At 48.5% G+C, this 71,661-nt stretch overlaps 1 protein-coding gene across 1 annotated transcript; it reads left to right on the forward strand.

The window, feature by feature from the left end:
* Nucleotides 1–11,442: 11,442 nt before the first annotated feature.
* On the forward strand, nucleotides 11,443–59,802 carry KCNK12 (potassium two pore domain channel subfamily K member 12). The gene is made up of 2 exons (XM_064277305.1): nucleotides 11,443–11,833; nucleotides 58,808–59,802. Exons 1-2 carry the CDS (start codon nucleotides 11,443–11,445, stop codon nucleotides 59,707–59,709), a joined length of 1,293 nt encoding a protein of 430 aa, XP_064133375.1. The 3' UTR covers nucleotides 59,710–59,802.
* Nucleotides 59,803–71,661: the final 11,859 nt, after the last annotated feature.

Raw genomic sequence — 71,661 nt, forward strand, 5'->3', positions numbered from 1 at the left:
TATACATACTGTAGACTATTATTCAGCCATAAGGAAAAATCAAGTCCTTATGCATACCTCCACATGGAGGAACCTTGAAAACGTCATGCTGGGCGAAATAAGTCAGCAACAAAAGGAAAAATACTGTACGATCTCACATGAAATCATCAAATATATAGAAACCAAAGATTATTAGTGGTTGCCAGGGGTGGGAGGGAAGGGAGAAAGGGGGAATTTTTGCTTAGGGGGCATCGAATTTATATTAATGGAGGTGGAATAATTTGGAAAAAGGATAGTGAGAATGATTGCACAACTTGAAGAATATAATCAATGTCACTGAATTGTACATGTAGGAATTGTTGAGTTGGCCTATGTTTTGTTATGTCTATTTTCATCACAATTTCAAAGAAGAGAGTATTGAGAAATGGTGGCACAGAAAGGTGGAAAAGTGTGAATTAATGAAAATATTGAACAAATTGAGAGACTAAATTGAAAAAAAGGAGAAAGAAATGGACAAAATGCCCCTCCCCAAAAAACCAAACCCTTTGCCATCAAGTTGATTCCGACTCATAGTGAACCTATTGGACAGGGTAGGGCTTCCCCATAGGTTTTTCGAAGGGCAGCTGGTGGATTTGAACTGCTGGCCTTTTGCTTAACAGCCGAGCTCTTAACCACTGCACCACCAGCCCTGGGGCTCTTTGAGATGTAGTTTCTATTAGAGCCCTGGGGAGACAGAAGAGAGAATTCTGGTAGGTCTCCCTGGGCCCTCCCCCACCCCTACCTGGCCTTTTCTCCCAATAAAATTGGCTTACAAGGAATGCCAAGGGCAGCTAACAGCTCCCAGTGCTTTGCTGGCTAATTACTCCTGGGTTGTAGTATATTATACTTTTTACATATAACACAATGAAGGCTCATATAATGAGAAAACACCTCCCAGATTGTAATCAATGTTCCAAAGTGCATTTATTCAGCAATTTTCTCCCTGTTCAAGATGTTTTGCCAGACTTGAACTTTTCCACCAAACCCTTCAGGTCTTGGACCTTCCCTAGCTCTCTTTTCATTCTTCCTCATCCCTCCACCTAAAAATTCTCCTCCAATTGTTTTACTACAAGGGTATGAGTTGCTGAACGCTTAATGGAAGGGTTTGTGTATTGGGACTAAAAGGACAGGCTCCCTCCCTCTGGCTTCTGGCCTGGCCTCCTCAGCAGTCCCTGGAGATAATACTATATTGATGGTAGTACACTGGGAGAGCCTAAGTCCAGGTTCCTAGACTTCCAGTGTTCTCCTGCTGTTGCCCCTGGTTTGTAAAGAACGGGAATTCCAGAACACTTAATTGTGCTCATGTGGTAAGTAAACTAAGAAGAAGTCGTTCAAACAGAACAAGAGGCTACTGTGTGGTTCAAAATCAGAAAAAGTGTGTGTCAGGGTTGTATCTGTTCACCATACTTATTGAATCTGCATGCTGGGCAAATAATCTGAGAAGATGGACTGTGTGAAGAAGAACGTGGCATCAGGGTTAGAGGAAGACTCATCAACAACCTACATTATGCAGATGACACAACCTTGCTTGCTCAAAGTGAAGAGGACTTGAAGCACTTACTGATGAAGATCAAAGACCACAGCCTTCAGTATGGATTACACTTCAACATATAGAAAACAAAAATCCTCGCAACTGGACCAATAAGCAACTTCATGATAAATGGAGAAAATATTGAGGTTGTCAAGGATTTCATTTTACTTGGTTCCACAATCAATGCCCATGGAAGCAGCAGTCAAGAAATCAGACAACATATTGCACTGGGCAAATCTGCTGCAAAAGGTCTCTTTAAAGTATTGAAAAGCAAGGATGTCACTTTGAGGACTAACGTGTGCCTGACCCAAGCCATGGTATTTTCAATTGCCTCATATGCATGTGAAAGCTGGATAATGAATAAGGAAGACTGAAGAATTGATTCCTTTGAATTATGGTGTTGGCAAAGAATGCTGAATAGATCATGGACTGCCAGAGGAATGAATAAGTCTGTCTTGGAAGAAATACAGCCAGAATGCTTCTTAGAAGTGAGGATGGAGAGACTTTTTCTCACATACTTTAGACATCTCATTAGGAGGGGCCAGTCCCTGGAGAAGGACACCGTGCTTGGTAAAGTAGAAGGTAAGTGAAAAAGAGGAAGACCCTCAACAAGATGGATTGACATAGTGGCTGCAACAATGGGCTCAAACATAGCAACGATTGTGAGGATGGTGCAGGACCAGTGTTTCATTCTGTTGTGCATAGGGTAACTGTGAGTCTGAACTGACTTTATGGCACCTAACAACACCAACAGGCTTCCAAGGACCCCCTGACAACAGTCTAGGAGACTGTAGGGTAGAAAATGAATTTTTTTCAAACTTTGAAGAGGTGTCTCCTAAAAGTCACTCATAGTGACATCACCTCTTTGCCCACAGGGCTGAGCACCTTGCTGCCCCAATTCCTGGAGACAATCACTGTTCTGTAGCAAAGAAGGTGGTATGTGTTGGTGGACTGCCACAAACAATAATATATAGGTGACAAGAAGAAAGGGAATGCCGAGGGCCACTGGTCAAGGATCTACTTTACTGAAAAGCTAAACAAAATCATCTGTATTAGCTTCCTAAATCTACTGTAAGAAATGACCATGAGGTGATGGAGGACGACTGGCACCTTGGTGCAGAGTGAGTCACCTAACCAGGTAGTAAGGTAATGAATAAGCCCAGTTAACTGCTCCACACTTGCACTCAACTCGGTTTTCTGCCTCCTGCTCACATAGCATCATGAGGTGATGGAATATACTCTATTTAAAATCAAAGGAGGTTTATTGGAAGAAAAGGCAACTCAAGCTGGGGAGGCACTAAAACCCACCATGTGAAATCCAGCACGCTCTGAAAAGTTACATGTATCCAGACAATATTTATATTGTTACGCCAGGAACTGACAGTATAATATTCTGATTGGCTTACTAGTGACTTGTAAAAGTCAAAGGTGGGTTAACAAAAGCAGGGACTTTACAGTGATTGGTGAACACAACATGTGTGGGTTTACATGGTTGGTTTAAAGAGTCTTTGTTGACTAGTTACTACTTGGTGATATGTCTGCTTTGTTGATTAGTTACTGCATGGTGACTATAGACATAGTTATAAAATGATCATAGGACCTTTTCTGCTAACACACCTTTCTTGCACAATGCCTCCCAGGAGTGGCTTGTATAGCTTGTTTACAAAGAAAACATCTCCTTAGATACCAGACTGCATTTGTTTCAAGGTTACGAGTTAATGAAAACAGTAAGTTATTGATCCCAAGTCTGGGCTAGCAGTCCTCACCATCAAGCACCCCCAAAATTCAGGGTGTAAGTACCTCTGATATCCGCTTTGGAATTTAAGTTCCTGGTCTGCAATTTCAACTGCCCCCCAACATAGTTCCCACCTACCTCCCACTCTCATCCTCAAAATAAAGGCATTTTCTAATGAGTCAGGATCCCCTAATAGTTGTGTCTAACAGTAATCAGGAGTCAGTTGCCATCAAGTCAATTCTAACCCGTGGCGACCATATGTGTTTCGGAATAGAACTGACATAGGGTTTTCAATGGCTGATTTTTTGCAATTAGGTCACCAGGTCTTTCTTTCGAGGCATCTCTGCGTGGACTCGAACTTCCAACCTTTCAGTTAGCAGCAAGGGCATTAACAATTTGCACCACTCAGAGAACTCTTGACACAGAGCAGAAATTTGGAAATATTTTTTGTATAGGTACAAGGTAAGAAGGCAGGAAGGAAAGAAGGAAGGCAGGCTGACTACATTCACATGCTCAGCTATGGAGAAGACCTGTCCACAAGGAAGACTTCTTCCTTCCCCCAGAAGCCCTATTGGCTTATGTAATACCTGGAAAGGGGTCCCCAAGACGCTTGTCCCCACCTCATTCCCACACCTGATTCCACCAATCCTATCTCTTCGGCTACCACCCACACCCCCACACTCCTCCTGCAACCTCCCTACCCACAGGGCTCAGCTCTGGGAAATGAGCCCCTGAGCAAGGGAAATGGTAGCCCGTTTCCCTCTGATTTTTAAGTTTAGCGTGATGTTCTGTGCTATGATCCATTTTCAGCATGGAAGTTTTAATTAAATGTCTAATGAACAAATCTCTTGTCTCTGCATGTGTGAAACAACCCAAAAGCCAAGTTAATCATATGAAGAATGGCTTGGTTATAAGAATAATTGCTTTCATAAACTCCATCCACTCTCCAGTGCCATCATCCAGTCCTTTCTGCCCTTGGGCTCACTCCCTTTTTAAAAGTTACCCTGCTAAAACAAATGCTCTAACTCTCTAAAAAGATCGGTTCAATATTCTTAGAGCTCTGACTCATTCCAACAATGAGATCTTGGCTGCGGCAACTCCAAAGCATCTCTCTCCTTGTGCCCTTTTTCTCTACTTTGTTTTTGTTCTTGGTTTTTGGAAGCCTAGTGGTTTTGAATTAGAAAAGTTGCTGACCTTTCAGCTTTCCCAACTGTAGGAACATGGAGGAATCAAGCTGGTGGGGGGCAGAGGGGGAGCCACAGGAAGCCAGCCATCATGAGAGCACAGGGTACAAGATACCCAAAGAAAGAGGGGTGATTGGGGGATGAGAAGGAAGAATTGAGGCACACAAAGGAGACAAGTCTGTTGATTGTCTCACCACAAATGAAGGTCTCAACCCCATCTCAGACTGATTTCAAGCAGGGATTTTTTTTTTTTTTTTTAATATTCAGGATATTGTACCACTTAGGCGTAGGTTCAGTTATTATTAGAAGGGACTGGGCAACGGTGGGTTAATTCTCTCCTATAAAAGAAATCTAGAGATAGACAGTCCTCTGTTATGCAAGCTCATTTGATCTTCTTGGTCCTCCACACTGTGGCCTCCATCCTCAAAGTCACCTCGTGATTCAAGATGGAAGCCAGAGCCAAGCCATTACATCTACATTCTAGGAAACATGAGTCAGGAAGGAGAAATGGTGAAAGAGCAAATGGTCATCAGTTCCTGTGGAATTATGCCGTTTCCTTTAAGCAGCCTTCCTGGAAATTCTGCATAATATTTTGCTAGAACTTAAAAATCCACAATCACCTAGCTACAAGAGAGCCTGGAAAATGTAGTCTTTTAACAGGGTGCATTGACACCTCAGATAAAATGGGTGTTCTGTTACTGAGAAAGAGCTGAAGAATGGATTTGGGTGGGAGCTGGCAATCTTATTAAGAAGCCAAACTCCACCATTTGCTGATACTCCAATGGGAAAGGGAAGAGTGGTGAAAAAAGACAGGGGAGAGAAAAGAGGAAGGAGCACAAAAAATCCAAGAATACCTAACAATGTGAAATTCAGCTAAATCCTCATCTGAGAGAACAGCATGCCAGCCAATGAGTCTGTGTATGTATTTACTGATAAAAAAAGTAATATAAGATCCGCATTCATTGATTAATCCCAGGGGACTGGAACTGTGTTTGGCACATAGTAGGTGCTCAGCAAATATTTTCAATTGAAATACTTGAAATGTTGTTAAAATAATTTAAAAGCATAATTTTAGTAAAATAAAAAAATGTGTGTGTATGAGTGTGTGTTTAGATAGAGGCAGGCAGGGAGGGAGGTAGATCAGTGGATAGATAGACAGACAGACAGATAGATAGACAGACACAGTTAGTTAGCTTGCTCCAGCCAGATTGATAAGAGTAATTCTTTCTAGATAATAAGATGGGGTTTTGAGTAATTTTTATTTTCTTCTTTTCTGGATTTTTTAATTATTCTAAGTTAATTAAAAAAAAAAAAACCCATTGCCATCGAGTCGATTCTGACTCATAGCGACCCTACAGGACAGAATAGAATTGCCCCATAGAGTTTCCAAGGAGCACCCAATGGATTCAAACTGCCAACCTTTTGGTTAGCAGCTGAACTCTTAACCACTACTCCACCAGGATTTCCTCTAAGTTGATTACACATCACTTATACAGGCTTAAAAAAGCTGTATCAAAATCCATTCGGGACAAATTAATACATGTATGGCTTTAACTACAGAACAATTTTTAAAAATGTAGATCTGATTTTAAAATAGGAGTTGAAATAGACATTTAAAAATCACTTCTTAATAAACAATGGTTTGTCATTGGAAGAGAGGACTTCACGGAGATGTTGAGGTAGGAAACTCACAGCTCTCTGGACGGGAGGATTAGGAGGCAAGGAGTGAACCCAGTGGCCGTAAGGCTTCTCCTCACCCTGGGATTCTGGTCTTCCTTTACAAGCTGCTTGCAAGCAGACAGGCATCAGTGGTTTTATTGATCCTCAAGCATTATGGTGACATAAAGATGACAAAGTGCATTCTTCACCAAGACACATGTGGCAACTGGAGCCCAGGGAGGATAAACATCAGAGACTCTGGCTCCAAACCTAATATGTCCCTCATTTGCCCTCCTTTTCCTCTGCAGATACAGCCAACGCCCCTCAGTGTGGCTGTGCAGGGAAATCAAAAGTTCACCATGAAAGTAGCTTTATCGAGCCCGTGTTTACCTCCATTAAGTATCTCACTCTCACTGTGGAAGGAAAATATCCACTTTTGAGTTGTATGAGGTCATTTATGGCATGCACTTGGATCCACAATCAATAGCCATGAAAGTAGCAATCAAACAATCAAACGTTTTGCACTGGGCAAATCTGCCATAAAAGACCTCTCTAAAGTGTTGAAAAGCAAAGATGTCACTTTGAGGACTAAGCTGTGCCTAACCCAAGCCATGATATTGTCAATGGCCTCACACGCACGCAAAAGCTGGACAATGAATAAGGAAGACCGAAGAAGAATTGACATCTTTGAATTATGGCACTGGCATAGAATATTGAATATACCATGGACTGCCTGAAGAATGAACAAGTCTGTCTTGCAAGAAGTGCAGACAGAGTGCTGCTTGGAAATGAGGATGGCCAGACTTCGTCTCATGTACTTTGGATATGTTATCAAGAGGGACCAGTCCCTACAGAAAAACATCACACTTGGTGCAAAAATGGCATGCTGGAGGTATCTGACCTCCTCTAACTTCACAAGCTGGAAGGAGAATCAAGATCAATAGCCCAGGGCTGATTCCTATGAAGTGGGGATCATACATACCTCCTCTCTCCACAATCTTTACCAGTTCTGACAGCAGCCATCGCTCCCACACTCTCTACTTCTTTGCTGAGTTCAATAATTCATTGCGATGGCCACACAGAACTCACAGACAATACTTATGATTATGGGGCTTATTAGGGAAGTAACCGATTACAATTCAGGTTCAGGAACACTCAGGATACAGTTCTTCCATCAGGACAGCCTATTCTCAGCTGTGCCCATGGGCATGCTTCTTTCTGGTCCCTCAGCCTCTACTCTGCTCAGGCAAGTATTACAAAGCTCTTTTAGCTCTGCCCATAAGTGTCCAGAGTCACCCTACTCCACCAGTAAGCCAACCCGGGGTGCTCAGCTCGAGCTGTATGGGTCAGCAAACCTAACTCCACTAACTTCCTGGAGGCACCCTACTCTGCCAGCAAGCCTCCTGCCCAAAGGCACTCAGCTTTCTAGCTCCGTGGGCCGGGATGCCCACTGTGCCATCTCCTGTTGGTCTCTCCTGCCACCGTTTCTCTGCCACTACTTCTCGCCATCTCCACTGTTACAGCTCTCTCTCTGTCTCCCAGTTCCAGGAGCTTCTCAATGCAGGGATACAGGTACAAAGGACATAGTCCACTCTTGGCTCTTCTTCCTTGGTGGCAGTGAGATCCTCCTTCCTGCCTCATTTTAAGCCTATCAGGATGACAAAACTGACCAATACCTTCATTAGGGTTCCACAGATCTTATTTGCATGGTTCTACCCCTACAATTTTTACCCCTACAATGGTGCCATAAACTTCATTTGCATTATTAGCATCTCCAATCCCCTTGGTGTGCCACAATTACCTTATCTGTATAGTCCTACCCAATCACTTGGGTGGGAGTTGCAAGACCATGGTGAGAAAGGCCATAAAAAACAATCCATCACACCGCACTTGGTAAGGTAGACTGTCAGTGAAAAAGAGGAAGACCCTTAGTAAGAAGGATTGACACAGTGGCTGCAGCAAAGGGCTCAAACACAGAAACAATTGTGAGGATGGCGCAGGACTGGGCATTGTTTCCTTTTGTTGTACATAGGGTCACTATGAGTCCGAACTAACTCGAAAGCACCTAACAACAACAATTATTCTGCCATTGTGTTTTCGTTTATAAAAGACAGAAATGCATACAGAGAGAAACAGAAAGAGAGAAAGGTAGAGAGAGACTGCACCTGTTCAGGTATTTTGTTGGAAGTTCTTCAGTGCATGGTGGAATCAAATGATCTTCTCATCACTTTGAAGTGATGACATCAAAGTGATTGGATCAAAATATCCTACACAGGAACAGTTTTCTGGAAAAAAAAAAAAAAAGTCTAACCTGAGTTGTTCTGTATAAGTGAAACACTGGAGAGGAGAAGGAAGAAGATGGGACTTCAGAAGGAGCCACAGCACAAGCTAAGACCTGGTGATTGGGCTGAGTATGGAGTACTTCGGGGACAAGTAGGAGGTAGTAGAAGCTGACACTGGAATGATTTGTTGGGAATCACATCAAGGGCTTTGAATGGCAGCCTCAAGATTAAAATTTTATAGTTTAGGGGGAGCCCTTGGAACCTATGGTCTAGGGGAGTCAGTCACATGACCAGATCAGATGGCCATCATGATCACAGCAATGACTGGAAGGTGCAGGCGGGGTGGGCCTAAGTGGGCTGACCTCTGAGACAGCAAACCCCCATTCTTAGGAGGCTGTTGCCACAATTTAGGGCTGAGGTAAAGGCTTTGAAGATAGCCCACTGGACGGTGACTTAAATATTGATTCAGTGGGCAAAAGCTGCATTCATCATGGGACTGGTTCCCCAAAGGACCCATGCCGATGTGCAGGGAACTCATCATTTCCCTATTACATAAATTGATTAGGTAATTCGGAGTGGAGACTGACACAGAGGGTTTGCTGCTAATCAAGCTGGAGGACAAGGCAGGCCCTCTGCCAGCCCACCAAGGAGCTGGTCCAGAGGCACAGAACACTGCAGTGGAGCACCCTGTCCCTGCCCTTGGGGTCTGGGCAAAGACAGCCACTGAGAGGGCTGGTAATGCCCTTCAGCTGCACATGGAGGCTCCAGGACCAACTCCTGGACTGACACTTCTGCCAGCACTGCCCAGCCAGGTGGAATCTAGCCCATGGCTAGGCATCTTCACTGCCTGCGGGAGCTTGTAGGGATGGAGCTGCTGGAGGAAGAGAGCCTCGGAGACAACTGTGGAGACTCCAGGGGAGGTGCAAACATGGAGAGCAAGCAGTCGAGGTGCATTTTGACAATGATGACAGTCTACAGTAACAATAATTCATGTCTGTATAAGGCTCTCACTGTGCTCCAGGGAAGGGAGGAGGGGGCTCAACTTTCTCAGTGGATGAGATATTCTCCCTCTGACACAGAAGTCCCCCTGCCTGGTTCTAAGAAGATCGCTGCAAAACTAGTCACGTGCTACCCAGAGCCAGAAAATTCCACCTCAGGTGGTGGTGGAGTCTTTCCCTATCTATCCCCTCCCTAACACAGAGGAGGCTGCAGTTGGCCCCGCCTGTAAACTGTAGGACGTTTCTAGAAAGATTCACGTCTCCGATGGACCCGGGTTTGGGAGAAACAACGTCCCAAGTCAGATGCCTCGTGGCTTTCAGGCAGCTCTCTTCATCCCCTACCCTTACCCCACCCCGCAACTCTGAATGGCCCAAGAGGATGGTTTCTGGTCGGTGCCCAGGGCGCTCCTCAATACAGAACTTGCGTCGGGCGGAGAAGCGCCGGCGGCACAGCGCGGCAAGGTGCGGAGGCCACGATTTTACCTGGCCGTTCCCGAACCCGCTCCGCGCGGGCCTCTGCGGAGCCAGCTATTGAGCTTCCCCTACAGCTCCTCCAGTTCCAACCCTACCGCAGCCAAGGCCTTATCCAGACTCCCTGATTGAGGGCCGGCGGGGCCGGGGAGCTGGGGTGGCGCCAGGATACCCCACAGCTGGGCGGGCCTGGGTGCTGTCTCCTCCGCGGGCACCTGAGTCTCCCACCCCTGCTTGACTCCTCCCCCGTGACTCTTCCGCAGCGTCTCCGCCCTGCCATCTCCCTGCTTCAACGGCCGCAACAGCCTCCGGTCGGGGGACACGTGGGAGGTAGAAGAGGAAACGGAGGACTTGGGGAGCACGGAGCACTGGGGTGACCTGCCTCGCCCCGCGCCGCGGGCCCCCGCAGCCCTAGCGCCTCCCGCCCCCGGGCTGCGGCACCGATGCGCTGTCCGCGGTGCTGACGCCGCCCGCGCGTTTGGAAGGGGAAGGAGGCGCGTCGTTCCAGGGTCGCCGCGAGCCGAGTGACGCCTTCCCATTCCCAAGCGGGATCAGTTTCCCAAAGAGATCTTCCTAATCCTGACGCTGCGGTTGTATCCAAGCCGAACGAGCGAGGAAGAAGGAACTTCAACTTCGAACTGGTGCCGGAGAGGTCCGGGTGTCTCCAGGTACGCGCCGTGCGGCCCCCAGCCCCTAAGACCTCAGGGCACCGTCAAGTTGAGCAAAGTTTGACGCCGTCTTGGAAATAAAGAAGGCATTACAATGCCGAAGCGCGGACCGGTGCCCGGAAGGCGTTCCCCGGCGAGGTGGTAGCCAGCACCACAGCCCGGACACCTGCTCTGGTCCCCTGTATTAGTGCCAGAGCGACCGGGAGGCGTCGCAGCAGCTCAACTCGCCACCCCCTCCCTGCTTTCCTTACTCACCCCCCCTCCCAACTCTCCGCCCCAGGCGCGGGTGACTCCGCCTCTCGGTGCCGGGCTGCTCTCCGGCTGGAGCAGGGAAAGGAGCGCTTCCCCGGACTCGGCTCCGCTCCGAGGCTCTGAAGCCGACGCCGCCAGCTCAGCTCCGGGGGCGGGAACAGGACGGCTCGCGCAGCTTGCCCCAAGGAGCCGCGGAGCTGAGAACGGCCCATGGGACGCCCCCAGGGGCTCTTTCCTCACCCTGCTGCCGCGTCCCGGTCCTAGGCGCCCGGGCTCCGCGGCCTGTCTGGAGAGGAGTATGAGGCCCGGGGCCCCGCGGACGGCGGCCACTGGGCGGCAGGGGCCTAGCTGCGGAGCCCCGCGCCCGAGGGCCGCGGGTGAGGAGCCGCGGGAGTCGGCGAGGCGTCGGGGCGCGGAGAGGAGCGCCCCAGCGCGGACGCCCGCAGGCCTGCCGGACCTGAGTGCAGCCTGAGCCCCGGGGAGGAGACGGGGGTGCCCCGCCGTCCGGGCTCTGGGGAGGCGGCTAGGGGCTCCGCGGCGGCCCCCGACTTCTGGCCACCATCCTCACATTCCTGCTCCCGCGGGGGGGATGTCGCGGCCCGGGCCCAGGGCACCGCCCCGGCCCCGGGGCTGAGCTCCGGACCATGTCCTCTCGCAGCCCCCGGCCCCCGTCCCGCCGCTGTCGCCGCCGCCTGCCGCGCCCAGCCTGCTGCTGCTGCTGCTGCCGCCGCTCGCACCTCAACGAAGACACGGGCCGCTTCGTGCTGCTGGCGGCGCTCATCGGCCTCTACCTGGTGGCGGGAGCCACGGTCTTCTCGGCCCTCGAGAGCCCCGGCGAGGCGGAGGCGCGGGCCCGCTGGGGAGCCACGCTGCGCAACTTCAGCGCGGCGCACGGCGTGGCGGAGCCGGAGCTGCGCGCCTTCCTTCGTCTCTACGAGGCCGCGCTGGCCGCTGGCGTCCGCGCCGACGCGCTGCGCCCGCACTGGGACTTCCCGGGCGCCTTCTACTTCGTGGGCACTGTGGTGTCGACCATAGGTGAGCCGCGCGCCTCTTGCGCGTCTTTCTTCTTCGCGCCTTTCACTTGCCGTCCTTTCCCCTGCTCAGTGGAAGGGCCAGCGTCCCTCGGACCTCCTCCTACCCTTGCCTACTTTTGTCTCAACCACTTTTCTCCGCCCTGCTCCCTCCTCCTGCTCCTTCTGTCTTTCCTGGCTTTCAGCGCGGGAGGTGGCTGGAAGGGCCCATCTCTGGCGCGCCCCCAGCGGTGACTCACCTAGCAGTGTGGTGCAGTGGGGAGAGCCTTCACCCAGCCGCGGGGCCGACTCGGGGCCGCCCGCGCTCCAGCACTTGCCAGCTCCGTGACCTAACCTCTCTGAGCCTGTTTTCTCTGTTAAGACAAGTTGGGAGAATATGCAGCAAGTGCCTTCTGGCTTCTGTTCCCCACGTCCCCTGCCCCGCTCCTTCCCCGGCCTCAGTTTCCTCACTCTGATGATTTCGAAGCCCTTTCTTCCTCCACGCTCACCATTGTTACTTCCACGTCTCCTTTCTCTCCTTTTCCCTCCGCGTTTGCGCCTCAGCGTCCTCTAGCCTTTTTATCCTGAAAAGAACGACCACTTTACCCAGAATCTCTCTCCCTAGATCTCCTTTTCACCCGCTTCTCCTGCAACCTACACTCCACACCCACCACAAAGTCAGTTAGATGTTTAGACGTCGGAGGCCAGGACTTCAGCTTCTGTATTCCACACATCCTTGGCTTTCAGCCTCCTCCCTCGGCGCCCCCTCCAGATTCTTCACCTCTTCCCTTCCCTTACCTGTGTCTCCTCTCCATCGTCTCCAACCGATAGTGGCACCAAGGGCTAGCTTGGAGTGGGACAGTTCCCCTATATCCATCACCACTTCTCCCCATTTGTGTTATAAGTCCTTCATGTTTCCTCAACCTTACAAAAAGAAGTATTTGTAAATACTCCTTCAGGTCCCCCACTCCTCTCTTGGCCACGAGATTTCTGCTTCTGGGCCCCTCCTGTAGAGAGATTCCGGAGCTGCCACTGCTCTTCACCCCACCCCATCCCTCCTCTTTCTCCCCCTTCTATCACCCACTTCCCCACATCCCACCGTTCCCTGGGCCCTGGGAGTCACGGGAAACGCAGCGCCCTCCCCAGTTACTCACCTGTATGGGGTGTAGAAGAAATACAAGGTTTTCACTTTGGTGAGACTGTGTGTGTGTCCCACCAGCTCCTGCTGGAGTCCCAGGGTAGGAGAAGGTACTTGGCTGCTGGCACCGCTAGTCCCCTCAAGGGACTGTCTCTTGGGGGTGTCTTTTTGAAGGAGAGGGCTGGCTTTGCTGGCTGAGAAGTGAGGGGTTTCATAGAAACCCCTTCCACAAGGAGTTCTGGGGTGCTTTGGTGTGCCAGCTCAGAGACAGGGGCCGGGACAAACTGACCTGTGCAGGCCAATGTGGATGACTGTTTGGAGGCAGAGAGAAATGCCGCATCCGTGTGCAGGATCTGAGCAGCTAGAGGCGCCTGTCTGGGTGTAGATGTACAGTCTGCAAAAGGGCTTCCTTGCCTTCAGTGATTTTTCATGTGTCATGCTTGGTCTGATTATTTTAAATAGAAAAGGCAAATACGGCACAAGTCCAAAGCACACATAAACGGGATAAAAATACCCTTTAAAAGCTATATCAAGTTGTTATGGTGATTAAAGATATAAAATGACCCCCTCAAAAAAAAAAATTCCCTTTTAAGAGCTGCATCAAGCTGCTATAGCAACTAGAGTTGTTTTTTTTTTTTAAGTGCTTTAAAAGTACTGAGAATGCTTACTTCTGGAGGATGACATCATACGCTCGCAGCTCGTTACTGATTTGTGCTCTTCCTCTCGTCCACAAGCCCTTTTGCTTTCTTCCACCTAGAGGCACACCTGTGCGCATATTGGGTGGTCGCAGTGTTTTGCTCCGGTGACATGCCCTGGCTTCCTAAAGGCACCCACAGGTGAAGCTGTTGGCAATGTCCTCTTCCTGTGGGCCTTAAGCCTACCCCATAGTGCCCAGTCTGGTGGCCTGTGGTCTCTGTGTCTCTCTCCCAGCTCCCATCCATCCTTGGCCCATTTTCTCTTTGGAAGCACTGATTCTGAACCCAGCCGCGGTTTCTAAAGCTTTCCCCAGCCCTTTGCACAAAATCAAGTTAGCATGCTGGCAAATTGTGTCATGTTCCAGCCTTTAATCTACTGGCAGGATTGGCTGTTCTTTTGTCAGGCAGAAAGGAACTCTGTTTTCTTCCTTGATTTGTGTTGTAGGATGTAGGCAAGCAGTGTAGGAGGGCCACACTGAAGCGTGTGGCTGTGTTACCAATGACCCAGCACATTGTTTCCAAAATCTGCTGCAGGGAGCCATCTATCACTGAAGGGAGCTGCACTCGTGGACCCAGACTGGCCTTTGGACAGCTCAGGGTTACACTGGCCCTTCGTAGGGCTGCCAAGACAGCCACATGAGTAGCAGGGCCTCTGCCAGTTACCTGGTCTTGGGCAGTGGTTCAAATTGGTCTCTTCTGTCGGTCAGATAAGTTCTGCTGAATCCTCAGTTAGCACAATTGTCATTTCAAGCCTTCTCTTTGCAAAACGCACTTGGATGAGATTTAAGTAGCGACCTATATGCGTCAGTTTCTCTTCTGGTTACGTGGTTCCTTTGCCTTAAATGCCCTTAGTCTTCAGATACAGTTATTATCATTACTGGTGCTTTCTGAATTCAGCAGCACAGGGAAGAAAACTCTATCCCAAATGGACGGACAGGACTCTCCCCTTCCCAGCTCATCCAGAGAAGAGGAAAATTAGCAACATACTCCCATTTATTTGATTGGTGAAAACAACACATTGTATATGGTTCATGCAAAGAAAAAAAAAAAAAAAAACCCTTTGCCATCAAGTTGATTCCGACTCATAGTGACCCTACAGGACAGAGTAGAACTGCCCCATAGGGTTTCCAAGGAGCACCTGGTGGATTTGAACAGCCAACCTTTTGGTTAGAAACCATAGCTCTTAACCACTACACCACCAGGGTTTCCATGGTTCATGCCGCAGTGTGGAACTCAGGGGACCAAAACAATTTAGTTCGGCTACCTATACTGCCTGGTCAAACAGGAAGTTTGCTATCAGGTCAATTCTGACTCATGGTGAGCCCAAGTGCGTCAGAGTAGAACTGCGCTCCGCAGGGTTTTCAATGGCTGAGTCCTCAGAAGTAGATTGCTAGGCCTTTGTGTTGTGTAGATTCAGCTAAGTGATTCATCTAGATTTTAGTATAGAAAACCTTTCTTTCATTCATTCTATAAATATGGCATATTGCATGTGTCAGGCCTGTGCTATTATGTTGAAATGTAAAAGCTTATTCTACGTGGGAAAGGTTAAAACATATTTCAGCATAGGTGTTGGAGCTCAGTGGTTATAGGTGGCGTGTTTCCACCATCCTCACAAGAGGTGGTTAAAACAAGAAAGGACCTTTGGCTTAACCCCATGTGGCCCGAGTGATAAGGGACTTGTCCAAGGTCACATAGTTAATTAGGGGTTGAGCCAGGTCCAGCATCCAAGTTGTACAATATATGTTCTACTAGTTTCATGCATATAACTGGCAGGCTCTTTCTTGTTTGGTGCTGAAGCACTTAATAATGAATGTGTGTGTGTGTGTGTGTGTGTCTGAGTGTGTGTGTCTGACAGCATGGCAGGGCTGGGCAGGAGGACTGGTTAGGCCAGCAACTGATTAAGTCCAGAGAAAGCTTGAAGGGTCAAACACATCTTACAGGTCAGACAGGCTGGAAGCTTCTAGTGGGTCTTACGCAGCTGGGCAGGCAAAAGCCAGTATGAAGAAGGTCAGAAACAGGGGTGTTGCATGTGAGAGATGCTCTGACTCATGGTAAGCTTGGTCCAAGGATGGAAGCTGCTTGCTCTCCGCCTTCTGTTCTATTTGTGTGTGTGTGTGTGTGTGTGTATGTAGGGGAGGGTAAGGAGAGAGGAATTGGCTTTCAGCTAGAGGGGAACACAGAGGAAGGTTCAGGTGTGGCTGTGTGTACTCAAGTTTAGATGGAACACCATGATAAGATGCAATATTTGTCCTGACATTTGGCTTGAACGGGGCCCCGTATCTATAGCTAGGTAGTTTGCAACTATGTAGACACACATACATGTCCACACAGCATAGACCCAGTGGGACAATTTGCCCGTGGTTATCCAGCAGCGGTTGAGACTGCATCAAAAGTCAATCTGAACAGTTCAAGGAAAATGAAAATCCACTTTGTGATCTAAATTATTCATACTGATTGCTTACACAGGACTGAAATCCTGGGTGATTATTAATTCTCCCATTTATGCTATATGACACATACCGTAGTGGTTGAAATCAAGTTTGTTTTAATTTGAATGCATCCGTTTACTCATTCCTCCATATAACAAGCATCCGAGACAAGCATAACTCAGCACGGTGGATGCGTGGCCCTTGCCACACCGTTATCTCCATTTTCTGTGATTATATACAAACTCCTAAAGATAGGTCCTTGGGTGGTACAGTTAAATGCTTAACTACTAGCTGAAAGGTTGGGGGTTTGAACCCACCCAGAGCCTCCTTGGAAGACAGGTCTGGTGATCTGCTTCTGAAAGGTCACGGCCTTGAAAACCCTCTGGAGCCCAGTTCTACTCTTCACACATGGCGCCATGAGTTAGAATTGACTCACGGGTAACTGAAAACAACAAAAGATAAAGATGGTGACTTGTGTTCTTTTAGAACTAAACAGTATTCTTAGAGGCAGTGCTCCAGCTCCCAGATGTTCAAAACAACCCAAAGAGTGTTAATCCGTCATTTCACATCTTAAAGGATGTTTTCTTGGTTCACTTTGAAAAGATTAACAGGAAACGTTCCATTGGGGTTTTAATTCTGCAACTGCTGTCAGATTCACACACAGAGAAGAAGAACATATTTATAAGTCTCCCTCAAATGGCAGCTCGATATAAACAGAAATATCTTTTTGCTTCCTTTTATTAGGTTCTCTGGCAGCGTAATTTCGCTATAAAGCTAAAATCCTGCAGCTATAGACAGGATGGTATAGGTGTGAGAGCTGGCACTTTTGGCACTGCATAATTAGCTGGCTGCTTTCAGAATTAGGCATACTTAATTATTCAGTCACAGGATTAGTAACAAGTCCTAACTTTTCCCCCCCTTTTTAACATGGATTTTCTTTTTTTTTTTTAATGTTTTTCCTACGAAGGAAACTAAGACATTATAAGACTGAAATGCCACTACCACATTTATGTCCCAGTTTTCTTCTGACACGCATGTGATCCAGCTGGAAAGGCTCTGATTCTGATACCTGGAGGGAAGTATGTCACCCGGAAGGTGAGGAGCACCTGGACTCGCTCGTTCCTCTCATCGCCTATTTTGTATTGAAAAGATGAAGCCACAGCAACACTGAAGGACATTTAGGGAAAAAATGCATTATTAGATTTGAAACTCTAGGTTACCCGTGGCCGTCAAGTCGATTCTGACTCAAAGCGACCCTATAGGACAGAGCAGAACTGCCCCATAGGATTTCCAAGGAGTGGCTGGTGGATTCGAACCGCCAACCTTTTGATTAGCAGCTGAGTTCTTAACCACTGCACCACCAGGGCTCCAGGTGGGGGACAGGAATTGCATCTCTCATTCACTGCTCCATCCTCAGCACCCAGCATCGGATGCGGCACATACTGAATAATAATTATTTATCAAATGAATAAGAGAGCAACTCACTCATAATATCACAGCCCCAATGCAAGTCTTCATTTTTGCAGATTACCGCACAAAAGGAAAGGAAACTGTTGTGTGCTGAGCTGCTTCCCTTTTGTTAACATTTTATTATCAATGTTGTTTCCTTGCTTCCTTGTAGCTCTCACATACTAATTTTAAACCCATTCCCATCGAGTCGATTCCAACTCATAGTGACCCTTATAGACAGAATAGAACTGTCCCGTAGGGCTTCCAAGGCTGTAAACTTTACAGAAGCAGACTGTCACATCTTTCTTTTGCAGGACCGCTGGTGCGTTCAAATCACTGACCTTTTGGTTAGCAGCCGATTACTTTAACCACTGCGCCACCAGGGCTCGTTATACTAATTTTAATGGGCGTATAATATTTCATCTAGTTCATGTTCTGTAATTTATTACCCCTGTTGCTGGGTAGTAGTCCCTGAGTGGCACAAACATTTAAGCACTCAGCTACTAACTGCAAGGTGGTGGTTGGAAGCTACCCAGAGGCACCTCAGAAGAAGGACCTGGAGACCTGCTTCCAGAAGGTCACAGCCATGAAAACCCTACAGAGCACAGTTCTACTCTGACACACATGGGTTCACCACTAGCTGGAATTGACCCTGCGGCAACTGGTTTGGTTGCCAGGTAGCTGGGTGGTTTCCAATTTGGGCTATTTTGAGTAATGCCACAGTGATCACCTTTATACATATGGCCTTTTCCTTCTTCTGTAGATCTCCTTGGGATGAATTCCATTCCCAGTGGAGGAACCACTGAGTTAAAGGATGTGGTTGTCTGTATGGTACTGTGGCCAACCCCTTCAAAGTGAGGGACTTTCTGATCTCTCCCAAGCTGAGCCTATGCCTCTACAAAGCCTAGCAGAGGTCTGACAGTTATCCAGCTAATTGCTCCATGGAAACAGGCCACATTTTCTCCAGGATTACACTTAGTTCCAGGGGCTTAGCTGCCTCCCAAACAAAGCTGTGGCTTCAGCATCCCTTGTGTTAATGAGAGCTGCTTCCTTGAGAAGTTTCGGATGAGTGGAGAAGAGCAGGGAAGAGAAACAGATGGGAGCAGCTGTCAGGCCATCGAAGACTGAGGCCAGAGGGGTGGGCACCTGTACCCTCTTCACTCCTGTGCCCTGCACTCCCGGGGATGCTCTGCCACAACTCCTGGGCCAGGCCCACTGAAGCAGAGCATTCTTCCAGTCAGCCTGGAAAGGCCCAGAATTCCACCAAAAGGAGCAAAGACACACCCTTAGAATATTCCAGCTGGAGTGTTACTGTTGTTGTTAGGTGCTAGCCGGTCGGCTCCGACTCATAGGAACCCTATGTACAACAGAACGAAACACTGCCCAGTCCTGTGCCATTCTCACGATCGTTGTTATGCTTGAGCCCATTGTTAGAGCCACTGTGTCAATCCATCTCATTGAGGGTCTTCGTCTTTTTCACTGACCCTCTACTTTTCTGAGCATGATGTCCTTCTTCAGGGACTGATCCCTCCTGACAACATGTCCAAAGTATGTGAGACGTAGTCTTGCCATCTTTGCTTCTAAGGAGCATTCTGGTTGTACTTCCTCCAAGACAGATTTGTTCGTTCTGGCAGTCCATGGTATATTCAATATTCTTCACCAACACCACAATTCAAAGGTGTCAATTCTTCTTTGGTCTTCCTTCTTCGTTGTCCAGCTTTCGCATGCATATGAAGCAATTGAAAACACCATGGCTTGGGTTAGGCACACCTTAGTCTTTAAGGTGACATTTTTGCTGTTGTTAGATGCCATCGAGTCAATTTCAACTCATACTGACCCCATGTGGCAGAGTAGAACTGTCCCCATAAGGATTTCTTGGCCTTCCCCAACCATTTAGACCCTTCTGTCAACAAAAGCCAACGTGCAACCCATCATAGAGAACAGCCAGTAGCCAAGCTGCTGTAGTTGGTGGTGGGGCCAGAGCCCTGCCCATTCTCTTAGAGGCTCTCCACTACCCAAAGGCTTCTCCGAGGAATCCTAGAGCTCCTCCGAGACCAACCTGAACACAGCTAGTTGAACTTCATTCCTTAATTTACCTAAGGGACACTGGAGGTTCAGAGGGAGGAGAGATTGCTCAAGGTGACAGAGCAAGTCAGAGAGGCATTAGCTGAGACTGGAGCTAACCCAGACCCAGTTCCTGTCTTCCTTCTCATCTTTCCTGTGTAGATTCTGAGTTCATTGACCTCAGAGCTTGAGTTCTCACACTTCTCTGGAGGAATTTCCTGGATACTGCCAAAGATAGATAGATAATAGACAGACAGACATAGATGATAGAGAGATCGATAGATGATAGGTAGGTAGGTAGATAGACAGACACACAGACAGACAGATAATCCCCACACAATACACACACACATATGCACACTGCCCAAACCGTAGGACAAGTACAGAACCAGGTCCAGCTGTGGTTCTCCTGAGCAGGTTCCTAGGCTTCCCAGCAGGGATGGACACTAAGCTGTACATAGAGGAGAAAAGGGAAGACAACCACGAGGGCACCTGAGGAGCAAGCAAATAAGCGGAGTGACTTGGAGATGTCTTCCAGGTAAAAACCCCTGCTCAGTCTGATGGTGGTGGTGTGGTAGCCTTAGGTCCAGGTTGAAGGTAGAGCTTCAGTAACTGCCTCCACCCCCCACCACCTGGAGTGGGGTCCCCCAGCCTGTGCTTGGCTGCCTGAGATTCAGAGGAGCTGGGAGACACAGCATAGGGTCATCCGTTTGTTCCTGTGGTCACCTCCAAGCTTTCTAGCCTCCTAGCCCTCCCTTTGCCCCCACTCATCTCCATGGACTCCCAGAATCCAGAGCTGGGGCAGGGGCTGCCAGCCAGCAAGCCAGAACCTGAGGTGGGCGCACTGGACAGAGACTCGGCCTCTGGTCCTCTCTGGGGGGCAGTGGCAGAGCTTCTGTGTCCACTGTGGGGAAAAATCCTTGTCAGCTTCTCAGAGCTCCTTGGAGATCTCTACGTGGCGTCTGTCTTTCCCACATGCATGCTTGCTTCTCTGTGCCTAATTGGCTCCTTGTATGCCTCGGAAGTGATTGGCCTAAAACCCACCCTATACTGATATGGCCTCGTCAACATAACAAAGAAAACCCTACTCCCAAATGGGACTACATCCACAAGGATAGGTGTTAGGATTCCAACACATAGACTTGGGGGACACAATTCAATCTATAACAGTGCTTCCTGGGGTTACTGGAAGGACTGAAGGAGCCGAAGGGTGCAAAGCACTACCTGGGGCAGAGACAGCCCTCCAAAAGCATCAGTCCTCAGAGCTGGGCAGCTGTTCCTTCGGTTTTCTTGTGCAAGAGGGAGACCAGGGCACAGGTCACACTAGACACGTTGCCCTGTGCACACCCTCCTGGGCCCTGAGCCGGCCCTGCAGCGTGGTATCTGGTTGGCCACTGTCTCTCGGGCATGTTGTTACATAACTGCCGGGGGAGGGGAGGGTGCTTTTTCAAATGCATTTTCTTTGGGGCCTCAGCTAGAATGTCTTAATAATGCCTCACAGGCCTGCTGCTCTTTAATCTTTTTAAAGTAACACATTTGGTGAATAAGTGAATAGTGACTGACTGGTGGGTTAGATCCTTACCCCGAGATCCCAGCCCTGGCCCAGTGCCAAGATGGACACTGGGAAAGGGAAGCCGCAGCCCTTCCCCCGTCTCTTGCTCCCCACATGGGCTGGAGCCCCAGAGCTGAGACTAGCAGAGAGGCTAACTCCTGGCTGCAGCCACCCCACTGTCTTCTTGCAGGCAGAGCCAGTGTCAGGACTGTGGGTGGAGGGACACACTACAGCCAGCAGCCCCGTGGTGGGGGGAGCCAGCGTGCTGCTCCAGGCCCCAGGCCCAGACTTTTCCTGTGCCTTCACCCCAGGCTACCACAGCTCTGAGGGGTGCAGAAAGCCTGGGGGCCCTTCTTCCCTGTCAGAGGCCTCCTGGAGCAGCAGCCACAGAGCCTGTGTGAGCATCTCCCCTGTCTTAACTCTCCACCATGCTGGCAGCCAGGGCCTTTGTGCTGGGAATCAGAGGGACAACGGAAGCATCACTGGTCTTGTTGATTGTCTCCCCCCATCCCCATGTGTGTCACGCTTGTCAGTTTACTCTGTGTTCACCCATGTTTACTCAGGAATTGCCTCAAAAACCTAGGACAGCAAGGAAGATGGCATTCCAGTTCATAGATGAAGGTTCAGAGAGGTTAAGCAACTTGCCTGGGGTCACACAGCACATCCGTCAGTGGCAGGGAGAGCATCCAGGGCTCCTGACTGTCCAGCATCTTCTCTGCTGCCCCTGAGCTGTACACTACCACAGAGGGGGAGGCATCACAGATCACTGGGGTCCGCTGGATGGTGGGCACGGAGGAGAAGCTAAAGCACAGTTAGGGACACTGGGGTCTGGCTGTGCTGCGTTCCCTGAAGCTCCAGCGGCTACACTGAACCAAGGGCTGGCTGCTTTCCATTCTCCACAACGCAGCGCCTTTATGGGAGGGGGGCTGCCAAGCAGACAAGCATGGGAAAGCGAGCAGGGGGCTCCAGGCAGGGGCTGAATAGAGCTTGTGTTGGTGCCCGTGCACGCCAGGCTCCTGCTCAGAGTTGGGACCCCATGACCCGAAGGCTCCCAGCCTGCACTTGAGACAGCAACAGCAGGCGTTCAGTGATGGGGACAGAAAACCAAAGAACCAGAAGGTCTGCACGTGAACAGAGCAGCAGGAAAGTCTGTAGACCCGACCAGCTCAGAACCAGGTCTCCCAAGAGCCTGCTGGTTTGGGCAATGCTCTGCCCTAGGTTATATTCTGAGGGACATCCCTGGCCAGACATTGTGGGAATGCATAAAACCAAGCACCTGCCAGTGCACCCCACTTCCTAGACACCCTTAACTACTGCACTCCATCCCCACTCCTGCACCCCGGGCACTTTAAGCCTCCAGGCCATTGCTCATGCTGGTCTCTCCACCTGGAATTCCCTTCCTTTCTCCCCAAGCTCACCAGGTGAACTTGAACTTCAAGACTCACCTTCAATGGAGCCACTAGACCAAGACCTTCTTTGAAGTCCCTCTTCCCCTACTTCCCAGAGTAATGTAATGCCTATGTCAGCTTCCCCAGTTTTGAGGTACTGCCTCTGTTCAGGGGGATAAGGTGTGTCAAAAGCTGGCCCAGGACCAAGCATATGGGAGGTGCGCGGTAACTTTGTTTCCTTTCTTCGTCCTCCAGTTCAGGAGCTGTGTCTTAGTCGAGCTTGTCACTGCTACACTTAATAACAATAATAACCATAAGAGCAGTCACTGTGTGCTGAATGACTACTGTGAAGTCGGCACTGTGTCCGGAAGTGGAGATAATTAAAGCGAAGATGTCATGTCTGTAATCATGGACCATAATGCCTGGCCTAAAGTGGGTGATTAAGCAGTATTTGTGGAATGGAGGGAGGGAGGGAGAAAGTGAAAATCTTGGACTACTCCAAATAAAAAAAAAAACTGGACCCAGGCCGGGCTCCAGGAACCTCCCAGAGCATCACCTCCGCCACCCACGCCCATGCTGGCTGTGTCCTGGCCCTTCTGCTGGAGCTGTTGGTTTAGCGATTTCTTGGCGGCTGGCAAGTGTCAGGGCAGCCCGCTTAATCTGTCTGGGGCTCCCTGGCCCACAGTGCTGTCTCCCGGCTCCCTGCTGCCTGTGCCCAGGAGAAGTGAGGACACCTGGTGGACCAGAGTCCTTGGAGTGGGGCAGACTGAGTGCTTCTCAGCCTCAGTGGCTCTGGCCCCCAAGGGGTGGTGGGAAAAGTTGAGTCCTGAACAAGGGAGGCCTGGTTTGTGGTCCTAGCTCTCCACTGACTCAGATTCCCCACCCGGCACTGGCCCTGGCCTCATCCCCCAGCCACAAGAAGGCCCCACTGAATCCTACCCCGAGGTCCAGCAGGTCTAGCTTCTCCCTTCGCCTGCCCATGGCACACCCTTCAGAAACTGGGTGTCGGTTCACACATTGGACGGAATTTTTGATCAGTGACTAAAGGCAGTTCCACAAACCAGGAAAAATTATCCCACCCAGACAGCCCAGCACCCTCACAATGCCTCCAAAAATATTTGGAGAAGGTTTTGTTGGAATATGGGTGTCCCCGGTTTTCTGGCAAGTTACAGTTGAGATAAACACAAACCCTGAGTCTTGCTCCACATCACTTCATCTTTTCCAAATGGCCGCATCTCTTTCCCTGCTGCCAAGTGTTCTAAATCTCGAGCGCCTCGTGCAAGCCTGCTCTGCTGGTAACATCAGGACCAAAACCAAAAAACCAAACCCAGTGCCGTCGAGTAGATTCCAACTCATAGCGACCCTATAACGCCAGGACCTGCCAAAAATGCTGAAGGCCTGAGACAGAAAGACAGACACGAAACTCTGCCCTGGTGAGTGTGCTGGCATTTTCTGTGAGGGCAGGGCACATTTTGGAGGCCAGGCAATTACTGATTGTTGGGTTCCCAACTGGAGGGCCAGGAAAGAGAGCTGAGATCACGAGTGAGCCAATTCTGAAAGAGACCCGGAAGCTCTGGGCGGTGGACAGGGAAGAGGACCCTGCCCGTGTCAGTGCCGGGGCAAGACCCAGGGCTGGCCCACGTAGCTCCCTCTACTGGCCATTCTCTGAACTTCCGGTTGTTATGGGCATTTGAGTATTTGTGTAACTGTTTAAGGTCTGCCTCCCTTGCCAGATTCTGGGCTCCGGGAAGACAAGGAACGTGTCTGTTCTGTTCTCTGTTTTATCCCCCATGCCTGGCACAGTGCTTGGCACATGTGAGGTACTCCAGGAATATTTGTGGAATGAGTGACAATTCAGATGAATGGCTGTTTCCAAGATTCTCAACTCTACCCAGGCACCAGTTTAAGAAAAAGGAAAATATGAAAGTTCCCATTTATGAATTAAGTGATTCACTTTGTAAAAGAAAGTGTTAGGGATTCGTTCCAGGTTTTCTGTAAATAGCCAGGTAACCCAAACCCATTGCCATTGATTCCAACTCCTGGTGACCCCATATGTTACAGAGTAGACCTGTTCCATAGGGCTTTCTTGGCTGTAATCTTTACGGACGCTGATTGCCAGGTCTTTCTTCTACAGCACTGCTGGGTGGGTTCCACCCAGCAACCTTTAGGTTAGTTAAAAAAACGAAAAACCAAACCCACTGCTGTCGAGTTAATTCCAACTCATAGCGACCCTATAGGACAGAGTAGAAATGTCCTATAGGGTTTAACAAAGCTGTAAATCTCCTTAGAGAAGCAGACTGCCACATCTTTCTCCTGAGGTGCGGACGGTGGGTTCAAACCACCAACCTTTCCATTAGCAGCGGAACACTTTAACCACCCTGCCACCAGGGCTCAATTTAGGTTAGTAGTCAGGCACAAACCACTTGTGCCACTGACGAACCCTATCCAGGTACCCCAGGGCATTTAAAATGAGTGTCCATGAAACCAGCATTTTGGGAACCCAGCAACTGCGTACTGTCCACTTTACTGTTATTCCCACCTTCACGTAAGCCCCAAACTCTAAGGCAGCCCAGGCCTAACATCAAGGGGATCCAGGTCACGTTAGTGGGCAATTCGGGACAGTGTATACGTAACAAGAGCGGAAGCTGGTAATACATCCTGCACTGGCTGGACTTGTTCAGGGGAGGAGGGGTCAGGGAAGGCCTCCTGGAGGAGTCGTGCAGAGGCTGGGTCCTATGCACAACATACGCAGAATCGTTCATCCAACTGGACCAGGTGGGTATTGTGTCTGCCTCCATCTCAGGGCTGAAGAAATCTGCGTCTCCAAGCCACAAGCTGTAGTACAGCACAGTGGTAAAGGAAGGGGTGCCGAGCGCCCTGCTCGTGGGTTTTAATCTCAGCTGTCATTCACTGATGGGTCACCTGGCATGTGTCTTAACCTGCTGCCTTCATCTGCCGGTCTGCTTATTTATTCGCCGAAGACATCCGGCTCGCTGCCTCTCCCCAGACCCCATTTTTTGGTTGGCCCATCGAAGAAAAATCTGAGTTCACAGTTTCTTTTTTTTTTATTGTGCTTTAAGTGAAAGTTTACAAATTAAGTCAGTCTTTCATACAAAAACTTATACACACCTTGCTAAGTACTCCTAGTTGCTCTCCCCGCAATGAGACAGCACACTCCCTCTCTCCACCCTGTATTCCGTGTCCATTCAGCCAGGTTCTGTCCCCCTCTGCCTTCTCATCTTGCCTCCAGACAGGAGCTGCCCACATAATCTCATGTGTCCACTTCATCCAAGAAGCTCACCCCTCACCAGTATCACTTTCTACCCCATAGTCCAGTCCAATCCCTGTCTGAAGAGTTGGCTTTGGGAATGGTTCCTGTTTTGGGCTAACAGAAGGACATTGTCTCTTGGGCTCATAACTACCTTGCGGCTTTCGTGTTCTTCCTTCTCCTTTGCTCCAGGTGGGTTGAGACCAGTTGATGCATTTTAACCCCAGACGCCACTCACTAAAGTGGGATGCAGAATGTTTTCTTAATAGATTTTACGAGTTTGGAGTTTCTTGACCATCTCATCTACAAGGTTTTTCTCGATCTACTCCAGCCAGTCACTCCCAGGGTACTACCTGTGGCTTTGTTTTTAATTTCACTAACTTCAAATTTTTAGACTCCAAACATTTCACCTTCTGAGCACCACCTCCCACCCTTCCAGCTCTCATTCTCTATTGCCCCCACTTCAGCAATCCTTTGACCTCCTCAAGACCTGTGGTCCGTGAACACCTCTACTCTTCTGTTTCTATCGTCTTCTTTGGGCCTTCACTTCTACTCTGTCATATAGGGTCTCTAGAAGTTGGAATCGACTCAACAATACTTAACAACAACATTAGACCTCAGGACATTTACACTTGCTGTCCTTGCTCCTCAGAGCACTGCCCCTGAGTCTGGCTGTGGCTGACTTCTTCTCAACCACATTCAAGCCTCTGCTAAAATGTCACCCCTCCAAGGGTCTTCCCTGAATACCCTGACGGTAGCATACCCACCCAGCCCAGCCCCTCTCCAGCACATCACTCTGCCTTGTTGCCCTCATAGACACCCCACTTTCAGAAATTATCTCATGCACATCTTTGTTTACTTGGTTGTTGCCTGACCTGTGTCCACTCCCTGTACCATGAGAGCAGAGTTCTTCTTTGTCTTGTCTGCTGTCATGGTCCCATTGCCTAGTACAGCACCTGATGTCTGGTGAATGAACGAATGAACTTCCAAAGCTTTGCTTTTTGCATCGTTAAAATGGAATTCATACCAGTGCCTGTCTCACAAGGCTGTTGGGAGAATTCAGTGAGATGATGAGTGTAGGTGCTTAGGCTGGCCCTGGCCTTTAATGAGCTATTGTTTTTAGTAATAAATAATTTGGCTGAGGTCACACATTGAGGGGCAAAGCGGGGCCCTGAGCTGAGGTCTCTGATCCCATCTTTTGCTCTTTCCAGTATGTCAGGTGCTGCCTCTTAGGAGAACAGAGTGAGGGAGGTCAGGAGGCAAGCCTGTGCCCACCAGCACTTCTGTTGCCACCAGCCGGCCTTAAACATGTCAAGGAATGACGATGGGCGAGACTGGTTTAATAGGGTCAAGTCAGATAGGAGGGCCTTGAGTGCCAGCAGAAACATTTAGACTTGGTCTGGGGAGCCATAAAACCAGTTGCATCTAGCTGACTGTAACTCACAGCAACCCCATGTGTGTCAGAGTAGAGCCGTGCTCCACAGGGTTTTCAGTGCCTGAATTTTTGGAAGTAGATAGCCAGGCATACCTACCAAGGCCCCTCTGGGTGGACTGGAACCTCCGACTGTTGGGTTATCAGCTGAGCACATTGGCCATTTCCACCATTCGGGGACTCCCAGGGAGCAATAGGGAGCCATTGTAAGTTCTTGAGCAAGAAGTGATTAGATGACGAGTGTTTTAGAAGAGCAGTCTGGCTGATTAGTCACTATCTAGTTATGTCATTAATTCAGGCAGCTTAGTTAGTCTAAATTGTCAGTGTCTAGACTGCCTGGAAATGACCAGATAATTGTCAAGTCCCTTGTTTTGGCTGTTCACTTCGAACATTTAAATCAGCCCACGGCCAGCCATCCCCATCACTTTATGGGGAGCTTACATGTCTCTATGGGTGGTAAATGCTTGAAGAATATGTACCGAGTGCTCTATATTCAGCTCTGAACCGCTATGTGATTCTAAACTCATCCAAGAGGATTGCCAATGTGTATTGTTTCTTCATGAGCACTAAGTGGCTCATGATCTATGAGAGTTATAATTTTGTTTTATAGCTACCGGTGTATACACTTTGAAAAAGGACTTGGCGGGATTTGGCATGTAGGCTCAGCAGCCACATACAAGTCTTTCTCACAGGACGTCTGCCTCACAGGATCATGAGGAGGACCTTCTTGCAATAGGTTGAAGTTCAATTAATGTTTGTTCATTTGTTTACGTGGCAACCCAAGATGCTGGGTATGTGCATGCAGAGTGAATTGACTGGAAGGGGCTTGGGCTAGGGGCTGAGGGACCATTGGCCTTTGGAAATGAACAGGAGAGAAGGTGTGAGACATGTTTTCAGGTGTCAAATGGCAGGACCTGGAGATTAGCACTCAACACCGCCTCTGCCAATCTTGGGTTTTCTGACTGCCTGTTCCTCCCTGCAGTGAGATGGATTGCTTTTGTATGGCCTTTTTTTCTAGCCATGGTCTTGTCACAGCCACCAAAATGATTGGGTGGGGCTATGCAAATAAGGTGCTTATGGCCCACCAAGGGGATTGGATGGCTTGCTCATAATACAAATAAACATGCATGGCACCCTTGTGGAGGTGGGGTCATGCAAATAAGATATATGGAACCCTAACTAGGGGTTGGTCAGTGTTGCCATCCCACTAAGTTTAAAATGAGCCATCCCAGAGGTGGAAAGGAGGGACCTCACTACCGCCAAGAAAAAAGAGCTAAGAGTGAAGCGTGTCTTTTGGACCTGGGATCCCTGCACTGAGAACCTCCTAGACCCAGGAGACAGAGCGAGCGAGCTGTAATAACCCTGTGGATGGCGAGAAGCGGCTGCAGAAAAATGACAGCAGCAGAACCAGGAGATGGCATGAGACGGTGCAGTGGGCTTCCCGGCCCACAGAGCAAGGCAGTTACAGCCAGTGTAATGACCCACAGAGTGAGGTTGCTGAGTACCTTTGGGCTGAGTCTTACTGGTGGAGTAGGGTCCCCCAGTTACTTGCTGGCAGAGCTAAAGAGCTTTGTAACACTTTCCCGAGCAGGGCAGAGACCCGGCCAGCCCAAGAGGCCTGAGGGGCCAAAGACCAGGGAGAGGACCGCTTGTGGGCATGGCTGAGAAGAGGCTGTCCTGATCAAAGAACTACATCCTGAATTGTAACTTGTTACTTCCTCAATAAACCCAATAATAATGAGTATTGTCTGTGAGTTCTGTGTGGCCATTGCAATGGGTTATCAAACCCAGCAGAGAAGTAAGAGTGCCATGGGAGGGACAGCTGGTGTCAGAATTGGAGTTGGAGGGTGGCGGTATGTTTGACCTCCGCCTCGTAGGGATCAACTTTGGGCTGTCGATGCTGACGATTCTCTCTTCGCCTCGTGAGGTTATACGAGGAGGTCAGAAGCCTCTGCCCTGCCACATTTTACACTCCCCCATTTCCTGGCAGCAAGGCCACCATGAGGATCCCAAAAAATGGGCTGAGCGAGTGCCTGGGGACCCCTCCAGTGCATCTGGGGATTTGTGTGCGTGTCTCCTAATAGAAGGGAGAGTTGAAGATGCGACAGCCATGCAGGAGCTGGGGGAGAAGTCAGGCTGAGGCCGGACCTCCACTCCAAAGCTGTGCTCATCAGGGCGGACCTCCCTTCCCTGCTTGGAGATTACTGAGGGCAACCTCCTGTGCCCTGCAAGTGGGGAGAGCATCAGCAGGGAATGAAACCGAGGTTGGTGTACAGCAATGACCTCGATTCATGGCATCTTTGTCCCCAGAATCACCTCCACCTCCATTTAAATTCCTGTTTTACTTCTTTCTTAATGTTTTTCTATAAAATGTCCTCTCTTGTTTATAGCTGCTTATGGCTAAAGGGCACCCGGGCTGCAGACTTGGAGCTGGTACTCTGATTAATTCTACTCCAGTTCCTGACCCTGCCCTTCTTCCCAGGGCCACGCAGGGTGGGAGGAGGTAATGCAGGCCCTGCAGGGAGAGGCCCAACTTCTCCGTGTAACAGGATTGAATGAGCCCGCATCTGCAAGGACATGGCTCTTCTTCCTTGTAATGTTTGCAGGGATTTCAGCCCGGGGAGGGGGTGTGCCACTGTGATGAAACACGTGTCATTTACAGCTAGCTCTTCCCAGCCCATTAGAACTATGCACAGGACAACCTGTAGCTGGAGCTGAGTCTTAAACCAACAGCCTGCCTTCCCCAGCACTGGCACCAAAATGTGTTTATGCATCAAGGAGTCCAGAACTAGAGCACTCCAGAGAGACTTGAGATATGGATGCAAGGGGTGTGTGCGAGCATATGCTGATTTCACATTCTACATCTTCCAGAACACTTATCAGGCCTGTATTCCAATTTGGCATCCAGAAAACATGATCTCCATTCATCCAATTATTCAACAAATATTTTATTGAGCTGCTACTATGTGCCAGAGTCTGCTAAAAAAAAAATCTCAAGGGATAGAGCGGTGCACAAATAGACAAAGTCCCTGCAGTTTGGAGCATTATTCTAGTTGGGGGAGACAGTCAACAGACAACAAATAAATGCATATGTGTTGTTGCCATCGAGTTGGTTACGACTCACAGCAACCCTGTGTACAACACAATGAAACACTGCCCGGTCCTGAGCCATCCTCACAGCCCTTGTCATGTTTGAGCTCATTGTTGCAGCCACCGTGTCAATCTATCTTACTGAGGGTCTTCCTCTTTTTCAATGACCCTCTACTTCACTAAGCCTGATGTCCTTCTCCAGGGACTGGCCCCTCCTGATAACATGTCCAAAGCAGGTGAGACAAAGTCTTGCCATCCTTGCTTCTAAGGAGCATTCTGGCTGTACTTATTCCAAGACAGATTTGTTCATTCTTCTGGCAATCCATGGTATACTCTATATTCTCTGCCAACACCATAATTCAAAGGCACCAATTCTTCTTCAGCCCTCCTTATTCATTGTCCTGCTTTCGCATGCATAAAAGGCCACTGAAAACACCATGGCTTGGGTCAGGCACACCTTAGTCCTTACAGTGACTTTTTTGCTTTTTAACACTTTCAAGAAGTCTCTTGCAGCACATTTGCGCAGTGCAATGTGTCGTTTGATTCCTTGACTGCTGCTTCACTTCCGTGGGTGTTGATTGTGGATCCAAGTAAAACGAAATCCTTGACAACTTTAATATTTTCTCAGTTTATCATGATGTTGCTTATTGGTCCAGCTGCGAGGATTTTTGTTTTATTTATGTTGAGGTGTAATCCATACTAAAGGCTGTGTGGTTTTTGATCTTCATCAGTAAGTGCTTCAAGTCCTCTTCTCTTTCAGCAAGCAAGGTTGTGTCATCTGCATTTTGTAGGCTCTTGATGAGTCTTCCTCCAATCCTTCATACAGTCCAACTTCTTGGATTATTTGCTCAGCAGACAGATTGAATCAGTATGGTGACAGGATACAATCCTGATGGACACCTTTTCTGACTTTAAACCATGCAGTATCCCCTTGATATGTTTGAATAGTTACCTCTTGGTCCATGTACAGGTTCCTCATGAGCACAATTAAGTGCTCTGGAATTCCCATTCTTTGCAACGTTATGATGCACACAGTCAATAAAACACAGGTAAACATCTTTCTGGTATTCTCTGCTTTCAGCCACGATCCATCTGCCATTGACAATGGTATCCCTTGTTCCACATCCTCTTCGGAATCTGGCTTGAACTTCTTGAAGTTCCCTGTTGATGTACTGTTGCAGTCGCTTTTGAATGACCTTTGGCAAAATTTTAATTGTGTGTGATATTAATGATATTGCTCGATAATTTCTGCATTCAGTCAGATTGCCTTCTTTGAAATGGGCACAGATGTGGATCTCTTCCAGTCACTCGGCCAGGCAACTGTCTTCCAGATTTCTTAGCATCGATGAGTGAGTACTTTCAGCACTGCATCCTTTTGTTGAAACATCTCGATTGGTTTTCCATCAATTCCTGGAGCCTTGTTTTTCACCACTGTCTTCAGTGAAGCTTGGACTTCTTCCTCCAGCACCATTGGTTCTTGATCATGTGCTACCTCCTGAAATGGTTGAATGTCAACCAATTCTTTTTGGTACAGTGACTCTGTATATTCTATCTTTTTTGATGCTCCCTACGCCATTTACTATTTTTCCCATATAATCCTTCAATATTGCAACTCGAGGCTTGAATTTTTGTTTCAGTTCTTTCAGCTTGAGAAGTACTGAGCATGTTCTTCCCTTTTGATTTTCTAACTCCAGTTGGTTCCAACTCTTAGCAACCCTATAGGACAGAGTAGAACTGCCCCAGACGGTTTCCAAGGACTGCCCAGTGGGATTGAACTGCTGACCTTTTTGTTAGCAGCCATAGCTCTTAACCACTACACCACCAGGGTTTCCCCATAGGTGGTGATAAATGCTATAAAAAGGAAAAGGCAAGGTAAGGGAATAGAGTGATGGAAGTGGAGGTGATATCTTTGATAGGGTGGTCTGAGAGGGCCTCTCTGAGAACATGATTATTGAACAAAGAATTGGAATGAAGCAAGGGAGTGAGCCATGTGATTATCTAAGGGAAGAGTGTTCCAGCAAGTCCAAATGCCCATAAGCAGGAGTTTACGTGATTTGTTGGAGAAGCAGCAAAAAGGCTTACTGGTGGAGCAGGGTCCCCCAGTCACTTGTTAGCAGAGCTAAAGAGCTTTGTAACACTTTCCAGAGCAGGGCAGAGACCCAGAATAGTGTGTGGAGGAGGATTAAGGGGAGAGTGATAGAATGCAGAGTCAGAGCAATAGCAGAAGAGTAGATCATGTAGGGTCTTATGGGCCATCACAAAGACTTTAGATTTTACTCTGAGTAAAATGGGGAGCCATCGGAGGCCTTTGAGAAGAAGAGTGAGATGATATGACTTATACTTTAAAATCACTAAGCCTGTCAAGAAAAAACTATAGAGGAGCAAGAGTAGAAACGTGGAAACCAGTTAGGAGGCTTTTGGGAAATAACCCAGGTGAGAGATGATAGTGACTTGAACCAAGGTGGTATTGGTGAAGCCTGAGAGAAGTGACTGGATCTTTCAGAAGATATTTTAACTGGGTATAGAATTGTAGGTTGATTTTGTTTGTTTGTTTTTCCTTTCAGCACTTTAAAGATTGTTTTCTGACTTGCATAATCTCTGACAAGAAGTCTGTGGATGTTTCTGTTTATTTACCTGTAAGTAATGTGCCTTTTATCTGTGGGTGCTTTTAAGATTTTCTCTTCATCCCTGATTTTTAGAAATTTGATTATGATATGCCTTGGTGTAGTTTTCTTTTTGTTTATCCTACTTGAGGTTTATTGAACTTCTTGGATCTGTGTGTTTTAAAAATTTTATCAAATTTGGAAACAATTTTGGCCATTATGTCTTCAGTTATTCTTCTTGTTACCCCCTCTCCTTTCTTTTGGGATTCCAATTTCACATATGTTATGTTAGGTCACTCAGTATTGTCCGACAGACAGGTGACTGAGGTTTATTTTTTCTCCCTTCTTTTTTCCTCCCTTGCTTTTGCTTATAAAGCTTCATTTTGGATAGTTTCTATTAGTATGTATTCTGCAGTGTCTAATCTGCTGTTAATCCTATCTGATGAAATTTTCATTTCACATATTGTATTTTTTATGTCTAGAAGTTCTATTTGATTCCTTTTTATGTCTTCAATTTCTCTCCTCCTTATAGTCATCTTTTCCTTTAAATTCTTAAGCATATTTAACATATTTATAATAGCTGCTTAAATGTCTTTGCTAATTCTCTTTGACATTTCTGTTTCTACTGACTGACTTCTCGTTTGTGGGTCACATTTTTCTGCTTCTTTACAAGTTTGATAATTTTTTATCAGAACATTATGAATTTTACATTGTTGATGCTTAATTGTGTTGTGCTCTTTTTAACAGAGTTGGACTTTGTTCTGACAGGCAGTTAAGTTATTATGAATCAATTCAATCTTTTCCAGGCTTGTTTTTTAAGCTTTTTTAAAGCAGATGTAGAGGAGCCTTTTCTCTAGGACTACTTTAGCCACATTAATAAGTATGACCTTTCTGGGGTCTCTACTGAATGCCTTGTGTATTTAATGAAATCTTTCTATTGGGCTAGTAGAAACTCATATGATCCCTGGCTCTGTCAAAGCTCTCGGAATTGTTTGGCTTACAGCTCCTCGGCAATTACTTTCCCTAGAAGTCATTCCTTTTCTAGTCTTGAGGAGTTTCACCCTACATATGATAAGATTGCTATTCAGCCACAGATTCAAGGAAACCCCTATGCAGATTTCTGGAGCTCTGTCTCTTGGTAGTTCTCTCCTCTACAGTAGTCTTCACTACACGTTACAGCTGCCTCATCCTCACTGAGTTTAAATCTCTGTCTCCTCAATTCAGTAAGACTGCTGGACTCTATCTGGGTCTCCCTTCCTTCTACCACTGTCTTGAAGCAGAAAGGCAATCAAAAGTCTCACCTTGTTTGTTTCCCTTTTCTTGGGATCATATTTCTGCCCTGCGGGTAGTCCCTGACTTTCTCGTTCATCTCTCAGGCATTCCTGAAATGTCTGAAATGTGGTTGTGGTCCAGTCACATTTAAGAATTGAGAATAGAAAATCTGACTGGAAGCTCAGTGTGCATAGGTAGGGTTGGTGGACCATCAGGTTACTTTTTAGGTAAGTGGGCCGAGAGACAGCCATTATCTACATGTTGTTTCCCAGACCCAGGTCTCCCCAGTTCTTTGGAGGCAGTTCAACTCCCTTCCTTCATCACCTTCTGCCCTCTCTGTGCTGCAGCTTTCTACATTCACTCTTTCATTTGCTGTCCATCTTCCACAAGTATGTTGAAATTTCTCATCACCTCATTCTCTGTGTTGTTGCTGGTATATGTCTTTAAATCTCTTCACTATCATTTTAATAAGTTCTTAAGAGGAAGAGTAGGTAAATGCAGGTACTTAGATGATCATCTTGAACCAGAAGTCTCCTAACCATTTCTAATGGGAGGATCACTTCAAATGCTAAAAGCATTTTCACAGAACCCGTAAGATAAAAGTTATATATACTTCCTATATCCATTAATTAATAGAAAGAATACATATTGACACACAAAGTCCTCTGTGTTGCTCTTTTAAATGTCTTTTCTTCATCATAAAATCATTTATATATATTTGAAAAACAGTAGTACGAACATGTGAGAAAGCTATACACTCTGCAAACAATGCTAGGTCAACATATGTATTCATACATCCTTGCAGTAATTGCTGAGTGGTCATATGATTCCAAGCCAGCTACCTGGGACCCACAGCTGTAGCCCTGAGAAGTCACTGAAAGTTTGGGGTGAGGAAAGGAGCTGCTACTGGGAAGTTTATGACACTTGCTTCATTCACAGCCTCTCCCTGTCCATAGTTGCCTCTTTCTTGGGAAGATTAATGTAGGGTGGTTCCTCTCAAAGAAAGTGAGTAGATGATGCCAATTGGTCTTAGCCCTGAGGGAATTATTTGCCCAAAGAAAACAACTGAAGTTAAGTGAAATTCAGTCTAGAATTTTTATTCTTCCGTTTTCCTCTTCTCCATTCTTCCTTATCTCTTCTCTTTAGAAATTCTGTTCCTTGTTCTGTAATAGCACAAATTGTCAACATTCTGAGGCGTTTACAATGTACCTTTACAGACCTTCCCTCACTTCAGCCTCATTTCCACCCTGTGGAGTAGGTACAATTGGTATCCTCATTTTTACAGATGAGGAAACTGAGGCAAAGAGAGATCAAATGGCTTTCTCAGATCAAAGAGCTAGCAAGTGGCAGAGCTAGCAAGGGACAGAGGTGTCCCTGATTCCTCTGCTAGTGCCCCCCTAAAGTTGGTGCTCCATGAATGATGCAGAATTTTGAGCTATAAAATGTACTTAATAAATAACTGAGTTGGAAAAAAATTGTGTCCAGACCTCCCAAGGTTTCATCCTCTGGTCACAGCCTTCCTGGGTTGCTCCAGGGGAAGCTGCTTTGTTATTTCAGGGTCCTATAAACTGTAAATTTGTAGCTAATGCTTCCCTCCCTGAAGAAGCCCTGGTGGCACAATGGTTAAGCACTCACCTGCTAACCAAAAGGTTGGCAGTTCGAACCCACCCAGCACCTCCACTGGAGAAAGACTAGGCAATCTGATTCAATAAAGTCTAGAAAACTCAACAAGGCAGTTCTCCTCTGTTACATGGGGTTGCTATGAATTAGAATCAGCTCAACAGCACCCTACAAGAACAACAGCTTCCCTTGGTGTACCCTCAGCTCTTGCCAAACTAGTCAACCAGACCCTGTACTGTCCCATCCCCAGGTCTTTATTCACAGCATGGCCTCTGCCTGGGATGCCCTCTCCTTCCCTCTCTTCTTCACAGATCCCAAATCCACGTAGCCTTCACCGTCTGCCTCATCTGTAGAGCCCACCCTGATCATTTAGGCTTTGATGACCCACCTTCTTTTTGGTTCTGCGAAAGTGATTACCCAATCACCCCACCGTCTGGCACCCCCTCCCCACCTTGTTATCTTCTCACATGTATGACTTCTCCCCGCCCAGACTGGCAGACCCTGCTTTAAAAAAAAAATATTGATAAGATGAATTTGTTTTAATTCATTAAAATAATATATGCCCATTATAGGACATTTGAAAAAGAGAGAAGCACAAAGAAGTGAAAGAAAAAAATTACCATATTTCCACTGGAACAGAACTACCACAAGGTTTGCCTCTGAGTCTTTTTTCTGGACACAAATTTTAGATCTTGCTTTTGGTGTATTTACATATAATGTAGAAATCAGTTTTTCATAAGCGTCCGTATTATTGGATGCATAATATTCCTTGGAGAGAATGCGTCATAGCTTGTTGTAAACATTACTGTACTCCCCACAGGACCTAGCCCAGGGACCTCCCAAGAGGGCCCCAGTGAAGAGTAAATGTGAGTAATTGGGTTGTCTGGGGGGTGGAAAGAGGGTGGGTTATGTTTGGTGCATGGTTCGTGTTAGCTATGGGGGATCCACTTAGGAGGCTGGAAAATTACAGAGTGCTGAAACTGAGCCCACATCTGCCAACAAAGGGCATTTAAAACAAATCCCATGAAATTATAGCTTTTGCAATCTATAAATTACTCAGACAGGAGAGTGCCCAGGACTGACGTGCTTTAGTAAGAACCCTGGAAACAATGGTGCAAACCATCTCTAGGGCCTGGCAAGGTAGGGTTTGAAGGAGAAAGGCTTCCCCAGACATTATTCTCAGTCAACAATTCCCATAAATCAGAGCTAGCATGATTTAGGGCCCACCAGAGATGCTGGGTTCCTGGGGTTGTGAGGCCTTGCTGATGGGACAGTTTCACAGGTGGACACTGTACTGAGAATTGATATGACAAGCATTCCTTTGGTCTAGCTTTATCCCTGAGACACCAAGTGTCTGTGGTGGGGCAGTTGGGGACAGGGCAGTGAAGAGGGGACTGCTTGCATGTCTGTGTGTCTAACATCAGGGTCAAGGTCTATCTGTGTTTCTAGTGTTCTGCTCTAAGCCAGTGGATTCAGTCCAATAGGAGAGGTGAAATTTGGTGGTGACATTTCCAGAATGATGCCCTGACCTTTTGCTGCCACCAAGAGCTGAGAGACAGCAGGTCCTGGAGACTCAACACCAACCACATTTGGGGAGCCCCTGCTCCCAGGAGCAGTGATGGAGTGTCCTCCTGGCCCATCAGTTGAGAGAACCTCTGCCCACTTTCCATCAGTGGCAGCAGTAACTGTAAGATGCAAGCTGAGTGGACAATGCCTCATTCCTGCAAACATCCCTTTACAGACCTCCAAAATTACAGTGACAGAAGGGGGAGGGAGGGAATGACCCAGCCCCCTCCCCAGCTTGCTGGCCTAGATCCCAGAAGACCAGACCATGGGCAGTGTCCAGGGCCACATCACCCTGTTGGTCTAGCTCTCTGTTCTTTTTCCCAAAGAGAAAAGAACACATGCCCTTGGGGGGTACACCCTGCTGCTTCTCGGGGTATCCAGCTACCAGCAGGAGTGCTCAGTGGTAAAGCTGAAGTCCAGAAGGGTTTTTGCTCTGAGAGCCCAGCAGTGATATCAGAGGCCTGGGGGGTGGGGGGGGGGGCGGTGGGCAGCATGGGTTCACGGTGTGGGGAAGCGGAGTCACTGACCCAAATTCTGACATCCCCTCCACGCTTACTCATTGAGTGACCTTACACGATGCCTCTCTGAGCCTCCAGTTGTGCATCTGAAAACCGAGGCTGTTGGTGCCTGCCTTAGCTGTGATAAATTACCTCTGAAACCATAAGACCTCAATAAGCCTTAGTATGATGGTTCAGATTGTGTGTCAACTTGGCTGGGCCATGATTCTCAGTGTTTTGACAGTCGTATAATGTTGTGGTCATTTCCCTGTTGAGATTTGATACGTGATCACCCCCGTGATGGGATCTGCTGTGAGGAGCCAATCAGTTGAAGGGGAGTTTCCTTGGGCGTGTGGCCTGCATCGAATGTGGGTGGACATTGAGGCAGGGCTCAGGGGTTTTGCTAGTGCTGGATCCTGAAGCTGGCTCTTGTTCATCCAACCTCTGGTTCTTGGAACTTGAGCTAGCAGCTTACTTGCAACCTTGCCTGCTGATCTTGGGATTCATTGATCTTCACGGCCTGTGAGCAACAGTCCTGCTCTCCGACTTGCTGATCTTGGTTTCACCAGCCCCTGTGGCTATGTGAATGAGGAGTAGCCTCTTTTCTGACCCACGGTCTTGGGACGTTACAGCCTCTACAACCATGTGAGCCATTTCCTTGATATAAATCTCTCTCTTTCTCTCTCTCTATGTATTTATACGCTTTACTGGTTTTGCTCCTCTAGAGAACCCAGCCTAAGACACTTAGTAAGGAAAGCTACACAATGTAATGAAAGGAGCTAAACAAATGTAGTTATTGTCTCTGCTTGTTATGGTGGTGGTTGTTGCTCTTTGTGACAGGATCTGTGATATAATAATACCAGTAATTTAATATGCATTGATATATCTGCTCAAGGAGTCCTGGGTAATGCAAACATTTAACATGCTCAATTGCTAACAGAAAAGCTGGAGGTTGGGGTCCACCCAGAAGGACCTCAGGAGAAAGGTCTAGAGATCTACTTCCAAAAAATCAACTACTGAAAACCCTTTGGAGCACAGTTCTACTCTGCAATACACAGGGTCATCATGAGTCAGAGTCCATTCAATGGCAACTGGTTACTGGTTATATCTGCTAAAGTAAATTATTAAATCAAATAATTCCTTTGAGGACACACTGGCTTGCTAGCGTGTAGACTGACCCATGTGTCCCTCCACCCAGAAGGATGAAGTGTGCCATTCCATTTGCCTCTAGCCACAGCTGAAAGCCTGTAAGCCTTTCCGTGTCCATTTCTTGGTTGTCTCTGTGACATACATCCACTTCCTGGTACCCTTGGGTTCTCTGCAGGCAGCAGAATCCTGGACGCCTTTCCCTGACCTTGGTACTGTCGCCTCACATATTCTCCTGCTAAGGACCTCAAAGTGCTGGCAGGAATTTCTTTGCCAGAACAAGGGTCTATGCAGTGCAGCCAGGGACCATCTGAAATCACTTCCAGGCTCCTGAAACCCCAGCCTAGCTGCAGAACCCAGAACAAGTCCAGTGTTGATGGAACCCAAACCCAGAAAGCCCTCCTTCAGAGCCTCCTGGGAAGGGGAGCAAGAAGGGAGGATGGGTGGCAGAGGCATTTGACAATTTACCAAAATATGATTCTAAAGACTAATTTTTAAAAGCTAAAAAAGCCCTTTCTTGTTTACTGAACACCTACTAAGTACCTAGGTATGGTGCTGCTTCTGACTGAGACCAGAAATGTGGCTTGTTTGCAAAGGCACTGGTCCTTGGGCTCTGCAAGATCTCGAGTGCTTGTGAGAAGCAGTCAGCCTCCTGAACCTCAGGTGCTCCAGGAACACTAGACTCCACCCCTGCACCCAGAGCCCAGGTGGAGGCTGAGGGGAGCCGGCATCAGAGAGCACCTGGAAGGCAGGCGGCACCGTGAGAACCTGGGGCCTGACGGTGTGGGCTCAGCTACAGAGCCCAGCAGGTCTGATGGAAGCAGCTTGTTCCTTGGCTGCCCCCCCAGCTCACCTGGGAGGTTATTGCTCTGGGTATAAACAGTCCCCTGCAGTTAGCAGGATAAATATAAACACAGCATCCTGATCAGGGCTCAGAAACTAAGCTTAAGCTTTGCATCCTGGGCTCCCGCTGCCAGCACTGCTACAAGACAGAAAATGAGTGGGGTGCCAGTGCAGGGCTTCTGCAACCAAGCAAACTGGGGTCCCAGGGGCATCAAGGCCATCCACCTGCCTTCACTCAGAAATGGGGCAGAACCTTCCTGGCAAAAGGAGAGTCGGTCTGGATTTGAAACACCACCTTAGAGAGATTCCATATATTGGTGGGACTGTTGTGACTTGGGAATTTTTGGAAATTGCTGTTGTTCATCATATATTATATAATATATTATTATACATGACTAAAAGTCACTTTAAGGACTAAGGCACACCTGACCCAAGCTGCGGTATTTTCAATCACCTTGTATGCATGAAAGCTACACAATGAATAAGGAAGACCGAAGAATGGATGCCTTTAAATTGTGGTGTTGGCAAAGAATATTGAATATGCCATAGACTACCAGAAGAACAAATAAATCTGTCTTGGAAGAAGTACAATCAGAATGCTCCTTAGAAGCAAGGATGGTGAGACTTTGTCTCACGTACTTTGGACATGTTATCAGGTAGGACCAGTCCCTGGAGAAGGACATCATGCTTGGTAAAGTAGATGGTCAGTGAAACAGAGGAAGACCCTCAACAAGATGGACTGACACAGTGGTTGCAACAATGAGCTCAAGCATAACAACGATTATGAGAATGGCACAGGACCTGGTAGTGTTTCGTTCTGTTGTACATAGGGTCACTATGAGTCAGAATGGACTTGAAAGCACCTAACAACAACAACAACAAAAGCATATATAATACATAAAAGTGGAGCACCCTAGTGGTGCAGTGGTTAGGTGTTCACCTGCTAACCGAGACGTTGGTGGTCCGAACCCACCAGCCACTCCATGGAAGAAAGACCTGGCAATCTGCGTATGTAAAGATCACAGCCTTGGAAACCCCATGGGGCAGTTCTACTCTGTCCTATAGGGTCGCTGTGCGTCAGAATCGAGTTGACGGTGGTGAGTTTGGTTTTTTGATTTTATGACTAAAAGCCAGCTTACCCAAGGGATTTGAACAAATGAAAGCTGTAAGAGGGCAGGGCTATGTCCTAGCACAGTGCTTGCACACAGCAGGTGCTCAACAGATGTTGTGGGCGGGAGGAAGAGAAGAAGGGAGGATGGGATGAGGGAAGCTAAAAAGCAATTGAAGAGGCAAGAGATGTGTCAAGGGGTGGGACATGACAGTAGAGCAATTAATTCCCACATTGGCCCTGAGCTGCCCCTCAGAGCAGGCAAACTGGGCAATAAAAGGGAACAAGTGCCCCAAGAAAACAATACCTCAGATACTGAATTCTAGGAGGAATGAATCTTATGGGTCTTTCTATAAGGACGTGGGCAGCGGCGTTCTTCTCTTGGGTTTTGCAGAAGACACGGAAATGTTCTCTGAATAGATGGAAACATTCCTATCTCTTTATCAAGAGAGGAAGCAAGACATGAAATGACAGTGATGGATGGCATTTCTGTGGGCAGAGAGAATAATATGGCCCATGGTTGCTATTTTCTGATGAACTGACTTAACATAGAGACGGCATTTGGAGATGCCACAAGAGGGGACCTACCACTTATGGTCACCAGGCTCTGGTTCAAGCCCCCGTCATGGTAAGCCTGTGCCTTCTCGCCCCCCAGGCCTGAAACTACACCTCTTGACACAACGACTGCACCTCGTGTCTGCACATGGTAGGCTTTTCCTAATGTTTTGTGAGTGGCCAGATAAGCACATGCGTGTGTGAGGCAGTGAATGTGCTAAAGGCAAGAGCTGGCACATGACTTGAAGGTGTGAAATTTTAGGACTGTTGTTTGTACTCTCTCCAAGATAGGGGCCTGCCGAGCTAGGCCTTCTCCTTCCTTCCCTGTTGTATGTGGAACGGGCAACCATAAGAATGAGTATACGAATAGTACTTATTGAGTGTTCACTCTATGCCAAGCACTTCGCTAAGTACGTGAATCGTCCCATCTAATTCTCACAGCCATCCTGTGATGTAATACTGTGTCCGTTTTACAGCTGAGGAAACTGAGGCATAGCAAGTAGCTTGCTGAAGGTCAAAGCACCAGCGAGCAGTGGGGGTTGAATCACAACCCAAATCTCTGACTCTAGGGCCTGTGATTCTTATCTTTTGTACTCCGATGACTTGGTAAGTTATCAACCTCTCTGAGGCAAAAAAAAATAAATAAAGGAGGGGCCCTGGTGGTCCAGTAGTTAAGCACTTGGCTACTAACAGAAAGGTTCGAACTCAGCAGCAGCTCCATGGGAGAAAGATGGCGGCAGTCTGCTTCCATAAAGATTCAACAACAAAAAACAAAAAAACCAAACCTGTTGCCGTCACGTCAACTCTGACTCATAGCAACCCTATAGGACACAGTAGAGCTGCCCCATAGGGTTTCCAAAGAGCAGCCGGTGGATTTGAACTGCCAACCTTTTGGTTAGAAGCTGATCCTTTAACCACTGTGCTACCAGGGCTCCTCCATAAAGATTACAGCCTTGAAAACCCTATGGGGTGGTTCTACTCTGTCCTATAGGGTCACTATGAGTAGAAATCAACTCAACGGCAATGGGTTTGAGAGGTAAAGTAAGTGAAGTGCCTGTCTTGGCCCTGAGAACTTTCCTGGTGTGGGTGTCCTTGCCTTCCCAACAAGCTGCTTCAACGGCAGTCTCCCCTCCCTGCGTCTGTCTCTTCCCCTTTCAGCAGCTCCTGCAGCCACTGCGGTCGGGCAGCCACTGAAGCTGAGGCCCTCTTCTCATGCCCAGAACCTAACTCCCCCAGTGCCAAATCCCAGGGGCACTGTTAGGCTTCCTTCTTCCTAGATCCCATGTCCACTCCCTCTGCCTCCTGGGGCTGCTTGCTTCCTCATGGCCTCCTGCTTCTCTGGCCTCCTTTGGCCTCCCATCCTTCTTCCCCTTCCTGCTATCCACCGTGGCCTGGGCTGCCCCCATCAGGATGACTACGGCAGCCTCTGCCAGCTGGGTCCTTTGGTGCCCCCTGCAGTCCGTCCTCAACCCAACAGCCAGAGAGACACTTGTTTATCACTGTCTTAGTTTCCTAGTGCTGCTATAACAGAAATCCCACAAATGGATGGTTTGAGAGAACAGAAAATTATTTTCTCACAGTTTAGGCAACTGGAAGTCCAAATTCAGGGTGCTGGCTCTAGGGGAAGGCTCTCTTTGTCTACTTTGGGTGGAGGTCCGTGTCTCAGCTTCTGTTGCCCCCAGCGTTCCTTGACTCCTTGGCGATCTTCACATGGCATCTGTCTTTCTCCTGTTTGTGCTCGCTTGTTATAGGGCCGTTATGAGTCGGAGTGGACTTGATGGCAATGGGTTTGGTTTTGTAATTTGTCTCTGTCTATGCTGCTCTTTTTATATCTCAGAACTGAGTAGGTTTAAGACACACCCTACACTGATATGGCCTTATTAACATAACAAAGAAAATCTTGTTCCCAAATGGGATTACATCCACAGGGATAGGGGTCAGGACTCCAGCACATATTTTGGACGGGGGACACAATTCAATCCATAACGCTGTTACATAGAAATTTAATAGATTAGCATTGATGAAGGGCATATAAAACTACATGCAAAATACAAACTGATACACCCTCAAATCTTTCCCTTGTCATAATTGAAAGATCATAGGTTTGAGGGATGAGGTTGAGAGAGGGCAGGTACAAATTCTGGCTCAGACTCTAGATCCCCAATCATAGAATTACCCATGCTTCCTGACAGCATCCAATCCAGGGCAAAGTTCTGCTTCCTTGAGTCCTCCGCAAAATCACCTAACTCAAGCCCAGATCCTATAAAAAGTCCCTTTCTGATATCCACAGTTCCCTGTGGTGTACAGTCTACCTGTTACAATGAGTCGATAAACCCAATTTTGTTTGATTACAGGGGTGTTCCTGGTGGTCCTTGGCTGAAGGACATTGACAGTATTATTCATTCCATTATTACCTAGCAGGTCTCAAAAACCTGTAAACGAATTAACTAAACTAAAATGGAAACCATGGTATTTCTGACACAGTGTCTCCTGGTGATCACTAGAAAATCCACTGCTGTTAGGTGGATCCCAAGTCATGGTGACCCCGGAGTAGAACTGTGGTCCATATCGTTTTCAACGGCTGATTTTTCAGAAGTTGATTGGCAGGCCTTTCTTGTGAGGCACTTCTGGGTGGACTCAAACCTCCAACCTTGCAGTTATCAGCTGATCGTGTTAACCGTTTACACCCCCCAGGGACTCCTGGTGATCAGTAGACAAACTTTTAGTTGTGTCAGGAATTTAGCAGCTGTTCCCTGAAAGCCCACATTGTAGAAGGCAGGAGGAAATCTAAAACATGGGCCTTGTCCTCAGAAATCTCATAATTCCATTGGAGAGGCAATAAAGAAAAACATAAAGGGTTAAATAATACTCTGAGATGATGAACTGAGATGGGATGTCACAAGGCAGCACATGACTAAGGGTTTGACGAGTTGACGGTGTTGCAGGATGATGAACAGAACGCAGACAGGTGGAGAGAAAAAGAAATCAGTCATTCTAGATGTTGAAAGGTGGGAGCTGGGGGGATGGCAAGTACAAAGACGTGGAGATGGGAATGCTCGTGGACCATAGGTTCTGTGCAGGCTGGGATTTTGCCTACCTTGCTCACCTCATATCCACACCTTGAAAGACTCAGAGCAGGCTTTCAGTAAATACCTGGCAAATAAATACATGCATGCAAGTGCGTATAAGACAGTGAGGGGACCAGTGTGACTGAAGAAGAGGGTTCTGGGAGGGGAGACAATGCCAGAAAAGTAGGTCAGGGCCTTGCATGCCAATCTAAGAAATTCTGGTTCGAACCTTTGTATCATGTGGAATTTTATCTTAGAAAATTAATAGAGATATACTCAGGTTTGTCATGCATAAACTCGTTTAGTTTATTGTAAGGTAGTCATGGCAAGGTACACAAGACTTCACAACATTCATTTAGAACGGGAGAATCAGAATTAACAACTACCATGTTAGTTGAACGTTTAGGGTTCAAATTTTTAAGATTTCAAGCTTTTACCTTTAAAGAGAGGTCTTGGGAAGAAGGCTTAACCATGGCAGAAACTTGGAGGAGGTCCCTAGAAAACAGTGTCCAAGGTCGGTGGCGGCAGACAGAATCTCATTCCATCTCTGCGTGAGTGAACAGAAATTTAGGGTTTATATGTCAGTTTATCACCTTGGCTCCACACGACAAGGACCAGTGTTATGTCAAAGACTAGTATGTTATGTCTTTTCTCCAGGGTTACAGGGTACCCAAATGACCAATCTTTCTTCTCTTCAAGGTTAGAGAGCAGGGAGGTTGTTTACATGTATGTTATGTTTTCCTGTGTCACAGCACGTCAAGTCAAAATGAACTTAAAGGTTGTTTACATACATGCTTCTATGTTTCTGTGTCTAAGTTCAGAAATTTTTTCAATAACTTTCTTATGACTTACAGGTTTCTAATGACTTACAATGTTACAGAGCCTCAAAAAGGTAGACATAGTTCTGATTTCACATTATGAGCGTTGGGGTAAGGGCTCCATAAATCTAGTTTCTTCCCATCCTCTCTTCTGTGAGCCAGTGATCAAACTCCCTCCCCTCCCTCCATGGCAGCTGAAAGCAGAATGTACAGTTAGAACCAACCCTCCCCCACCAATTTGGATCACCCCTTAGCCTCAGGCCAGAGGCCACAGGCCAGTTCCCTCCTCCGTTCCCCTCACCAGGCTATTGGCAGCCATGTTAGCTTGTTCATTGGTCTGATGGGTAAGGGCCTAGCAGGGCAGTCACACAGAGTTCACGAACCCTCTAGAGTACTTCCCTGGCTGCAGCTTGCAATTATGGTTTGTTTTCATATTGCCTTCCCTCTTAGTCCTCTGGAGCAGCCAACGGGGCCGCCTTCTGTAGAAAGAGGTATGCCTGTGGGAGGGAGGCCAAGTGCTGGGGACAACTGTCAGGTAGAGCCAGACCCCTAAGAAATGGTCTCTGTGCATTGCTGAGTTGTCCCTGAGCAGGGGCTCTGCCCCTTTGCCTACGTCCTCCCTCAGACTGGAGAGGAGGCTTGTGGTGTGTGAACAGGGATGAGAGGGTGCTTCTTCGGTGTAGGAAATCTGAATTGACTGAGGAGAGTGGAAACTGTCCACCTGAGAGCAGGATTCCTTGCTTTACGGAAACCACCTCAGATTTCCTTTAGTAATCTGCTCCTCTACGATACAGTATTTGAGGTAAAATGTGATTCAGTTGGCACTGTATTGAAACTTGCAAGCAAGGGTTGCTGGACCTGACTTTTCTTCCGGGCTGGTCTGTCTTCCTTGTGATAGGCGGCGTGAGTCTCAGTGCTGTGCCCTAGACAAGCCACAGCCACCTCACCACAGCCCTGTGTGGGCAGCCTGAGGTGGGAGGAGGAAGGAATGGGGCCAGGAGAGGCATCGAAGATTTCCTCATCTCTGCCCTTTTAATCCAAGCTCTTCTGGTTGGCCTGGCCTTTGTCCCATCAGTGACGTCCCTGCCTTCCCTGGACTTGGACTCTGTCTTCTCCCAAAATTCCGGCCTGAGGCTACGGCTCTGTTCTTTTTGTGGGGGACAGGAGGGGGAGGTGATCTCATCCCTGAAAAGGATTAGTCATCAGAGAGACAGGGACAGATCCGGGGGGATGAGGAGCAGGAGGGAGGCCAGCTCTATGTAAATGAGTCATCTTCCCACCAGCTCCTGGGGGCCTGAGCTTGACAACTGCTCCCTGGGAGAGGTTGTTAAGCTGGAGCTACCCGGAGGCAGGAGTAGTTAACCAGCTTTTAATAACTCATTTTGCTGAATGATTTCTGGTGAGGAGAGAAACGTAAATCCCATAGGTGAAAGCAGCCTCCACCCCCGGTCACGAGGAAAGCAGTGCCAAGCTGCAAACCCGACCCTGGGAGTCATTTGCCCTTTGCTCATATTTGCCAGAACTTTTCCAATGTTAAAAATCACTGATGTACAGCCTGTGTGGCTCAGTTCTTTTTATTCCCAAAGCCCCCAAAGAACAAGCCAAGAGCAAACAGGAAAGAAAATAGGGAAGGGGCCTGCTTTCTCCACATGTCTTGCCCATGGGTGCCTCTCCGTCCTGAGTCACAGAGAATGCAGTCCGAGCCCAACCCCACACGGGGCTGGGAAGAGGTAGAGAAAACACCAGCCCCTGCTCTCAGGGAGCTGACCATCTAGCTTCAAAAATTACACAAACCTACCAAAACCAAAACTGTTGCCATCGAGTCGATTCCAACTCATAGCAACCCTGTAGGTCAGAGTAGAACTGCCTGATAGAGTTGCCAAGGAGCACCTGGTGGATTTGAGCTGCCGACCTTTTGGTTAGCAGCCGTAGCTCTTAACCACTAGGCCACCAGGGTTTCCAAAGACCCACAAGCACCAGAAAATCCAGCAGCCCACTGCCACAGCTTTTCCAAAACAGGCCCATTTTCAAATACCCTACCCACTGCCACACTCAACTTTGGGATCACAGAGGGCGGTGTCTCTAGCTTGCACCAGTAATAGGTCAATGGCAGAGTTGGTCTTGGGTGTGTACAACGGGATATTCCTATGATTTGCCGTTCCTTCCACGTTTCAGCTGGTATGCTTCCCCCGCGATATAAGGGCCATGCCTTGCCCATGGGGATTTGTAATTAAGCTTAGTGCTTTTTCTTTTCCCCCTTTAATTTTACTATATTTTAGGTGTTTACAGGGCAAATTAGTTTTTCATTCAAAGTGTCAGCATTCTCCCCCTTTCCACCCTGGGTTCTCCGTGTCCCTTCATCCAGTTTTCCTGTCCCTTCCTGCTTTCTCATCTTTGTTTTCGGTGTTGCCCATTTGTTCTCACACACTTGATTAAGCTAAGCAGCACATTCCTCTTGTGCGTTATTGTTATATAGACCTGTCTAATCTTTGGCTGAAAGGTGGACTTCAGGAGTGGCTTCGGCTCTGGGCGAGCAGAGTAACTGGTGGCCATAGTCCCAGGGGTTCCTCCATTCTCTGTCAGACCAGTAAGTCCGGTCTTTTTTCATGAATTTGAATTTTGTTTTACATTTTTCTCCTGCTCTGTCTGGGACCCTCTATTGTGTGATCCCTGTCAGAGTGGCTCGTGGCAGCAGCTCAGCACCATCTAGCTCTTCTCGGCTCAGGCTGGTAGAGGCTGTGGTTCATGTGGTCTGTTAATCCTTTGGACTAATATTTTCCTTTTGTCTTTGATTTTCTTCATTCTTTTTTGCTCGGGACATGATGGGACCAATAGATGTACCTTAGATGGCGTTCCCATACGCTTGGTGTTTTTTGAGCACTTACTGTGTCCTAGGCACTGCGCACTGCGGGAAGCATGGGAAAATCACACCCTCATTTAATCTCACAGCCTTAGGAGACAGGTTCTGTCATCAGGCCATTTGGAGGGAGAAGTAATGCACCCACGTCCACTCATTGGCAAGCGAGGTCACCACAGCCCATGCTCCTAACCTCTTATTTCAGCTCTCCAACAACAACGTAGCGGCAGCCCTTTCCAAGCCTGCAGGGATGGAACTCACTGAGTTTATCTTCTGCACTTGAGATTTCCAGAGCCTGTAAATTTCCACTAAGTGGGGCACGCTGCCACATGCCAGGCTCAGATGCTAAAGAGGCTCCTAGAGGTGCTTGGTGACGCCCCCACTCCCACGAAGCTCCTGCGGGTTCAGCCTGAGTATCGGGTGAATGGGAGGTCCTCCCTAAATTGTCCTGTTCCTTCTTTCACAGATTCACCCACTCCACCAGCAAGAGTTACTGGTCCTTTACTACGGGCCAGGCACGGAGCTGCATTGCGTGTGGGAGTCGTCCAGGCTGCACATGTCACAGGCGTTCCTTCCCTCCCCCAGGCCCTGTGCACAGCAGCTCTCCCAGTGGGACTCTTGTCCCAAACCCAGCCTCTGCTTCCTGTCCTTGAAATCCATCTTCATGACTGAACACAAATACTTCTTCCTCCGTAAACCTTCCCGTTACTCCACCTCAGCCCCAACTCTGATCTAGCTGGTCTGGGTGCACCTGGGTACTGGGATTGTTACACATTTCCCAGGTGATGCATTGTGGGTGCAGAGCTGAGAACTACCACTCTAACCAGAAGCATCCTCTCCCCTCTTCTCACCTTCTAGGCGTTTATGGCTCTTTTCTTTATCACATCGCAAGCACCTTCCTCAAGTTTCAAGTCTCCGTTCTACCATGTGTTTGCTCTGTGATCTTGGGCAAGTTACTTAACCTCAATGTCTTTATCTGCTAAATGTGACTCAGTTTACTGATCTGAAAAATGGGGATGATAATAAGTCCCACTATAGTTCATCAAATCTAAGACACCATCAATTATAAACGCACTGTTACTGTACGCGTTGTTAAGAATGAACAATGCTGCCAAATACTGTCAGGCTATCGATTGTAAAACGTATCCTGATTTCAAAGATGTTAAAACGTGAGGGGGAAAAAGTGCGACTTAGAATCAATGAAACAGTACCTCGTCAGGTTGTTGTGAGGTTTAAATGAATTGATAGACATGAAGCATTCAGCGCTGTGCCTGGAAATAGAGTTCAGTATAGAGCAGCTGTTATTTTTATTCCCCCTCTACCTTTTCATTCCTCAGTAAATGCTGTAAGTTCTTCTCCCAGCAATTTGTTCTCTCAGCCCACCTCCCCGAGAAGGCCCAGGGTTAAGCCTGGCTGGTTAGCTTTCCTCCCCAGGGGAGAGATTTATGATGGCCCACAGAGAAGGCATGTGTAGCCCTGAGGTTACAAGGCTCGGGCTGCTGTCCCAGGGCAGGCTCTCTGGCCAATACCCTCTCAATTGCCCACCTCCTCCCCATGGGGCATGGCCAGGAGACTCCTCCCTGTTCCAGAAAGTCAATGTCCAGCTCCATCCACAGGACAACTTGATGACGCTCCCCATCCCTGCTCTCCTACCTCATCATACACCCAGGGCCCTGGGCCTCCAGGGAGGAGCCATCTCCCACTCCTCCGTGTTTGGAGAAGGAGGGGCCCTGCAGGGCCTGGCTGCTGGCCTGGCCTTGAGCAAGGCACAGCCTTGTGTGAGCCTCAGGTTCCTGGATTATTAGAGTGAGGCTGCTAATCCCTCCCCCAGCCAGTCCAGGATGTAAGGATGAAACCAGCTGGGGAAGCTGGGAAAGGCTTTCCAGAGGAGTACGCCATGCAGATAACTGGGGCCATGGGTGGAGCTGCCAGATCTAGTAAATGAAAATACAGACACCCAGTTAAATTTGAGTTTCAGATAAACAACAAATCATCTTTTGTATAAGTATATCCCATGCACTATTTGGGATATACTAAAAAAAAAAAAAAAAGATGTATCTGAAATCCATATTTAACTGGGCATCCTATATTTAATCTGGCAACCCAACGGGCCATGTGCCATGCCCCAGTATTTCTGAGTCTGTGTCCATCCCCTGCCCACCAACTCAGCCCTCTTATCCTCTCACCCTTAAGGTTCTTCAAATTTTACTTTCAGTCATTCAGTCAACAAATAACTATCAGTCCCCACTTTGTACAAGATTCCCCTCTTCACTGCAGAGAGTAGAAAGATTAATAACAATAGTAAACTTTTATTAAAGTCTCATTAATATGCCAGACACTGTTCTTAGGGCTCTCTATATATTAACTCAATTTAATACTCACAAAAATTTTTTGAAGTAAGTACTGTTATCATCTCCATTTTACTGATGAGGACACTGAGGCACAGAGAGGTTAAGTAATTTGCTCAAGGACACACAGCTAGGGAATGGTGGATCTAGAATTCAGACCCAGGCAGCTGAATTCCAAATAGCTGGTAAGATGTAGCCCTTGTTTGCAAGGGGTTCCCATTCTCGTTATGGAGACAGACCCCAGAAGGTAATTAACACTGTAAGTCACTGGTCCTAATATCAGCAGATTCAAATCCTTCTTACTCAAAATAAGGCTCACTGACCAGCCACAACAGCATCACCTGGGAGCAGGTTAGAAATGAAGAATCACAGGCCCCACCCCAGAATCTAACAAGATCCCCAGGTGGGACTAGGCACACAAATTTGAGAATCACTGCTCTAAACAAGTGGATGGAGACATCTACTCACTGACTCCACAAACCTGGCTCACGAACCTGCCACATACCGGGCACCGCTCTAGGATTACAGTGTCACCGTGACTTAAAAAATGTAGGAAATCCTTGCCCGTGTTTTAAAAATGTCTCACTCTTAATTCTTCACATGAGTAAAGTACAGCATTTCCCAAAGATTATTCCCCGTAACATTCAAGTTGCTCCAAAAATCAAAACCGAATCCACTGCCGTTGAGTCGACTCCAACTCATAGCGACCCTACAGGACAGAATAGAACTGTCCCATAGGGCTTCCAAGGAGTGGCTGGTGGATTTGAACTGCTGACCTTTTGGTTAGCAGCCGAGCTCTTAACCGCTATACCACCATAGCTCCCTCAAGTCATGAGAGGTGGTCAAATACATTCTAAGTCAAATTAGTTTGGGGAACAAAGTAGTGTTAGCATATCTCTTCTTGGATTTATAAATCACATTAACATAGCGCTCTGAGAAGTCCTATAGCAAAGAATCTTGTTTCACTTTTTTAACCCCCCCCCTTTTTTTTTCTCAGTCGTGTGAACTATTCATCCCTCTCCACCCCCACTAAGTTTATTCTCACATCCTGAGGAACACACTTCGACGTAGCGTATTACAGTTGACAAAGAGCATTCCTAACAGGAACATCTGATACTTTTTACAACTGATGAAATCAAGGCTCAGAAGTTAGTGACTTGCCTCAATCACCTGGCTAACAGAGGCCACAACTGGACTCAAACCCTTGAGTTCAAGTCTAGTATGATTTCCTTGACACTGGGCTGCTTAACCAGGCCCCTTACATGGCCAGCTGCAGCAGCCGGCATATGTTTGATTGCATGACACAGACAGCTTTGTGGGGACATATGGGCTCCCCGGTAACCCGTTACCGTCGATTCGGACTCATAGCAATCCTATAGGACAGAGTAGAGCTGCCTCCTCAGAGTTTCCAAGGAGCGCCGGGCAGATTCGAACTGCCAACCCCTTGGTTAGCAGCCCTAGCACTTAACCACAACGCCACCAGGGTTTCCCCATATGGGCTTAGGCACCTGGAAATCCAGAGGTAGGGCAGGCAGCACGGCTGGCTTGATTTAACAGCCCTTCAGGGTCATCAAGGCCTCTTTTCTTAAAGGCTGCCTCTACTCAGCCTTCGGTGGCGTCAGCTTCATCCTATGGCTGGCACCTCCTCATGGCCCCACACAGCTGCCAACCACTCCTGGGGCCACATCCAGCTCTCTGCGTATCCAGAGTGGCTCACTCCGAAGAGTGAGGAGACCTTTGTCCCAGAAACTCAGGAATCTCTTCTCTCATCCCATTGGCCTGAATTAGGTCACATGCCTCTTCTGGAGCCAATCTCAAGCTCTGTGGGAATGCCCTGCACTGATTGGCTGAGCCAGTGGTAGTAAGGGGACTGGATTATGCTGATTGGTCTAGACTAATAGAGCCCGTCTCTGAAATGGGGCCTATTGAAAGGGCCTCGCTGCTACACAGTAGCAGACGAGGAGAATGGTTGTTAAGGACACAGCTACAATGGCCAATGTCCAAGGGTTTTAGTCACTGGAAATTTACATAAAAATGTTTGAAACTGGGCGGATTCCAACCAGTAGGGCCATCTAGGATATCTCGTAGCATCCTTTCTCAAAGGAAGGGCTTCAGCCCATTTGCATTGTTAAAATGCAGATCCCTGGGCCCCTTTTCTGACCCACTAAATAAAACCTCTCTAGTGGGACCCGCTTGGGGGATCTGCAGTTTAACGATATCTCCCAGTTGCTGGGGACAGCCCTGGTTTATACACGCTGTCCTGGTGTAGTTATTAATAGTGCCCCCATTCACTCTCAAAAAATATCCCAGATTGACCAATAAATCATGTTTTCCCCCCCTCAGAGTTGTCATTCCAGAGCCCAGCAGGACGAGGTCCCGGGGGGTAATGAGCCAAGACTTTCCAGCTGCCTGGTGCAGTAGAAAAGACCGGGCTTCTGGGTCAGCTCAGCCACTTACAAGCCAGCACTGGGGTGGGTGCCTTCACCTCCCCTGGCCCAATCTCTTACCTGCATTGTTGGGGGTAATAATGAGAGTCGGAGGGAAGACAAGTGCCAAGTGTCGAGCACAGAGGCTGGCATCCAGGAGAGCACGACAAAGATCAGTACTCGCCTCCCCATCTCAATTCCAGGCTCTCTGAGCCGAACTACAGAGGCCCTGTCACCAGGGCCCCATTTGCGAAGGCGGCACCAGACAGGCTGTGGGAACAAGCTTCACAGCTTTTGTCAAAGTGGCATACTAAAGCCCCCAAGTGTCTGCTCTGTGCAGATTGGGATGGCAGATCAATCGTGGCATAAACAGAATAGCAGGCTTGGTGTGAACCTGGGGACAGATCATGCCTCTGCGGGGTGTGACTGGGGGACGAGGGGATTCTGGGGTGTCTGAGTTTGCCTTTTCTCTGGTTGAAGCTTCCAGAGCCAGCCTGGCTCCCCAAAATTGCAGAGCTTGAGGAATTGCTCCCTGACTCTAGGAAGCAACTAGCTAGGCAATGGCACCAGGCATGGACCCCACTACCCTGGTGTCCCCCAGAGCTCTGAGCCTGTCTTGATGTTGATGGGGAAGGAGGCTGGACTAATGGCCCCCACCTGGGCCCAAGATGAGCTGACAGGGAGATCTGTAGGGAGGCACAGGGGGGTGAGATGGCACAGGGAGTCAGACAGGAATCTGGGTATGAGGGGGACACTTTCATTGGCCACCCTCTGTGCTGTCAGAGAACCTCCTGACATGCCCGTCCCCTTCATTCTAGGCAGGTGGTACCTCACAGCCAGACCAGTCAAATAGTGTCCTTTTCAGCCTGCAGCCACAACTTGACTGGGTTGTTATTGTTGTCGTTAGGTGCTGTTGAGCCGGTTCCGACTCATAGCGACCCTATTGAACAGAACAAAACGCTGCCCAGTCCTGAGTCATCCTCACAATTGTTATGCTTGAGCCCATTGTTGCAGCTAATGTGTCAGTCCATCTCGTTGAGGGTCTCTTTTTTGATGACCCTCACTTTTCCAAGCATGATGTCCTTCTGCAGGGACTGGTCCCTTCTGACAATATGTCCAAGGTATGTGAGATGCACTCTTGCCATCCTTGCTTCTAAGTTACGCTGAATGCAAGCTGAGCCAGGGCCATGAGAGACCACAGGGCAAGTTCTGGGCCAGCCTTAATTGGGGAGTGGAGGACAGGGGAGAGAGCAGGGAAAGGCTGTGCCCTGTCCCAGCAGTGAGCCTGCTGGCAGCAGAGGGGGCAGGGCCTGTAAGAAATGCCAGAATAACAGAGTATGGAGCCCCTAAGAAGGCAGCCTAGGTTCTGTCTGTATGTCTTATTTTCCACTGAGGCAGCACGATGCCTGCCAACCCTAGGTCCTCAGAATGGATGGATGGATGTTGGTCTTACGGCTGCATATCTGGTGTTGGTTGACCTTTTGAGGCCATAGGATAAGGGCATTCCCCTGTGGGGAGGGAGGTGGGTGAGTGGGGAGGCATGTCTCCTTCTGGGTTCAGCCATCCAGGGAAGAAGCAGTTCACAACAGGAAACCACAACTCCTAAGGAGTCCAGACATGGAGAGATGGTGACGTGGGGGTAGTCCAGGTAAGGGCAGGCCAATGGGGACCCCAAGGGACAGATGAGTACCCTGCCTGTGGTCCCCTCTACATCTCATTCTTCCTGCTGTTGCCAAGCCCCAGGACATGTCTTAAATAGCTCAGCTTATCTTAGCTGTGTCACGAGAAGCATGAGTCCAGCTTGGCGGAAACATTAAGGGGGAAGCAGTGGGCCCTCTCCCCTGCCCCAGATCAAGGGGCAGCAATGGTCGGTGAAAGACAGCCACAGAGGAAAGTGGACTCTTAGGGACAGAAGTCATGACTATCAGGGCAGCCACTCTTCCCACGAAAAAACTCCCTTGTCTGCCACCCCAGAGAGATACCAGACCCTCAGTGCCCTTGGGAGACAGGCCAGTGTTGTGGAAAGAGCCTGGGCTTTAGACCCTGGCCGACCTGGGCTTCAGTCTCAGCTCCACCGTTTCTGCGCTGTGGGAGCTCGGCAAGCTACTTAACCTGCAGCTTCCTGTCTGTGGAATGGGGGCCATGCCTACCTCACAGGGTTGTCGTGGAGACGAAGTGAGATGATGGTGCAGGGCCAGCAGAGTGTGTGGCAGTGGCTGGTATTTGTCACTCATAGGTGATGAGCCACCACAGCAGGGAGCAAATCCAGGTAGGGCTGGTTTATTACATGAGCAACCCAGGAAATGGCTATATTTGTCTTCATTCCTTGATAACATCTTGGGCAGATGCTAAAGTTTTCCAGTTTAAAAAAACAAACAAAAACCCACCACCAAGTGCCAGTTTTAAGATTGAGACTCATTCTTAAATGTTAAAAAGTTCAGTCCAGTCTCAATCAAATCTTCAAATTCACTTCTAAGCATCTCCCCTCCCTCCAGCTCTGGCCTGACCTTGGGCCCAGGGACCTGCGCTACAGGAGGGGTGATCTGGTTTATTTTCACTCTTGATCTTATATCACTGCTCCCACAAGATTCTTCCTTAGTGATTGCTAGCGGGGCTGCAGTGCCCACTGCTAAGACGTGCTCATTCATGGAGCCCATTTAGGAGTCCTTTGGAAGTCCCCCACAGGGACCACAGCCCGGCACCATTGCCTGAGTGAGTGATGACAATACATCATCTCACTTTCTGTGACCACCCCCCAACACCGTCCCAGCCCTCCACCCCTCAGCCTCTACTGCTAGCCCCCCATGGTATTCCTCTTACACACTGTCTGCCTTCCTTCCACGGTGTCCTCTTATCCCATGTTGGCCTCACACCTCCTCCATGCAGCAAACCCTAAAGTGCAGATGGCTCCCATTCTGCCCTCCCTCCGCCCCCTCCCCACTCCCATCAGCCTCCCACCCAGAGAAGTCTCCAGCACAGCTCTGAACTCCAGGGGACACCGTCTGGCTCTCCCAGAACTCTTGCTGGGCTCTGCTCCGGCACTCCTGTGCGAGCTGTGAGTATCAGCATCTCAGGGAGCATCCAGCCAGGAAGACAGCTGCCACCCAGAGGTTCTCTGGGACCATCCTGGCGTGGGGAGAGGATACTGCAGCACTTGCCACTACAACAGCAACTCTCCTCCTTCATTACTCTCTTCCGTCAGTCCCAGGATAATCCATACAGCCTGGAGTGGGGGCAGGGTTTTGCTGTTTTACCAAATCCAGCATGGATGCATCTTGGAGGTGTCTAGCACTTCTCTTAGAATGGGGGCTAGTGCATTGCATCGCGTTCTCAGCTTTGAGAATTCAGCTGAAGACCTTAAAATATGGGAAAATATCTCATTCAACCTCCTCTTCGGCAAAGTGTTAATTTTCCAGGCTCGGGATTTTCAATTTCTTTGGGGCTTTAGCAAAGCAGTTCGTCTGCTAGAGGTTGTTTTCCCTCAATGCATAGAAGCAGTGTTGTGTGTAATGTGTATAATGATCTAAGCACCAGGCTAGAAACCAGGACATACGGGTATCAGTCTGTCCCCAACTAGCTGTAGGCCGTGTCCCCTCTGCCCCAGCTCCCTCACCTATACAGTAAGGGCTGGGTAGGACTGCTCCTTAACAGTTCTAATGGAGTCCCTGGCGGTGGAAGCAGTTAATGCACTTGGGTGCTAACAGAAAGGTTGGAAGTTCGAGGCCATCCAGAGGCACCTCAGAAAAAAAGGCCTGGGAGTCTACCTCTGAGAAAATAGCCACTGAAAACCCCACAGAGTCCAGGTCCTATGAGGTCGCCATGAGTCAGAATCACCTCGCCCACAACTGGTACTGGTATAGTTCTAACAGCCCAGGGGGGTTTACAAGTCCTTCTTATCACCAGTTTACAATTTTAAAAACACCTGAAACACACAATTTGTTATACAGCTACCACCCATGTGACCAGCACCCAGGTCAACAGAACATGTTCACCACCTGAGGCCCCCTTGTGTTTCCTCCCAGTTGCTACTCCCTGCGACCCCCCAGAGGAAGCCACAGTTTGGACTTCTATCGAAATCACTTCTGTGCTTTTCCTTATAATATTACCAATCAATTATGCATCTCTAAACAAAATACTGTAGTTTCCTTTTGCCTGGTTTTGAATTTGACATAAATGGAACAATATAGAATGTATCGTGTCCAGCTTCTTTTGCTCAACATTCTTTTTTGGAGAGATTTATCCATGTTACAGCAAATAGCTGTAGTGTTTGCTTTTTCATTGCTGTATAGTATTCCCTTGCATGAATAGTCCATGATACACTTACATTGCTGGGCATTTGGCTTATCCACCTAGGACTTCTTATAGACACACAAATACAAACCCTCTCACTCCACCTCTAACCATGTTAATTCAACGCCAGTTTCTTTATGAGCTCACGAACTTGAGTTTGGTTTTAAAGTATAGCAAAATCCTTCCATCGTGTTCTTGGTTATACTGCTATTTTGGTGTTTCACTCTACTCTGGCCAGATTCTGAACCTGAAAACATCTCCCTCAATGTGGTTATAAGATTGTCCCCTAACTTGAGTCATTGAGCATAGGGTGGAGACTATGGTCAGGCAATTGGACATTTCCCCCAGGGAACCTAGAAAATTATTAGCAAACAGGTTTAAGGAACACTGAAACTATCAAAAGAACTGTTTTCTCTGGCCTGTTTAGGGAAACAGTAAGCCAAATGGAACAACACTCATCTTCACCCCCGTCCCAGGCCCCTAGCCCACTGGCAGCACACAGGTGGCCCTCTGCACGTTGGGCATCAAGCAAACAGGAATGCCCTTGAACTTCTGCTGCCGCAGGTACCGAAAGGTGTCATGATGGTTCTCAAATGGATAATCCATCAGCTGAGAGTCCAAGCAGCAAGTGAATCTTCCTGCCAAGGAAGTAAACCCCAAACCCATAACCAGAGTCAGGCACCCATGGGTCCCACAAAGAGACGGCAGCTGGCATCAAGCAGGGCTTGGAGAGGGGCAGGCCTTTTGCAGAAATCAGTTGATAAAGACTGTGTTTTGAACAAGTGCAGAAGCTAAAACTAGATTATAAGAGTCCAATGCAATAACCAGCCCAGGCACACAGCAGACCTCCCAGGGCACACGCAACCCCAGATACAAGAGGCACGAGACTCAGGCTGAGACAGAACCTTTCCTTTGGCCACAGGGGTGAGCAAGGGTCCTGGTGTTCCTTGGATGAGAAGGAGCTGACACCCAGAGGCAAAGCCTCAATCACTCACTCTATTCTCAATGGAACCTTTTGTCAGCTTCATAAAGCCCTCTGAAAAGAGACCACTAAATATAGCTACCCGGTCCTCAGAGTGAGCAATTCCAGATTAGCCACAGCCCTTATAGAATTCTGTCTTAACAGGGCCATCTGCTGGGTGTGACTGGCGGTGGGGGGGCACTTGTCTGCTTTATATACATCTCCATGGTTTAAGCTTGTGCAGCTGTGTCTGTTTTGTGTGTCCTGCATGCATCTTCTCCACCATTCATTTTGAATTATAGATTCCCACCATGAAGTCTCAGATATTGCCAAGATCAGGAGCCATACCTAGTGCCACCAAGCACGAGAAATGTCTAAGGACTGCCTTCTCTCCACCTGAGGGCTGCCACTCAGGATAGACGCCGTCTCAGCACCGGTACACCACCGGCACCCTGGCCCTGGTAGGGACCACCTGCCCAGCCCCGTCCTCCGCTGACCCTTGCCCTGTCTCCGCAGGTTTCGGCATGACCACCCCCGCGACGGTGGGCGGGAAGGCCTTCCTCATCGCCTACGGGCTCTTCGGCTGTGCGGGGACCATCCTGTTCTTCAACCTCTTCCTGGAGCGCATCATCTCGCTGCTGGCCTTCATCATGCGCACCTGCAGGGAGCGCCAGCTGCGCCGCAGCGGTCTGCTGCCCGCCACCTTCCGCCGCGGCTCGGCGCTCTCGGAGGCTGACAGCCTGGCCGGCTGGAAGCCCTCGGTGTACCACGTGCTGCTGATCCTGGGCCTGTTCGCCGTGCTCTTGTCGTGCTGCGCCTCGGCCATGTACACCAGCGTGGAGGGCTGGGACTACATGGACTCGCTCTACTTCTGCTTCGTCACTTTTAGCACCATCGGCTTCGGAGACCTGGTGAGCAGCCAGCACGCTGCCTACCGGCACCAGGGGCTCTACCGCCTGGGCAACTTCCTCTTCATCCTGCTGGGTGTGTGCTGTATCTACTCGCTCTTCAACGTCATCTCCATCCTCATCAAGCAGGTGCTCAACTGGATGCTGCGCAAGCTGAGCTGTCGCTGCTGTGCGCGCTGCTGCCCGGCGCCCGGTGCGCCCCTGGCCCGGCGCAATGCCATCACCCCCGGCTCCCGGCTGCGCCGCCGCCTGAACGCGCTCGGCGGCGACCCCGGGGCCCGCGACAGCGACGCTGAGGGCCGCCGCCTGTCGGGCGAGCTCATCTCCATGCGCGACCTCACGGCCTCCAACAAGGTGTCGCTGGCGCTGCTGCAGAAGCAGCTGTCGGAGACGGCTAACGGCTACCCGCGCAGCGTGTGCGTCAACACGCGCCAGAACGGCTTCTCCGGCGGCGTGGGCGCGCTGGGCATCATGAACAACCGGCTGGCGGAGACCAGCGCCTCCAGGTAGACGGGCGCACGCGCCGGTCCGCCCTGCCGGCAGCGCCAGGAACGCTGACCATTCCGGGGTGCCGTCGGGCGTGGTCTGCTTCATTTCTCTCAGACGCTGGCACTTTCTTAATCTTTATCCAATAAAATGAAACCAAAAAGAAGTTTTTTTTTTTTTAAAGAAATACTATTTGGCCAGGCCTGGTGTTATCAAGGGCAGGTTTTGGGGAGCCTGGTTTCCTTATGGGTCCCCTCTTGGAGAACCGTAGCCCCACCAAATTCTCCCCTCCCCCCCCCGAGAGAAAAAGGCCCCCTAAAGCCCACCCGGTGCAGACCGCAGCAAGGGGGGGCGCATCCTTGGGTTTTGCAGATTCGCACCAAATCCCATCCCCGTGCACACAAGCATCGCGCAACCCCAGAGCATATGGTGCAACTTTTCATGGCTCTGAATTACCTCCTCAGCATTTAGGATCCCGGCCCAGCCTAGCAGCTTCCTTCTGGTCGTCAGAAGTGATATAGTCACAGTTTTGACAGGTGGGGGTGGGGAGAGCCATATGTTGCCTCCTGGTGTGTATATATAGAACAGCCACTACACACGGGAAGGGTGTAGTATTATGCAATGAGATGCAGCATGCCACCAACTTGCGGACTGTAGCGTTTCCCCCAGGTTTGGAGCTTGCCATGGTAAGGGACTCTAGCTGGCCTTTCTCAGCCTGAAATTAATCCCCGGAGCACAGCACCCAGGGCAGCTATTCCTTATGGGAGAAAGCCCACAATGGCCTGTAGGAGAAGATTCAGACTTGGGAGGAAGGGTGCCCTGCTCAGCTGGCTGATCTCTGAGGCTCCAAGCATCTTTGATCCCCCAGGATCCCTTTCTTCCAGATCACTCATGGAATGCTTCTCACGGTTAGCTAGGAATGCTTGAGTTTTCTTGGACAAGATTTTTCTTTGTTGGTGTGAATTTATTTTTTCTTAACTACCACTGATCAGTTCAACTGTTCCCCTTTAGGGAGCCTGAGGGTGCAAAACACAGCCACTCAGCCAGCCCTCCTCCTTCTCTGAATGGGTCCCTGCCAGCCACAGCCTTGGGGAGCCTGAACCTGCAGCACCAGGAACCCAAAGCAGCCATCCTGCAAACGTCAGGACGTTTGGCTCCAGGGTCATCGTATGCTTGGGAGTCAGGAACAACAGGATCCCATTCTAAATCCCACTTGGTCCCCACTGATAATTACATGGATTTGTTTTCTCCCAGCACAGTCTGTACTGGGGGTGGAGGAAGAAGGGGCTCACAGAAAGGGTGGAGAGAAGTCCTTTGAGGATTAAAGTTTTGCCTTGGGTGATCCTCAAGTGGAAGGACAGGTTCTCCCAGAGTCACCCTCTGCAGTGTGGGGGTCATTTACCAGGAGGGAGGCCAGATGCCCAGGCTTTCTTGCAGGATGCAGGTCTTGAGCTGTAAAGGAACACTCTTTCTGCCTCTTTTTCTCATCTAAAGAGATGAGGGTCCCAAGGACAAATGTTAGAGCTTATACAGACACGGTGCGACCCACCAGTATGTACAGCGTATGACAGGAAGTCTTCTTCGAAAAGCACCGGGACGCCTCACACAACCAGTCCAAGAGGCACTAAAGCCATTACAGAAACATATGTGCCTGCAACACACACACATGCTCACACATGCACAACGTTAAGTCACACTTGAGTGTCTGTCAGGCTCCTCTTTCCCCTTCCAGTTCATTGTGGGAAGGAAAACATGAGCTGTGATCTGAGTGACTAGTTACTTTGGGTAATTTTAATTTGGGATGGGACTGATTTTTAAGCACAGGCCGTAACCTGGGGGTAAAGCCAGTGAGTAGGACTGGTCAGGAGAGGGTTCAGTCAGGCTGAGTTCTGAAGGCCCAAGAGACACACTTCTGGATTCACTGTGATGGCTGGCCCTGCCAGCCTGTGAGCCCAGACTTCACAAAGGCCCACTGCCTGAGCAATGGCTGCTGTGACCGGGAGGATCGCATGCCCAGAGAGGCACATGTTTTCAGGGCAGGGCCCTCTGATGGGACCTAAAAATAAACTGTCAGATGTATCCCTTTGAAAGACGGAGAGATTAAAAGGCATCCAACTAGAGGTGTCACCTAGGCAACGGAAAACAATTCGGGGATCTGAGCCACCCAAAGGGGGAAGTAAAGATCCCCATGATAGAGGCATCTGTGCAGACTTAATCTCAGGCAAATAGCAACCTCCCCACAGGAAATGAGCCCCAGGAACAGCACTAGGAGGCTTATGTCCTAGCAGTTGAGACTCCATGAGCTAGACAGACCTGAAGCAATGTCCAGTCAGTCCTCCCAACAGCCATAGGCCTGCGCTGGGTCCCTTCTCCACAGGAGGAAGCAGAATCCACCTCCAGGGGAGAAACACCTCAAAACATCCCTTGGTAAAGTCTGTTAGCCAGTGCTTCCTAAAGTCTATCCTAAATTTCTTGTGCTGCAGTCTGTTCCAAATAATCAAAACTCTCTGAAATTTGAACATAAAGTTTATTCTGAGCAGCTATTCTAAATGCATGTGGGGAAATCATTTTGATTCCAAAAAAGCAAATGGTTCTAAAAAACTAGGTACAATGGGGCCTATAAAGAGAAGAGGAGGGAGAAATATAGAAGATCAACCATTGGCTAATCTTAGCAGGATTGACTGAACCCTGCCCTCCCCTTTTACTGAGATCAATGGATATCAGTTCACAGGATAGGCTGTGCCCTTCCACCCAGCTATGTCTTTTTTTTATTGTGATTTAGGTGAAAGTCTATTGAGCAAATTAGTTTCTCATTCAAAAATATATACATAAATTGTTTCATGGCATTGGCTGCAATCCTGCATTGTGCCAGCACTCTCCCCCTTTCCCTTTCCACCCCTGGTTTACCGTATTCATCCACCCATTTCTCCTGTGTACCCCCCTTCTCATCTTTGTTCCTGGGCAAGTGTTGCCCATTTGATCTTGTATACTTAATTGATCTAAGAATCACGTTCCTCATGTGTGTTATAGTTTGCCTTATCCAAAAACCAAACCAAACCCATTGCCGTTGAGTCGATTCCAACTCATAGTGACCCTAGAACTGCCCAATAGGGTTTCCAAGGAGCGGCTGGTAGGTTCAAACTCCCACCCTTTTGGTTAGCAGCTCAGCTCTCAACCACTGTGCCACCATGGATGTTTGTTTATAGGCCTGCCTAATCTTTGGCTGAAAGGTGAACTTTGAGAGTGGCTTCAAGTCTGAGTTAAACAGGTATCCAGGGGCCTTAGTCTTGGGGGCTCCTCCAGTCTCTGTCAGACCAGTAAGTCTGGTCTGTTTTGTGAATTTGATCATTTGTTCTACATTTTTCTCTCTCTCTGTCTGGGACCCTCTGTTGTAATCCCAGAAAGAGGGGTCAGTAGTTGTAGCCAGGCACCATCTAGTTCTTCTGGTCTCTGGGTCGTGTGGGCTGTGGTTCATGTGGTCCATTTGTCCTGTGGACCAATTGCTCCCTTGGGTCTTTAGTTTTTTTTTCCCCCACTCCTTTGCTCCAGACTAGGACTAGAAGAGACCAATAGTTACATCTTAGATGGCCAGCCATATCTTTTGAGATTCAAATTTAATAAGCCTGGCTTCCAACAGGAAAGAAAGGGTTTGTAACTTTGGGTGAAAGAAAAGCTGCTGGCAGATTAATTTTGGTCAGGGATTTCTTTAAAGTGAATGTTTGGTTTCATGGTTAAAAAACAAAAAAACTAAATCAAAGCAAGATATCTGCTATCAATTTCTCTCTTTGACAAATCTTCCTTGAGGGTAGCTTGAGCAAGCTTCTGAAGGAGCCATAAGCATGTTTTGAGGGGGCAGGGAAGGGAGGCCTTTGCCACTCTCTTACCAGCGTCCCAGGGAAACATCCATACTTGTGGGGTCTCTGGTTTGATGAGCACTGAAATTTACCACTCCCCCAGGCTTTAAGGAGTTACTTACTAACTTTGGGGCCACACTTACCCATTTCATGCTGGGGCTATGGGGGCTCCCAAAAAGGTGCAATGGGCTCTAAGACGCCCTTGCCACCCAGTTGACACCCCATAAAGACCAGGGGCATGGTGAGCAGCCAGGCCTTCTCAGAGCTGCAGAGGCAGGTGAAAAGGACACCCTTGGTGTTCTTGCTTGCTTAAGGGCAGGTGGTCGGGCCCCTCTGTCCTTTGAATGAAGCCAGGACCTCTGGGCCTATGGAAGTAGGCAGAGGCTCAGGCAGTTCCAGGCACTCAGCTTGGAAAAAATGCCAGACAGCCTCTGCCCAGGGCAGTCACAGCAGTATACACACACACCAGCCTTATAAAGAGCTACTAGCCTCATTCCCCGAGAAAAATCTCAGTCTGGGTCATTTAGAGAAGAACGATTTCCTATTTTTAACTCCCTGGAGATCTACTAGGGCCTGGAAAATTCCTCTCTGCCTTGGGGCATTTCCTGTACAATTTGCATGTTATTTGTGTTTTACACAGAAGCCAGCATCCAAGCCCAAGCCAAACCCTGGAAAATAGCTGATAAATTGACCCAGGATCCACAGCCCTCAGACAAGCCTTCCAGCAGACCTCTCCCTGCAGGCTCTGGGGTGAGCGGTGGCTGACCCTCGTGACCAAAGGAGCCACTTCCAGGGAAAGAAGCAGACGGAGGCCCACAGAGGCAGAGACCACTGGAGCTATGGGTCACGCGGCCCCATCTTACTGTAACTTCTTACATTCTTGAAAAACGAAAAGCACAATTCCACATGCAGAGTCTGGAAAACACATCCAGACAGGCTGCTTGGGGCACTTCTGAGTCCTGAGGAGGCCCTGGGGCTTATCGGGAGCAATGGTTGTTGTGTAACAAGCTCGTTGCTGCCCCTGCCGGCTCCGCACTCTGTGGGTGGAAGGACTGAGAAGAGCCTGCTGGAACCATTCCTGGCCCCCAGGACTCCCAGGAAACGGGGTCTTTTTCCAGGGTGTCAGGCTTATCAGCATGGACTCGGGGACTGGACTCTTGCCCCTGAAAGCAGCTCTGGCACCTTCACACACCCCAGACCACAGCGTCTCTCAGCACCTCGTCCAGACTGTCACCAAGGCGTAGCATCAAGGATAAGCACGCACCTGGCCCAAGACCCTCTTCCCCTCTCTTTCAGCTGCTCTCGCTTCCCTCTCCTCCCTAGGGAAGCCCCCTTTGCTTTACAAATCATTTTCTATGCTTCTCTGTCTCTCAGGAGGGGGGTTAGAGCTCGTGGGGCCAGCCTTCAGGGTTTCTTAAACAATACATTTATTTTTCTGAGCAGCACTCCAAGAGAGGACTTGGAGGATGTTTAAATTAATGATGAATAAAATGTGCAGCCTGCCACCCTCTGAGCTGTTGGCTTTCTGTCTGTCAGAGCCGCCCCCACCCCCATCTCCCTGCACCCCCACCTCCTCTCTGTGGGCCCCTGGAAACTCCAGCTGGGAGGTTTGGGTCTAAATGGCAGCTCCCCTGAGGGGTTACTCTGCAAAGCAACAGTGTCAAGCATCTGCCAGGGTGGCAAAGGACCAACCCCACGGGAAGCTTTGCCAGACTGGGCTGAGGCCAATAGGAAAGCTGGGGCTGGACAGAAGGCAGGGCATGGAGGAACTTGGTGCTGGGAGAGTTGGGAGAACCACAGACAGGCCTGGGGAAGTGGTCCCAACCATGGCAGTTCCAGTCCAGACTCTCCAAAAAAAAAAAAAAAATTACCATTGAGTCTAACGTATAAGGTAGAGTAGAACTGCCCCATAGGGTTTCCAAGGAGCAGCTGGTGGATTCAAACTGCGGACCCTCTGGTTCACAGACATAGCTCTTAACCTCTGCACCACCAGGGACCCAGGCCCTCCAAAGGGAGCTAAAATACTGATGGTCACCCACACCCAAGGATTCTGATTTCATTGTTCTGAGGAGGAGCTCCAGCAAGCACCGGGGTTCTTTAAAATCTCCCCAGGTGATTCTAATGGGCAGCCAGGGTTTTGAACATTGCCCTACATCACACACACACACACATACACACACTCACAAGGGCTCTCACATTATTGTGGTGTGGAAAGAGTGCTGACATAGAAGGTTGGCCTGAATTCTAGTTCTTGGATCTAGCAGTCACTTTGTCCTCTCAGATCCATCTCTCAAGTAGGATAATGAAACCTCCCCACCCCACCCCAGGAGTCTTCCAAAAACCCAAATCAAATCCAGTGCTGTCGAGTGGATTCCGACTCATAGTGACCCTATAGGACAGAGTACAACTGCCCCATAGAGCTTCCAAGGAGCTCCTGGTAGATTTGAACTGTTGACTTTTTGGTTAGCAGCCTTAGCACTTAACTACTACTCCACAAATGCCAGGTGTCACCATTATAAGAGGCGTTTCATGATGACATGGGGCCGGGTAGCCCTGATCGCTTCTGCAGGGGACCCTTTGCAAACCTCTCCTTTTCTTTTCAGAAGCACTGCCAAACGCACTGTACTCATCAGCATAACAGTGCAAAATCTACTGAGGCTTCCTTTCCCCACCCCTCTCCACAGGTCATCCTTTTTCTCAAGTTGCCCTAGAAAGGAGAAGTAACTGACAGGTCACTCACCTACTGGGCCCCAACCACCCCAATCTTCAAAATCGCACTCTGGACCCCTGTCCTCCCCACCCTGCCAACGAACAGAATTCACCAGCCTCCCCAACCCTTCTGGCTACAGCAGGGGCTTTCTTGTCACGTGGTGGTAGAATGGAAGCAAATCTTGGTAAAGCTGCAGTGTACAGGCAGTGCACTGTTTTATTTTTTAATGCTAGTCAAAAGCTACTGAATTGATTTCATGATCTGCCAATGGATCACACCCAGTAGTTTGAAAAACTACTCAGCTACAGTGTTTCTAAAAAGAGTCCTTCCAGTTCCTCCGCTTGAAACTAAGACCCGTTCACAAGCAGCGGTGGTGGAGGAGCCTGGGTTCTGGTTGCCCATCAACTCTCCTCTCTCTTTGGGTCCCAGTGTCCCATCTGTGTAATGGGCACAGGGGATTTTATCTGCATGAAGCAGTTCAGATGAGCTTTACCATCCTTTCAAACTCTAAGACCTATGATTCCTGAGACATTTCAGACTCCCAGCCAGCCATCCCTAGATGGACTGCCAACCTCTTCCGTTTTTATGAGTATATCTGTTTCCTAACCAGAAGATTTAAAAAAGCAGCTTATATTTATGGACCATGCCCCTGGACAAGAAATTTGCAGATTTATCTCTTTAATCCCCACCAACCCTGAGAATTTGGTACTTCCCACCCCACCTCCCACTCCCACCCCCATTTTTCAAGGATCAGAGAGATTAAGTAACTCACCAAGTTTGAGGATAGGCATCATGTTAGGGGCTGGAGAGACAGGGTAAGAAAGACAACACAGCCATCATTGTCCTTGAATTCCAGGCTCTTGGAAGACCAATAGGAGACACATACTGCAGCACAGCCTGAGGAGTGCTCCACGACCACAGGGAAGCCTGGGCCGCTGGAGGCACACCAGAAGAGTCAGCCAACGGCAACTGGTACTCCAGGAAGGCTGTCCAAGGCAGGTGTCCAAGCTGAACCCAGAGAGAGAGCTGCAGGGAGTCTGCTGATGAGGAGCAGGAAGAGTGTTTGAGGCAGAAGCAGCAGAACATGAGAAGATAAGGTGGGGGCTCATGTGGGGAACTGCATGTAGTTCAACAGGAAAGGTGCCTGCAGAGTAAGGGGGATAACAAGGAGCTGGATCATGAAAGGCCCTGTAAACCAAATCAAAGATGGCACTCACTAATGGTACTGGGCAGCCATTAGAGGGGGTTTCAGGGTACTTGTGCTACAGAAGAAAGACTGTGGCTGCAGGGTGGAGAGCAGGCTGGAGGAGAAAAGGGGATGGCTGGGTGCAGTAAGGTAGTGATAGTGAAAATGGAGAGACATGAACAGATTTGAGAGATATTTAAGAGAGGGACCAGCAGAATCAATGATCTACCTGGATGTAGAGAGTAGGACTGAGGGAGGGCTGAGAATGGACCCAGGCTTCAGGCTGAGCCACTGGGTGGACAGTGGTACCATCACTGGGCCTGAGAACCCAGAAACAGGAGTAGTACTGGACTGGAAGATGATGAGTTCAATGAGAGAGAAGTTGATTTGGAGAACTTATAAGACACCACGGGGGAGATGTCCACTAAGCAATTGGCCATATGAGCCTAGAACTCAGGACAGACACTTTGGGAGTTCTCAGCATCAAGATGGTGAATGAAATCATCCAGGCTAAGGGTATAGAATGAGATAAAAAAGAGGGTTACAAACTCTGGAAAACACCAGCATTTAAGGGACCAGAAGAAGAAGAAAAAGGACAAACAGACAAAGGAGAAATGATCAGAGAAGTAGAAAGAAAACCAAGAGTATGGGATGTCACAGAAGCCAAGGGAAGAAAGGATTTCAAGGAGTGAGTGTCAAATGCTACCAAGAGATTGAATAAGATTGGGACTGAAGAAAATATTCATTGGATATCATGGCAAGGAAGAGCTCAGTAATGTTGGCAAGAGTAGATGCAAAAAAGTGTGAACTCCTTTGGAATAGGGACCTGCAAGTCTAATTTCCCAGGGTCACATATTAGGAATACCAGTTAGAGTATAGACTCAGCTGCTCTAACATATTCAAAATAATACTAGCTCAAGTGGGTAGAAGTTTATTTTTCTCCCTCATGAGTCCAAGCATAACTTGTTCAGTATGAAAGCTCCTTGACGTCAGGCACCCAGTTACTTCCACATTATTGTACCACCATCCCTCTTGGTGTTGCCCTGATTTCCATGGTCCAAGATGATTCACCATCAACATTCACCTTTCAGTAAAAGGAAAAGGAAAGGGGAGAGGGTAGGCATGTCCCTTCTCTTCAAGGGTATGGTGCAAAAATGTAATATCACCTTTGTTCCCTTGCTATTGGCCAGAACTTTGTCACATGACCCAATATAGCTGCAAGGGAATCTGACAAATGTAACTTTTGGGGCTAATACTCCTAAGAAGGGTGGGGTTCAGCTCATGCTCAGACCATTGAGAAGCACAGTGGGGCTGGTGCCAGAGTTACCTGCAGATGCTGGAGTAATTCAGACCCAGCTGGAAACGGGAAGTGAGTCCCTTCCTTCCTTCTCCCTTTTTCCGGGCTCCCACTAGGGCCTCTCATTGGCAAACCTATTTGGAAATGAACTGACAAGAAATTCTGGGAAATGTAGTTTTCAGACTTCCTGCCTCAACAACACAGAACAGAATATGGATGGGTGGGCTTGTAGTTGAGAGGCAGTAGGTATATAATGGCACACTATCCCAGTAAAAACACCTTAACCATCATGAAGTTACCAAGAAGGCACTTTCCGTGAGTCTGGGTAAAGAAAAATGCATTACCGGCCCCTTCTTGCTCGTCTGGGAGGACTCCCTGCTCCTTTTTGAGGAGAATGTTCACAGAAAGGATGCTTGTGGAATCACTAAAGAAAGGCTTATCCAGGAGGCAGCAGACACTGGGTCATGAGAGCTCACTTCTGCCTTGGTTCTGTCTCTCTGGCTGGCTGTGAGCTGGTCTCTTCTCCGGCTAAGACTCCTTTTCTATGCCAGCAGAATGAGAGAGTGGCCTTTCTGCTCTGTCATTTGGAGACTTCGAAAGGAGGGGGAAAAGGGGAGACATGCAAGAGGTCCGTGGGGATTCCCATCAGCAACCTCATTTAGCAAACATCTACTAAGTGCCTGACTCAGCTTGGACAATTTGTTCCAGTTCTTCTCTCTCCATGGACTGGGTTGAATAGAACCAGCAATCTGGGTGCAGACAGCAGGGAATGACCCCTGCAGAGGACTGGCCAGAGTTCTGCTGAAAGCTGCAGCTTCAACATTTGTCTTTGCTTCATCGAGGTCATTGTCCTCACTTGTCTCTGCTTCATCGAGGACAAGTTATAGTACCACCTCCTAGAGCCATGCTGTTCAATATAGGACCCATGAGCCACACATAGCTATTAAATTTCAATTAATTTAAAACAAATGCAATTGAAAATTTAACTCTTTAGTCTCATCTACCACATTGCAAGTGCTCAATAGACACATGCAGCTCAACCAGTTGTCAGCCAGTCAATTTGACTCATGGCAACCCCGTATGTTACAGTGTAGACCTGTTCCATAGGGTTTCCTTGGCTGTAATCTTTTTGGAAGCAGATTGCCAGGCTTTTTTTCTGTGGTGCCAGTGGGTGGGTTCAAACTGCCAACCCTTAGGATAGTAGCCAAGCACCATCTAGGGACCTTTACATGTGCCTAGTGGCTACCATATTGGACAGCACACGTATAGAACATTTCCATTACTACAGAAAGGTCTATTACGTAGTGTTGCTCTAGAGAGAGCTCTGGGACCAGAAAGCTTGAAGTCCAGGGTGGTTCTGGGACTGGGAAGTGGGGGAAGTTGACGTGGAAGCCCTTCCCCAACTACCATGACTCATTTTGGTTACCTCTACTTTCATGTGGCCTGTCCTCCCTCATCCCCTATGAAACCTCCCCCCAGCTGCTGCTTATAGGAGTGCCACCCCTCCCACACCCCGGGGCAAAGATGTTTGGTTATCCCTTGAGGCCTCCCCTAGGACTCTACACAAGTGTGGGTAAAGTCCGTGCTCTGTGGGCACCCCTCTGCAAAATGGCACCATAGATGTTAAGGTTATGGATAGATTTCTTTGAAGCTTCATGGAGCTGCTCCTTGTGACTCAGACGTTCACTGCGGAATGCTCCCGCAGAGGTGGAACAAAAGAAGGATCTTTTGCTTGATTCTGTAGATGGAAGTAAACAAAGCTCTGCAAGGAGAGGAGTCACACAGCAAATCACTGGCCGATCTCCAGCAGACGTCCTTCCTGCCAGTCCGCAGATCTGTCCAGCCCGTTTGTTTCGTTTCGTGTTCATTCACTCAAGAAACACATATCGAGCACCTACTGTGTGCATGCTCTATCTAGGCCCTACAGAGGTTACAAAGTCAATAAGACATGAATCTTGACCCTCTACCGTCTAGCAAGAACATACGGCACGTCAGTAGGTGACCATAGAAGCAGAGAGGTCACAGCTCTACTGCCAGGTGCACCCAGGGCTCTGAGTTCGCACCTACAGGGTCCTGGAGAGAATGCTTCAGGGACTGAGCCCCACGCCCAGTGCCAAGTGGTTCTGTTTCCACCCCAGCCCTACTCCCTTGGCCCCTCATTCATTTTCCCGTCTTCCACCTGGCAGAGGATAAACTGTATTCTTAATCAAAATCACAGCAGCCAGTTAACATCAGAGATAATAGGCCACTTCCACCCATATTAATCTCTCTGTTCCACCACCCAAAATTGCTCTAGATCACATTCTTGAAGTCCTTCTAACACCCTGGTCACAACGCCACTGAGTTTACCCAGGAGGAAAAACAACATGAAGGTTGATCATATTCATATGTGTAGTTGTAATGGCCTGCAGGTGAGAGGTTAGGGGTGTTGAAAAGGTCTCCAAAGTAGATTCTGGAGCCTTTGCTTTTGTCTGCCAGGATACTCTCCCATGTCCTTCTGGGAACAATGACCCTAACCTTTTGGGAAACTCTGCCCCACCTCCATGAGGTCTGGTGAACCTGTCTATCACAGGGTTCCTCCTGCAATAGTTTAGAATGTGTTCAGTCATAATTAACAGAAAGCCTGACTAAGCATAGCTTAAAGAAATCAGGACTTATTTGTTTAACGCAGCCAGACATCTGGTGGCAGGCAGTCCAGGGCTGGCGTGACTGCTCAGTGATGTCATCAGCAAGGCTGCCCCAGCCTCTCTCCCTGCTCTGCCATCCTAGCAGGCTGGCTTTGGTTCTTACGCTTGTCACCTCAGGTGCCAGCTGGGAGCTGTGCCTTCATGTCTCACATCCATGTTACCAGGAACAAGAAGGAAGGGAGAAGTCCAAAAAGGTTCTTTCCTGAGAAGCCTTTTTCTAGACCTCTCTAAGGACAGTCTGC

This window comes from Loxodonta africana, chromosome 26, assembly GCF_030014295.1.
Source record: "Loxodonta africana isolate mLoxAfr1 chromosome 26, mLoxAfr1.hap2, whole genome shotgun sequence".
NCBI lineage: Eukaryota > Metazoa > Chordata > Mammalia > Proboscidea > Elephantidae > Loxodonta > Loxodonta africana.

Coding starts and splice junctions, on each gene's coding strand:
- KCNK12 (XM_064277305.1), top strand. CDS start 11,443: ATGTCCTCTCGCAGCCCCCGGCCCCCGTCCCGCCGCTGTCGCCGCCGC. Junction 11,834..58,807: donor CACTGTGGTGTCGACCATAG/GTGAGCCGCGCG, acceptor CTGTCTCCGCAG/GTTTCGGCATGACCACCCCC.